The 70,612-nt window shown below is 40.5% G+C and overlaps 6 protein-coding genes and 5 long non-coding RNA genes across 11 annotated transcripts; all 11 read left to right on the top strand.

The window, feature by feature from the left end:
- Positions 1–12,479: 12,479 nt before the first annotated feature.
- On the top strand, positions 12,480–13,576 carry LOC128470623 (protein kinase C delta type-like). Its single transcript, XM_053452520.1, has 3 exons — positions 12,480–12,648; positions 13,075–13,203; positions 13,334–13,576. Exons 1-3 carry the CDS (start codon positions 12,520–12,522, stop codon positions 13,496–13,498), a joined length of 423 nt encoding a protein of 140 aa, XP_053308495.1. The 5' UTR covers positions 12,480–12,519; the 3' UTR covers positions 13,499–13,576.
- Positions 13,577–18,784: 5,208 nt separating this feature from the next.
- On the top strand, positions 18,785–20,973 carry LOC128469690 (protein kinase C delta type-like). The gene is made up of 5 exons (XM_053451496.1): positions 18,785–18,955; positions 19,241–19,411; positions 19,972–20,090; positions 20,498–20,636; positions 20,728–20,973. Exons 1-5 carry the CDS (start codon positions 18,785–18,787, stop codon positions 20,971–20,973), a joined length of 846 nt encoding a protein of 281 aa, XP_053307471.1.
- Positions 20,974–21,434: 461 nt separating this feature from the next.
- Positions 21,435–21,847, top strand: LOC128470672 (uncharacterized). Its single transcript, XR_008346044.1, has 2 exons — positions 21,435–21,474; positions 21,605–21,847. It is a non-coding gene; the product is annotated as an uncharacterized LOC128470672 (long non-coding RNA).
- Positions 21,848–28,711: 6,864 nt separating this feature from the next.
- LOC128469691 (protein kinase C delta type-like) lies at positions 28,712–30,902 on the top strand. The gene is made up of 5 exons (XM_053451497.1): positions 28,712–28,882; positions 29,168–29,338; positions 29,901–30,019; positions 30,427–30,565; positions 30,657–30,902. Exons 1-5 carry the CDS (start codon positions 28,712–28,714, stop codon positions 30,900–30,902), a joined length of 846 nt encoding a protein of 281 aa, XP_053307472.1.
- Positions 30,903–37,013: 6,111 nt separating this feature from the next.
- LOC128469692 (protein kinase C delta type-like) lies at positions 37,014–39,668 on the top strand. Its single transcript, XM_053451498.1, has 6 exons — positions 37,014–37,184; positions 37,470–37,640; positions 38,201–38,319; positions 38,728–38,866; positions 38,958–39,152; positions 39,648–39,668. The coding sequence occupies exons 1-6, from the start codon at positions 37,014–37,016 to the stop codon at positions 39,666–39,668; spliced, it is 816 nt and encodes a 271-aa protein (XP_053307473.1).
- LOC128470664 (uncharacterized) lies at positions 39,666–40,078 on the top strand. The gene is made up of 2 exons (XR_008346042.1): positions 39,666–39,705; positions 39,836–40,078. It is a non-coding gene; the product is annotated as an uncharacterized LOC128470664 (long non-coding RNA).
- Positions 40,079–45,312: 5,234 nt separating this feature from the next.
- On the top strand, positions 45,313–47,967 carry LOC128469693 (protein kinase C delta type-like). Its single transcript, XM_053451500.1, has 6 exons — positions 45,313–45,483; positions 45,769–45,939; positions 46,500–46,618; positions 47,027–47,165; positions 47,257–47,451; positions 47,947–47,967. Exons 1-6 carry the CDS (start codon positions 45,313–45,315, stop codon positions 47,965–47,967), a joined length of 816 nt encoding a protein of 271 aa, XP_053307475.1.
- Positions 47,965–48,377, top strand: LOC128470653 (uncharacterized). Its single transcript, XR_008346039.1, has 2 exons — positions 47,965–48,004; positions 48,135–48,377. It is a non-coding gene; the product is annotated as an uncharacterized LOC128470653 (long non-coding RNA).
- Positions 48,378–53,611: 5,234 nt separating this feature from the next.
- On the top strand, positions 53,612–56,266 carry LOC128469694 (protein kinase C delta type-like). The gene is made up of 6 exons (XM_053451501.1): positions 53,612–53,782; positions 54,068–54,238; positions 54,799–54,917; positions 55,326–55,464; positions 55,556–55,750; positions 56,246–56,266. Exons 1-6 carry the CDS (start codon positions 53,612–53,614, stop codon positions 56,264–56,266), a joined length of 816 nt encoding a protein of 271 aa, XP_053307476.1.
- LOC128470662 (uncharacterized) lies at positions 56,264–56,676 on the top strand. Its single transcript, XR_008346040.1, has 2 exons — positions 56,264–56,303; positions 56,434–56,676. It is a non-coding gene; the product is annotated as an uncharacterized LOC128470662 (long non-coding RNA).
- Positions 56,677–64,573: 7,897 nt separating this feature from the next.
- LOC128470663 (uncharacterized) lies at positions 64,574–64,986 on the top strand. The gene is made up of 2 exons (XR_008346041.1): positions 64,574–64,613; positions 64,744–64,986. It is a non-coding gene; the product is annotated as an uncharacterized LOC128470663 (long non-coding RNA).
- The last annotated feature ends 5,626 nt before the right edge of the window (positions 64,987–70,612 follow it).

The raw sequence follows: 70,612 nt of genomic DNA on the forward strand, positions 1-70,612 counted from the left end.
TTAACTATATATATATATATATATTAGTAGAATCTAGATAAGGCCAACTGGTGCATCTCACAATAGACTGCAGACAATGTAACACAGCTAAAAAGCGGCTAAATATAATAATTGTACTAAAGAAACAAAATCAATCTAAAAAATATGCATATCCATAAGAGTGCCTTTTTGCACTCATTTTAGAGCCTACTTCACCCTTACCCTTGTTATCATTCTGGATGAAGGTGATTGGAGTTGCAGTCCACAAATGCTCAGTGTTCTATTTTTGCTGTTTAAAAATAAATGTGACCTAGTCTCTTTATTTTTTCCATTTCATGGGGGATTTAGAGTCGGGACATTTGATATCACAACCATTGATATCTGTATGGTAGTAGAGATCAAGCTTTTTTCAGCACAATCAACTGACAACATGCTGTCTTTTTTTAGATTTTTAAGTACCATTGAATACAATGGTAGTAGGCAATGAACCCCACAATTGTTTAAAGGCAGCAATCAAATTGTTATTTTTTTAATTTATTACCAGAGAAGCTGCCCATCAGAAACAGACCAAGCAGCATGCTTGTCTTCTCCACAAATGGAGCCTTGTGACTCAACCCACACGTGACCCATTTATTCCATTGGAACAGGCTTGAAGAGTCTAGCTTGCCAGATCATGTAAGGAGAGAGCTCAAGTGGTGCTGCAAAGAATTGTACATAGAAAAACTTTGCGGTGTATGGGAACTCTATAGGAACTTCATTTTTGCATCTCAATAAACATGCTTCTCAACCTGTGGAACCAGATTCTTCTGGACATTTTCTACTGAATTGATAAGTCTCAAAATGGATTAAAATGTTTTATCCGGCTTTAATTTTCTTCTATCATGTTTGATATGGTACAACTGTTGGATAAACTGGTCACACCCATCTGAATTGCTGCTACTCCTGTATAGTTTAATGAGTTATATACATGTTGGGTGAGGTTATGATCTCCTTCAAAGTTTCAATATCACAGACCTATACCATAGTACATCAAGTAAAAAAATTATTTGAGAATTCCAGCCAAAAAGAGTATATATCTCCAAAACAAATAACTAATGAGTAATGGCTGCCTTTGAGGTTTTAGTGCTCCAGAATAGTTTATTAAAGTCTGTGGCAGTTTAAGGAACAATGGATGCATTTATCATACTCATCACATGTAACACAATCCAGCTCTTATTGGTTTCAGATAAATTGAGTACACCAAGTAATATTATGCCCCAAAAGATACAGTTTGGGAAATTTTCTAATTTTTTTTGAAAATCAAAAGAAAAGCTATAAAATTGTTTTTGTGACAAGACATATTAACTACAAAAGGTATGAGAAACATGAGACAACATGATATATCACAAACAACTATGAATGTTTCATAACATTTAATAATGTCTGGAACTGAACTCCCGTCTAAACCTGTTTATTTATTCATAGACAACTCATGAAAGTAAACCTATTACTTAGTAATGTTTTAGCCAACAAAAGTCTCACATTTCACTGAAGGTGCTGCCTGGGAAATAGCTGTATGTTAATGTTTAATTCTGAAATACAAGCAAATTGTGAAGTCAGCAAAAAAAAGAGAGTGGGGATTAAAAATAAAACCACATTGTATTTTTACTGATGACTACTGAATTTACTGTGTTAGAAACAATTAATGTGATAAACAGAATTTGTTTTCCCATAACAGTCTAAGAACCACCCTAAATATATGAGACCATCTTTACCCACGTACACATGAAGCAATTCCTCTGCAACAGAATTGCTATTTTTTTACTTGAAAACTGTTGCAGTTGTCAGTAAATGAGTTATCTTCTATCATGCAATGTATAAACACGTATGTGTAATGAGACCAGTAGAAATTAGAAAGTGCTAATCAAGTGGCACACAAATAAAATGCTTACAAGTTACCCAGGTAAAATATCCAAGTCTAAAATCATATTTTGCTTTCGTAAACTCTAAGACTTAACCCTTCCTTATTACGAGCATATTGTGCCAGTCTCCATAACCAATTAATGTGTCTATAGCAGATAAAGTCAGATTTATCCCACTGTCTGAGCACCAAAGCCTCATTTTTATAAGAAAAAAAACCTAGCAACATTTTGCAATGTATATAATGGATACAAAGTGGAAAATTGCTACTTTCCAATTATGTTCTTAAAACGTTGACTCCAGTGAAAACTGGCTACCTTGATATTTATACTAATATTAAATTCTTGCTAAAAAAGGAATAATGCTACTAGTTTTATTATGCACAAATTGAGTGAAATAGTTAAAATGACAATTTGAATATTTTGTAATATCTGTCAGTGGCTGAAACTTTGTTGTAAGCACAGTGTTGTAAGCACTTAGATGTATGTTTTGAAGATACCTTTGAGTTAATGAAAACCTGTATAACTGCCCTTTTGCTCTGAGAATGTAGGAGAACACAGGAAAATAGTTAAAAATCTATATATAGCCCCTATTATAAAGAAGGTAGAAACATGAATTAATATCACCCTATTGCTCAGTAGTTATCGGAGCTGGTACCTATTGTCTTTCCTTCTACACAATATAGACAGAGGTCTCCATGCCTGGGCTCCTGTAGAGGCATGGGGGACAGCCTCCTCCCTACAGACTATAGGATAGGCCCTGGTCTTGGAAAGGGGTTCTGTTTTAGGGGAGAGGGTACAAGGGGCCCATTGAGACACAGATTTGGGGTACCTGCATTTTGGGAGGAGGTTTTATGTGTGGTGTTTTACCCTCCATTGGTTAAGGACTTACAGGACAGAGACCTCTATGGCCAGTTTGTGCACCAAGAACCGATTTCCAGCCATTTCTAAGTGGTTTCGGGCAGAAGTCAGGGAACTACCAGTGTTTACCATCTTCCCTACAGACTACAATACCAACCCCATACTAGGTTGAGGTAGACAAAGTGAAAATACTGAGCAGTGTGCAAAGAAATGCCTGATTGAGAACTGGGGCTGAGAGCTGATCTGGACTTTTTAAGTATCCAAGAATGGGAGCAAAAAGCTTCTGTCGCTGCGCTCATGCAACCAAAGAAGGTTGTCCTGTGGTAGGGGATGGGACTGCGGTATCCACTGGCACAGTTCCAACAGAAGCACTGGTCCCATAGGATTGTGTGGATTTTTTAGATTTCACATCTTAGATTCCACAGCCGGATCCCGTCAGCCCTGATCCGATAATGAAGTTGTTCAATCTTGATCAACAGCCTGATTCAGAGACTGTGTATTGTAATAGATCTGATAGATGTAATAGATCTAACATCCGAGGATGTTAGAACGGGAGTGGATGCAGTTGGCTTCCCTCCCCAAGAAACAAAAGGAAGTGTTTCTGGTGTAGTCTTTAGGACTGCAATCTCCATTGCAATAACAAACATAATACTTGATCATTCAACATGGGAAGCCTGAAGCCACAATTTAGTACGACTAATCCTTGAAATAAATATTATATAGTAAATAACACAATACCTTAACTTTTCCAGTGAACGTTTTGTCCCCTGAAGTCACTACAACTTTAGGAGGGCATTTTATCTCTGGATAAGTATAAATTAAATAATTTCTATTGTAAGTGCCAGGAAACAGATGACCAAACACACACACCAACACAGGCTCTGTCACACCGAAACCCAGACACACACACCAGGACAGGCTCTGCCACACTGACACCCAAACACACACCAGGACAGGCTCTGCCACACCAACACCCACACACACACCCCAGGACAGGCTCTGCCACACCCACATCCAAACACACACACACACCAGGACAGGCTCTGCCACACCAACATCCAAACACACACACACCCCAGGACAGGCTCTGCTACACTGATAACCAAAAACACACAAACAGCAGGACATAATCTACATCACAGACATCTACATCAGTATGGATTTTTCACACTGCATTGTCATTTATACCTCCTTAGTGTTTTTGCCACTTGTGTATTGATGCCCCAGCCAGCACCCTTTTAGTATAGATTAATGTGGTGCCCCCCACACCCTTGTATGATCGCCTCCAGACACCACTATTTGTAGTAATGCCCCCAGCAAGCCCTTCCCTTTATTATTGATTTATGTGATGGCCCCATCACATATACGCATTAGACATGCATGTTTAACTACATAATGAGTACTTATCTCTTTGAAGTAAAGACTATGATTGAAACATGATTTCAAAATTACAGCTGCTCATATATATAAATATTAGATCCTGCTGTTGAAAAACATGTTACCAGTAAATGTTAATTCATATAAACTATGTAAACTATTTTTTTTTAATAAAAGCTATGATTGAGAAAAATATTTTGTTTTTATTTCCTTTTATTTTCTAACCCCCCCCCCCCAGTTATGCACATCTGCCCCCAGGCTTGCCACTCTGCCCCAGAAATGACTTATACCCCCTATATGCCACTGTGCCTGGAGCAGCGTGGTCCAGATCAGAAGGGCCCTAAACAATTCTGAACCAGCACAGGGAAACAGGAAGAAGGATCCGCAGTAGTTACGCCAGTGCCTCCTGTATAATTTCCCTGATAAAGCTCCTTTATCCGGCCTTGGTTTTAAGTGTTTCATGTGTGTGAAACACCATCGAAAAAAGTGAGATTGTATAATTTCTGCATCATCCATTAGTATTAAACTATTCAGAATATTATATTTCATTTATCTCAAAGTTAGAGAGGTTGTCATAGAATGTGTGGTTGTGGTTGGGTCCACAGCATGTCTGTCTGGGTGTGGTCGCATCACTGTCAACAGAAATTCTTCTTCACAAGCTGTAAATTTACACTGAGCTATAGCTTTTAATTATATTATATATATTAATATTTGTGAGAAACAAACTATGAACTGATAGAAAGAAATAGAAACAATTGCAGCGAGGCTATGTGATCGGGAGTGTTTCGTATTATTGATGACTTTAAAATGCATGAAAGGTGAAACCAACTTTTGGGGGGGGGGGGGAAATCACAAACCACACTTTTTGAATGGTCCAAACCACCAACTAGGACACCAACAAAGTCAGGATGGACGCCCAGCATCTTCAGGACTACTATAAAACAGATGAGGTGACGTCATTGAGATGCTAGCCTCCAGAGCCTCATCCCCAGTGGCTGAAGGAGGTACAGGCATGTGGGGCATCTGAGCATCATCCCTAGCGACAGTCAGAAATGTCAGGATGTGTAACATGAGTAACAATTCATCCCCACATGCAACCTGAGATGCAAAGATGCACACTACAGGAGTGCATTGCACCAGAGAAAATAAGATCCATGGTCTTTCCTGTGTTTGTTAATTTCCCCTCCCCAATCTTGCAGATTTGTTGTACACTGTCTTAGAAGCATGGCATTTTGTTTTTGACCAAACATCAGTGCCTAACTTGTTGCATTCTTTCTTTTTTACAAAAGTATCCTGGACAAACAATTTTTTGAAAAGCTGTCAAAGAACATGTCTGCTTCTATACCAGTAGAGGTTGCTGCAGCTTCACAAACTAGAGTTAACTTTAGTGTAATATTTAATTCAATTCAGTTTGCTTTACAGGTTTAATCACATAAAAATAGCACAAACACATTCAAGAAGCTTTTCCCCATTACTCTGGCCACAACCAGATTAATAAAATACTAAATGGTACAAGATTAAGTTTTTTATTATAGTGTTTTAAAAAGTTTTACCAATAGGATTGATGACAAATGCTTTTAGCTTGGTTATATAATCTAGTTGATCTTTAAGAGTAATTTGCACTCAACTGCCATTTGTACAGAAAATATTATGGTTTGTTTAAACAGAAAGTCTGCAGCAATTGCATTCTATTATTTAGCACTTTAGTTTTATCTAAAAGAAAGGCTTAAGACTAAATCTCATATTATATATATATATATATATATACATATATATATAGTGCAATACCCTCGATATGTCATAAGAATGAAAAAAAAGAAAATAATATATTTTTTTATGAATGTATTATGAAAGTTGTGAAGCTTAAATAAATGCGCTACCAATGTCTTCTGAGCAGACACAGAACAAACATAAAATTGCAGTCTCTACAGCTTTTCTTTGATGTTTACTAGCTCCGCACCCTTCATTGTAAGCCAAAACCATGCTTGCATTAGATCACGCTATGAGAACTGGATAGGGTGACAGTCCAGATATCCTTTTTACCGGGAAAAAGGCTTAGACTGAGGCTGCTGTCCATGGTTACTATTTTACCTGTAAAAGTTTCATTCTTCTTCTAAAAGAAAAGTAGCATTCAAGAGGAATATAGCCTTTTGCTTCAGAAGCAGAAGCTATGTTTTTAGTCAATAACATAACCAACAACAAAAGCCCATCAGCCAATTTCATTTATTAAATGAAACCCTGAATTGTTGTATCATTAATATCTAATGAGAGAAGATGGCACATGCAAATTACATTAAGCTCATATAAACAATTTTGTTTGTTAATACTTTATTATAGATAAATTATTTTTTCTTTATACCACATATAAAATGTTTAGAAAAGCTGCATATGAAATAAACTATATGTATGTCTATGTGGCTACTTCTTAGACCCTTTCTTTAAGTGCTGACACCCTATCCTGCTGTCACAACGATGGGATTACTGAACCCAGGAGCAATGCATTGGAAACATGTTAAAGTACAATAAAAATTAAGGAAGACATACAAAGAAAAGAAAAATGGATTGTGGTAGTGTGGAAAGAAGAGACCCAGAAGGTAGCCCCTTTATATTTCTTTGGAGCATTTATTTTTCTGTAACTTTATTCATACACCGTATTGGCTCGGATATAGGCCACCCCCGTATATAGGCCGCACCCTAAAAGTTTGGTGCTTTTTTAAATGTTGTGGTCGTGGCCTGTTTTATGCAAAATTATGCTAATATTTAAATACACAATTTAGACAAAACACATCTAACAATACAACAATAAATTTGATTCAGGAATACAGTTAAATTATGTAAAGCCGAATACCAACAGATGTTATGATATATAATGATATACTTTATTAATACCTCTAGCGGTAAAAACAATATATCGAAAAAGGTTACCATAACATAGTTACAGACAGTCAACAATTATATTCTAATAACATTGTAATAACATATGTACTTAACTTCAGAGAGTATCAGCATATCAAATGGCTCCTTTGGTGCTCAGTTTCCAAAATGGCTCTAGATACCAGGATCATATAGAAGACTTTAAAGGATTCTTTCAGTAGTAGTTTTCTAATTCTTAGTTACAATACTAGGCACTAAACTAGTCCTAGCTTCTTGGCACTTAACTAGCCCAAGATGGAAGAGCAGCTTTCTATTTCATACTTTTCTCTGGCAAACTTTCACAGCCCCCTTAGCTTCTGCCATGCTGCTTCCTTCTTGTCCTTCCAGTCCTCTACTCCTCCCCCGTCTTCCTGGAGTTCCTGATATCCCATTGTTCCTTGTATAGCCCACATGGCTTTTCATGTAGGTAGCCATTATCTATGGTCTTACATAAACAATAGATGTACACATCACTCACTCTCTAGTGCTACCTGCTGGTAGAGGTAATGCACTTCTTAAACAATAGAAGTATAAACAATAGAACTAATTGATATTGTAATATATGCCACAGTTAGGGGAGTGGTTTATCCAAAGGGAGATACAGATGTTGCGTCTGTGACGTGAATCACTAATAATGGACGACGCAATCCATGTCCACAACATTCCACCTCTTGATTCACATCATATAGCAAGGATACATAAATGTATCTCTCCAGAAAATAATCCCCCCACTATGGCACTCATTTCACAGATATCTTGTACATACAAACATATAAAAACATAACAGTTATAATAACTCTAAATGTTATTCCCAAAAGATTGTCCAACTGAATCTTTCCCTCGTGTGACACTCCTCTTGATCTTGATCCTGTCAAGACAGCAATTCCAATAAAATCCCTGGGAGTGGAACTCCATGCTCCCATCTGCGTGAAGTGTCTTATCCCCAATAGAAAGCCAGGATCTCTTAAAAAGGACACCAATCTGATAAAGAGAAAATAAGACACGGTGAAGCATCACACTTATCATTGCACTACAAATCATGCACAACAGTACATTTGCTGCCTTCCTGACTAAAGCCTAGTCCTCCATTAATATCATCTTCCTAGAACAGCATTATCCCTCGGTCATCCTTATACTACCAGGGCCAATTTGGATATCCAAACGGATTTCTAATCCAACTCAGTTCCTGGGGTTCTGAAAACAATACAACCCCCTTCCACAAAGCAAACATCAATGTTTCATTTCTTTACATCAACCCCTCATGTTTCATACTCTGACATCCTCTTCAACCCAAATTCCCATACTATAATATTTTGTAGTCAGTACTTTACTAAAGAATAATGGTTGCAAACCCTTTCCCACTCTCTATCACTACTGGGAACAGTACTCGAATGAGCTCTCCTAAAAACTCTTTGCACCACTCTACCATCCTAGTAGCTTTAGGTGGTAGGCAAGGGACCACTATATATGCTTAGTGGTAATTGGATAATACAAAAGTCCATATATGCAAACGTTCATCTCTTTTGGTTCTTCCTTGAATTCTTTTAACAGTGTCTTCTTGCTGGGTCCACTACAAGTCACAACTCTTCTGGAAATTCAATCCACCTCTAGGTCTTCAGTCTCCACAGCTGAACTGCCTAAATCTGCCCATCTTTTTTTCTTTAGGGCTACTTTGTGCGGCCACCCTCTTCATTAGGAATCAACTACTCATTCTCTTTCTCTGAGTGAGTTTACATTTTCTGTGACCCATTAACAGGTGTGTAGCTGCAGGAGTACGGAATTACAATGTACTCTGTGACTGGCAATCTTGCTCGATGTTTCTTCTTTGTATCTTCATAATCCGCCACTATTAATTGTTCTTGCATTATGCTCAAATATACTCAGTCCACTGTGTCTTGATGCACTACCTGTATGTATACAATTTCTTCTTCCAGGCAGAGCCACTTGTTTGTTCACCACTGGTGCAATGAGAATTAAAGAGAGGGCATTCGCTTATTCAAACCCAGCCTGCCATGTGTCTGCCTGTTTACATATACATTCATCTGCATTGACTTACTCTGAACCGCAGCACTCACTAATGGTGCTGCTGCATCCACATCCAGATCGTCAGCAGTCAACCCAGAGTCATCCGACTTTTAAAACAGGCAAGACAAACGTGTTAATAGAGCTGTCAGCTGGTCGAATATCTACCTCTTTTCTGTCCTCCAGGCTGTCGGTTCTGCACATGGCAAACCGGCATGGCTGAGGAAGAAACATTTACAGGTTTTACATGTTCCCTTAAGTGGTTTTTACTAGGGACGCACAAAAACAAACACCCCTCACTAATAGTTTCCGTACTGTCCCGTTTCAAATGATTAACCCCTGACTTCCGACTTGCAAATTTGGAAAGAGTTAAAACACCTGCAGGGACTTCAATTGTCAAAGGGCTGTCCTGCAACACCTCTTTAGTTTCTGCCCCCCTTATCCATACCCCATTCTGTTTCCTTGCCTTATCCCTCCCCCCAGCAACCTGTTGGCACCGATCTCTAGTTGATACTGTTGCCACATTTACCACTGGGAGCACACCATCTTGTAATAATGGGGAGGTCATGGCCCTGTTAATCGTCCTGCCATCTTTATCATTAGGTAGGGGTGGCTATTCTAAATGTGCATTAGTATGTATGTTTAAATGTGGAGAAGTCTTTGTCAGTGACCCACTAATACTACAAGGGTTGTAAGCAACTTTGGGTACCTGCCTAAGCCTTCTCACTACCGATTTCCACTTTTTAAACATCTCTGCAGTAGGAATACCATTTATCTCTTCTCTGGGTACACCATTCTGTAACAAGTCATGCCACATTTGCCTTCTAGTCATCCTACTCGGATTTCCATCCGACTTTTGCTCTGAAAATTGCACTCTAGCCTTTTCTGCTGTATAAACACTCTTAGTCTCCTTGGTTTCCATGTTTAACTCTTCTATCTCAGCCAATAGGGTGGTTACATGTTGTATTTTTCTATTGTTTCCCATTCCATAGAGCAGAGATAGCAGGGGAACCTTTAGATCTGGTGGTGCAGTCTTTAGAAGCTTTGACCGCATGCTAGCTGTAAAATCCTCCTTATCAGGGCCTTCCCAATTACCCTTATTCAATCCTGCAATGCAACCCATAACCCTTACATGATTTATGGCATCCTTAATTGTTACCCATGGGGTCGATGGCTCAATATCTGAGTGTGATGGATAAACTTGTAATAAAGCATGGCGAACCATGTCTACCAATGAAAAGTTCCCCCTAATCTCTCTCACCCTCCGTAATGCCTGCATGAGCTGCAGATTCAGTGTCAGCTGCCCCATTCTTATGGCTTCTCTTGCACTCAACAGCACACTGTCAGCTCCTCCATCCCACATGCGTAGTAACCACTCGCCCACATTTTCACCCACTTGCTGTTTATGTGTCTTAGCCAGCTCAATGAGCTCCATATGTGTGTAACTCTTTACCACTTCCTTCATCTCATCACATGCACCATTTCTCCAACCATGCTCCCTATCTTGGTCGCAGTGTATTCTCCTTTTCTGCTGTTGTATAATGATAGGACAGGCCTGTCGCCGGTCCAGTTCATTATCATCTTCAGAAAAGGATACATACGCATCATCGGATGACCGGAGAGTCTCTGCAGGATCCCATGTGGGATCTGCAACCATTGCTCGCACCTTACTTACAGGCTCTAGTTTTCTACATCTCTGCAACCTCCTGCGCTTGATCTTGCTTACCACTAAGTTAGTACATTTCTCTTCTAGAGCAGCCACATGGCATGCATTACTACGCATACATTCTTTGGTCATAACTAAAGAATCCTTGACGTCCTGCAACTCTTTCTTTAATCCTTCATTTCTCTGAACCTCGCGGCTAAGGGCCTGCACAACTATCCAGCCTGTGGTGGCAGCGGCTTTCCGCTCTTTCTTGGAGTAAACTCCTAGATCTAAACATAACGCCTGAGCACCAAGTTCAGTACCAGCATCAGGATAGACTGGAGCTGCATATTTTATCAGTTCCTCAGCAATGGCTTTCCAACTACCAAATTCTGCCCATACGGGAATTGTTCCATATTTTGATCTTTCTTGCCCTGCTACAGCTGCTTTCTGTTTGAACATCTTTACACACTATTACAAGTGAGTTATATGCACTAGACTCTGTCCTGTCATATAGGGGTTATGCACTAAAGTTTAAACACACAAACACATGGCTTTAGAGCACTAGAGCGTAAACATACAAATCTGTAACTTTATGCGATAAATGCACAGTAAATATGCGATAAATGCACAGTAAATACACGGTATTCTCATTAATAATCTTTACTGTATCCTGCCGACTACGCCAATTGTTGTGGTCGTGGCCTGTTTTATGCAAAATTATGCTAATATTTAAATACACAATTTAGACAAAACACATCTAACAATACAACAATAAATTTGATTCAGGAATACAGTTAAATTATGTAAAGACGAATACCAACAGATGTTATGATATATAATGATATACTTTATTAATACCTCTAGCGGTAAAAACAATATATCGAAAAAGGTTACCATAACATAGTTACAGACAGTCAACAATTATATTCTAATAACATTGTAATAACATATGTACTTAACTTCAGAGAGTATCAGCATATCAAATGGCTCCTTTGGTGCTCAGTTTCCAAAATGGCTCTAGATACCAGGATCATATAGAAGACTTTAAAGGATTCTTTCAGTAGTAGTTTTCTAATTCTTAGTTACAATACTAGGCACTAAACTAGTCCTAGCTTCTTGGCACTTAACTATACCAAGATGGAAGAGCAGCTTTCTATTTCATACTTTTCTCTGGCAAACTTTCACAGCCCCCTTAGCTTCTGCCATGCTGCTTCCTTCTTGTCCTTCCAGTCCTCTACTCCTCCCCCGTCTTCCTGGAGTTCCTGATATCCCATTGTTCCTTGTATAGCCCACATGGCTTTTCATGTAGGTAGCCATTATCTATGGTCTTACATAAACAATAGATGTACACATCACTCACTCTCTAGTGCTACCTGCTGGTAGAGGTAATGCACTTCTTAAACAATAGAAGTATAAACAATAGAACTAATTGATATTGTAATATATGCCACAGTTAGGGGAGTGGTTTATCCAAAGGGAGATACAGATGTTGCGTCTGTGACGTGAATCACTAATAATGGACGACGCAATCCATGTCCACAACAATTCTCCAGGACGGCGTCGGCCATATAAGAATAGCTGATTTTGGGCTGGCGCTAGAGAATATGTTTGGTGACATCAAAGCCATTGGAAATGCAGGAACAAATGGCTATATTGCACCAGAGGTGAGGATTTGCACATTTATAAAAATATCTGTTTTATTTCTCTATTTGGACACTTTAATAATTAGACCAACTTCTACCTTTCTCTTGACAGATGTACAGAGGTGAATGCTACAACCGGGGAGTCGACTGGTGGGCATTTGGCGTCATCCTTTATCAAATGGCCACGGGATTATATCCCTTTTATTTTGATGATAATGATGATAACACCTTGATCAACTCAGTGCTCTACCAAACACCAGAGTACCCTGAGAGGCTTAGCATTACCACCAAAGACATCTTACAATTGGTGAGTACCAGCAGATATTCTATGGGCTTTAGAATTCCTCTCGATATATAGCGCCAGCTTATTCCATTTTATGCCATGTAATATGAGACATTTTATGCAATACAATGAAGTAAGTGGCATTCAAATAACATATTTTAGGTATAAGTATTGAAAATAATGGACACAATATGGGTAAAGATGCCTATCTACCTGATAGAGGTGGCATCACATGTAATCAGGTAATGTTAAAAAAAAAAAAATCAGATGGGATAAACAAAAATTATCACACACTGTGAATTAGTCAGACAATTTGAAGAGTAATTCTAAGGGACTACTTGTGTGTCTCTGCATGAAGACATTATATGTGCTGGATTATTTTGTTTCTTTATGTGGTCTTGTTGGCATAATAACATTTTATCTCTTGATTCCCCTTCTGTCTCTTTAAAGCTACTGAACAAATTCCCCACTTTTCGGGTGCAAATGGTGGCAAACATCAGATCATACGCCTTCTTTAACAGTATCAACTGGGAAGAGCTTGAGGCTGGGAGAGTAGCCCCACCATTTACCCTGGAAAGAGTAAGTATATAGAATATTAATTAGGGTAGGATGTGGATGTGTGGGAACTATGTAGATCACACATCTAGATCTTAAATAAAACTTGTGGGGTTTTTCCTAAATTCTCTTTTTAAATTCTGCTTTCTTTTAGCCATCTCTGGAGCATTTGAACAGGATTGCGGAGCAGAGCCCATCGATGCCATCAACGGACCCCCAAGAGCCGCCTCTGTCTTCAAAAGAACAAGAGATGTTCCGTGACTTTACCTTTGTGAGCCCCATAGCGCTCACCGCTCTGCCCGCACCTGCTGCCCGCTGAGATTTCAACCAAGATGAACATCAACATGGTTGAACAATGGACAATTGATAACCACCAATAAATAAACATTCAATTTGTCATCAAGAGCAATATCTCTTCATGAGTCGGACAATAAGTTGTCATAGCAGCCCACCCCAATCATCAGACAGAACTAAGCACAGGGTTACTTAGACAAAAGAGGGGACTGGGCAGGCAGGCAAGAAGTCTTCCCAGGAATCCCTCAGTGCCCCCCTCTCAAACTCAAACCTACCTCCATGTGTCCTCAGCCTCAAGGGGTTACCGTGATATATCTCCCCCTTCGCAAGGAGACTAACACAGGAGGAGACCCCAGACGGGTTGACTTCAAAGTTAGTCAGTACATCCAGTACCGCACCACCAGCACCAAATTGTTCTCCTAAACAAATTAATTATACAAGGTCAGCGCTCAACCTGCCAACCTCTGCCTCTCCCGGTGAATATACACGCTGCTAGGGAGATGTACCGACTGCCCCTTCTCCTGGGAGTTTACTTAGCCGCTGGGGAGTAATGCTGCCCACGTTCCCTCCCTGGTGCTCCTGCTGCCGCTGGGGAGATGGGCCCTCTGCCCTTTCTCCTTGACGTTGAGGACAGACGCCAGCAGTACTTTGCCCTGATACCAGCGCATCGGCTGAGATTTCCCAATACACAGTCTCTGGGGCATACTGTTGAGTGAGGTCCACTTCTCTGTATTGCCAAAGTCCAGGTCCTCCTGGAGAATCTTCCGTAATAATCCTGGGCCGCCAAAGTCATAGCCCTGCTTTGCCTATAGGTGGTGCCGGCCCTGATTACTGTACTCGGTGGATGTAGCTGAACATATATTGGGCTGACAGCGACACATACCAGGAACTGTAAATTCGTATCTAAAAGTAGAATGCGTGTGGAAAAAAAACATAAACACACACAAAAAATTCTACGGCAATCTTTGACAAAGGCTGGTGGTAAATTGTCTGCATTTAAAGGGTTAAATTACCAGCATTTGAAATACCTTGGGGTATCTATTTTTCAAAAATATATGATTTAATGGGGTAAATTCAATTGGCTGGCTTCAAAGATCTCCCAAATAGGACATGGGGCAGTATCACTGTACCCAGGCGATGTTGCGGAACATATATTGATTTGGTGTGGGACATATGTGGCATATAACCGGAGCTCTAAAGTAAAATATGCGAGAAAAAGAAACGCCAAAAAATTACTACTATAAAGTTTGACAAAGCCTGGTGGTAGAATTAGTGCATGTTAAGTGTTAAAACACTAGCACTTGAAATACCCTGGGGTGTCTGGTTTTCAAACAAATATGGTTTTATGGGGTAAATTGAAGTGGCTGGCTACAAAGATGTCCCAAATCAAACATGGGGTAGAATTTTCAATATGTCAAAATTTCAAGTTGAAAAACTGAATTGCGCATGCTGAAAATGTGGCCTATTATCCCAGAAACGACCCCATAAATGGGTGATATCTCTGTACTAAGGAGCTGCTGCTGAACACATATTGAGTTGTGGTTTGAAAGTGAAAAATATTAGAGTCGTTAAGAAAGGTTGTTTCATTGGTTTTTGCAGACGAGTAAAAGATTTTTTAAATAAAACGAGTCCCTTTTTTAAAAAAAATCACCATATTTTATATTTTTTATAGCAAATTAGATGATAAAAATAATCGTACTAAACGAGAAAGTAGAACATTACAGCTAAATATCAACACCACAAAAATGTTAAGACAGCCTTTGGCCCAAAGTATACCACAAAGTACTACAAAAGTGATACAAGAGGTCATTAAGGGTATAACCTCCCATAGTGCCCCTCAAATCTGTTGCTTCAGTTCCAGGAATTGCTCTATAGGCAACGTAGTGGTGTAGCAGGAGAGGGTAATCCGCAACAGCCACTGGAATTCTGGTGCCACCTCCATGTTCCCGTAAAGGGGACTGAAGACTGCCGTTAAATCGATCAATGCCGGTATAAAGAAAGCATCCCCCCACTGCTACCAAATGTAATGGGGAGACCTATACCCCAATTGGGCACACCCACCAAATCATGCTTCCTTCTGCTGAGACAGTAACGGTTAACTACTTCAAGCAATGGACTGGTGAGACAAAGCAGCATCATAATACAATTAAGCCGTGCTGGGACTGTGGCTAGCCAGAGTGTAGCTACACAGTGCTAATATAGGTCCTGAGAAGGACAATCAGTTGTCATAGCAGCCCACCCCAATCAAAAGACAGAACTAATGTTGAGGTGGAAAACATGAACTGAGTTTATTTGGAACTGTACAGGCCAACAGAAGTCCAGGAATCCATCAGTGTCCCCTCCCAAACTCAAACCGACCCCCATTTCTCCTCAGCCTCAGGGGGTTACTGTGACTATTCAGAGCACCTCTATGGGTTGACATTGCATTCCATAGAGGACAACTCACTATTAATCTCTGGTCCACCTTTTGGGTTACGTTTGGTGAAACTAATAAACATCAGTTTCTTTTCCAGTAGTTTCATCTGTCAATATGTGGTTAATCAACTATAACTACACCCATCTGTTTATTAACGCGTTGGTGTTTTGGTAACAATGTTTGGATCCTGTGTCATATGACCCTGTGTGCTCAGAACGTTACAAAACGTTGCAAAGTAATGAAGCTCTTTGATACCTTCTCCAAACAGTCATGAAACACCTACCATACGAGAAGACATTCAATCGATCTTGAAGTCTCTGCCGACTAACATAGATACGCCAGTATTGGAGAACAAAAGGCCATACTTCTCGTTCCACGATGAGATACATCTGTAGGTATCCACACAGATATTCAGCAGCTCACAGACAGGCTTGTTGATCTGGAAGCAGACAGGAGAAACTATTTGCAGTTGATGACATTAACTCTATGCAAATATATGAATTAAAGGCATCTGGATAATCAGAGGGAAAGATTTAACAATCTGCATATTAGGAGCCTACTCGGAAATCGGCCCAAATGACTAATCCTGGATCCTATATTTGCAAAGATTTTCAGCCATTCAACAGACTGAGACAATCTTTCAAAGAGTCTATTGCACTCTCAACCCAAAGGGTCTCTCTAATCATCTCCTTGTGTTGTGATACGCGAACTGCATTGCTACACCTTAAAGGATTATTTCCTTTAGAACATATTGATCTTTTAGCATTCATCCAAGAGGGTCCACAAGAACTTGCAAGGTCTCTTTTGGCTTACTCTTGGCTTAATAATGTAGGTCCAATGAAAACTGCCTACACGCCTTCCTTATTATTCAAAGTAGAGATGAATGGATAAGAGATGACATAGTGGGACGGTGTTCTCCGCATACCAGCCTTCTACAGCTGTACTGGGCTTACCCCTGATGGCACAGATAATGCCCCTATCATTAAACAGTTAGCCAGTGTGCCTACAATCCTTTGCTCTGTCTACTCTGCTATAAGTGGCAATACTTTTTATAATAATACTTTTTTTAAAAATATATTTCTAATTCATTTCATGGTGACAATAATAACTAGTGGCATCGTCATTCACATAATGTTTGTTCTGTAAACCTATTAAGGCTTCCACGCTGTCGAAAGATGTGTTGAATTGTCTTAGTTGGAGCCAGAGCTGGTTGTGAAATAGATGTGACCAACCTAAACCACTGTGGAAAGAGTTCATTAGAGGAGATTGTCACCTGACTAGGGATGTCAGAAGATGTCAGGAGTCATTAAACATTTGACCGGTGTGCCAGGTGGCCAGTCCAGGTCTGGAAATATTGTTTAAGTATGAACCGAGTTATCATACATGGGCACTCTACTAGTGGGTTAGAATTACAGTTGTAAACGTCACGCAACCTATATGTTAGTCCTGAGTAATTGCTGTCATAGCATTAATCGCATGAAAAGTCCACAGCAAAGAGATACAGTTCGAAGGGCCAAAGAGAGATACTTTTTTATTGGAGCTATAGCTAAAGCAGTCCAAATTCATACACACTATATAAACATTTTCTGGGAATAAAATGTAATGAGAATTGTCAAAAACTCACTATTAATTGTATCCAAAAAGACACGTGATGCCCAAAATATTATTTAATAATATCTGCTATCTCACTGCATTCACTATAGAAACAAAAAGGCAAGAGTTCACTGGTGGGTTATGTTGGAAATGTTCTGTTTATAAAGATTCTTTTATATAAAGATATTAATATAACTCTTATATTTTCGATTCTAAGGGTCAGGGGACCAGTACTTTCTTTTAACTCTATTCTCATGAATATCATAGAATAAATAATACTAATTTTTATGTCATGCCCATATGGTATCAAATTATTTTAATGTGCTTATTGATATCAATGGAAATAAAAATATAATATAACCACTTCCTGGTCTTCTGAATATGTATCAGTATATGCAGTGACACTCAACAAACATACATTTTAACAAATAGTATTCTGAAGAATTTCTTGAGGTGATTTTATAATAAATGAAATTAAAAAAAAAATACATAGAAATTCATACATATTGAGGTATGGCCTTATTTTCCTGGTATCATTGGAACTAACGTCCAGTGCATACTCAGTTTGGTTAATGTGATACAATGTCATTATAGTGATGCGTCCTCCTCTCACATTTAGTGAAGACAATAATGATTAAACATGTTACATCAATAGCCATATTTCAGAAAGAAAACCTGTAAAATCAAATCTGTAACAGGTGTATGAAACCATTTAAAATACACACTACTTTGACCATTAGTGACAATTAAGTAACATAGTACATATTTGGTTGGCTAGGATGAGAGTCCATAGCTGTGTTTATGATGCCATAGAAGGCAGGGCAGCTGATGACATAATAAAGAACACTGGATGATTTTCGCTGGCTAGAGTCATCGGAACTCATTTTGCTTCAGTTTTCGTACAAGAAGCAAGCGAAAAAAAGTGTATTGTGATATTATAACTCATAATGTCTAAACTGCAAAAAAGAAAAGGGAGCCCAGGGAGTGGTGGCAAAAGGCTGCAGCAAAAACCTGAGAGGGGCCAGAGCTTCGAAGGGGAAGGCTGCAGCCCACCGACAGATGTCTCAGTTCCACCGGGGACATCTCTTCAGACAGTAGGAGAGGTTGTTAATAAAACACAACCAGGAACTCTCTTCCAGAAGCTCTTACTGTTTGCCTGGAATATTGCCGGTCACATAAGAGAGGGTTTTAACCAACTAGTTGGACTGGGAAGGGGCAGGAAAAGGCCCAATTCAGGAACTGGCGAGGAGCCATGTAAGAAGAGGAGGAGGGTATCTGGGTCTCCAGGGGGAGAAAAGCTGCATGAAGGTGAAGAACAGGAAAAGGCAGGTTCCAGAAAGCGAAAAAGATCATCTTCGCATGATGAAACCTGCCCTAGTACTAAGAAAGCACCTGTACCATCGCATGTCGCTCCCAGAAACACAGTACCAGGTCCAACATCTCTTGACCGGCTTTGTTTCCAATCTGTACTGGGTGAAGGAGGTTTTGGAAGGGTAAGTGGGAGTTTCGGGCAAAGGTTTTTAGAGCATTTACCAGTCATCTTTAATGCGTTTTGTGGAAATACAAGATTGTAAAATCTAAGCCTTATGATTTCCTAAAGCTAAAAGGCATCCAAAGATCCAATGTCTACCCCTGAATCACATCTCTTTCCGCATACCCTATAAAGTCTTCAGGTGTAAAAGTCTTATTATGGTAGGAGGCATGTTTGCTACGTGCTTCCGTTATTTATATCTATATTAACCTTTGTGAATCTTTCAGGTCCTGCTGGCTACTGATTACATCAGTAACCAGAAGGTTGCTGTAAAAGTGGTGAGCAAAAGAGCTATGCTGAATCTTGGCTGGGAGAACATCATGTCGGAGCGTCGGGTCTTGGAGATCACAGCAGGCAGCTTCTTTCTCACCCATGCCGTCTCCACTTTCCAGACAGAGGTAACTGGGACTTTGCCGTCCGTCAGAATATTATCCATATTTGTATTCACTTATAAGGGATATGAGAAATCCATTTTGTATAATATATAATAAAATGTTTAGTAAATTAAGCAGCTGACTTCAGAATTCGAAAGCCATTTCCTCCAAGAAGGAAATGTTGAAGCAGTAAATTGAAACGGTAAATGCATTAAAATACGGACATGGCACCCTGTGGGGAGCAGTTATTAGAACCTTCTTTGTCTACATAGTAAATTTGCATTTATTTTCTATTTGTTCTAAAATAGGACCACCTCTGTTATGTCATGGAGTATTTAAGTGGAGGGACCCTGTATGACTTTCTTGCAAATGCAGGCAGGCTTCAAATCGACACCACGAAGTAAGAATGATAAGTAAAAATTGAAGAGAGAGAGGGTAGATTTAAAGAGATTGGGGTATGTGGATAGACATTTATAGTAGATTTAAAGAGATTGGGGTATGAGGACAGACATTTATAGTATAGAAAAGGCAATTATTGTGATAGAAAAAGCACAAGGTTGGAATAATATCACACAGGGCTCTAGGAAGGGCAATGGTTTAAATTTTATCATTTGGGGTTAACTTTATGTTTATTCAACAGGTTCTTCGCGGCAGAGATTGTCTGCGGCCTGCAGTTCCTGCACAACAATGGTGTCATCCATCGGTAATGTACAGTGTGTTGTGTCCTGTCTCCTGCTAGTGTAGCTGTCTTTATCGCCATACATGTTATTTCTAATAATTCTTCCTTTCCATTCCATACCAGTTTTCCCTCATCCTTATGTTGACCTTCTTTATATTTCTTGGACAAAATATGTTTTTTGCTCTGATAACTGGTGTTTAATACCCAGGCACTGTCTCCATAGAAAGCCTTGGATTGTATTTTGGTATTTGATATGCTACTTTCATCATTAATGTAAAAACCCCACAGGCTCCTGCACTATTATGTACGGGGAAAAATAGAAAGCTGTTGTTTCTTCGGCCAACTTAGTCCATATTAGTCCCTCATCAGTGAAACTGCTTTTCTTTAACGAGCAAAACTATATAAATAACAGTAAGTGATTCTCTTCACAGAGACCTGAAACCAGAAAATATTCTCCTGGACGGCGTCGGCCATATAAGAATAGCTGATTTTGGGCTGGCGCTAGAGAATATGTTTGGTGATATCAAAGCCATTGGAAATGCAGGAACAAATGGCTATATTGCACCAGAGGTGAGGATTTGCACATTTATAAAAATATCTGTTTTATTTCTCTATTTGGACACTTTAATAATTAGACCAACTTCTACCTTTCTCTTGACAGATGTACAGAGGTGAATGCTACAACCGGGGAGTCGACTGGTGGGCATTTGGCGTCATCCTTTATCAAATGGCCACGGGATTATATCCCTTTTATTTTGATGATAATGATGATAACACCTTGATCAACTCAGTGCTCTACCAAACACCAGAGTACCCTGAGTGGCTTAGCATTACCACCAAAGACATTTTACAATTGGTGAGTACAAGCAGATATTCTATGGGCTTTAGAATTCCTCTCGATATATAGCACCAGCTTATTCCATTTTATGCCATGTAATATGAGACATTTTATGCAATACAATGAAATAAGTGGCATTCAAATAACATATTTTAGGTAAGTATTGAAAATAATGGACACAATATGGGTAAAGATGCCTATCAACCTGATAGAGGTGGCAACACATGTAATCAGGTAATGTTAAAAAAAAAAAATCAGATGGTATAAACAAAAATTATCACACACTGTGAATTAGTCAGACAATTTTAAGAGTAATTCTAAGGGACTACTTGTGTGTCTCTGCATGAAGACATTATATGTGCTGGATTATTTTGTTTCTTTATGTGGTCTTGTTGGCATTATAACATTTTATCTCTTGATTCCCCTTCTGTCTCTTTAAAGCTACTGAACAAATTCCCCACTTTTCGGGTGCAAATGGTGGCAAACATCAGATCATACGCCTTCTTTAACAGTATCAACTGGGGAGAGCTTGAGGCTGGGAGAGTAGCCCCACCATTTACCCTGGAAAGAGTAAGTATATAGAATATTCATTAGGGTAGGATCTGGATGTGTGGGAACTATGTAGATCACACATCTAGATTTTAAATAAAACTTGTGGGTTTTTTCCTAAATTCTCTTTTTAAATTCTGCTTTCTTTTAGCCATCTCTGGAGCATTTGAACAGGATTGCGGAGCAGAGCCCATCGATGCCATCAACGGACCCCCAAGAGCCGCCTCTGTCTTCAAAAGAACAAGAGATGTTCCGTGGCTTTACCTTTGTGAGCCCCATAGCGCTCACCGCTCTGCCCGCACCTGCTGCCCGCTGAGATTTCAACCAAGATGAACATCAACATGGTTGAACAATGGACAATTGATAACCACCAATAAATAAACATTCAATTTGTCATCAAGAGCAATATCTCTTCATGAGTCGGACAATAAGTTGTCATAGCAGCCAACCCCAATCATCAGACAGAACTAAGCACAGGGTTACTTAGACAAAAGAGGGGACTGGGCAGGCAGGCAAGAAGTCTTCCCAGGAATCCCTCAGTGCCCCCCTCTCAAACTCAAACCTACCCCCATGTGTCCTCAGCCTCAAGGGGTTACCGTGATATATCTCCCCCTTCGCAAGGAGACTAACACAGGAGGAGACCCCAGACGGGTTGACTTCAAAGTTAGTCAGTACATCCAGTACCGCACCACCAGCACCAAATTGTTCTCCTAAACAAATTAATTATACAAGGTCAGCGCTCAACCTGCCAACCTCTGCCTCTCCCGGTGAATATACACGCTGCTAGGGAGATGTACCGACTGCCCCTTCTCCTGGGAGTTTACTTAGCCGCTGGGGAGTAATGCTGCCCACGTTCCCTCCCTGGTGCTCCTGCTCCCGCTGGGGAGATGGGCCCTCTGCCCTTTCTCCTTGACGTTGAGGACAGACGCCAGCAGTACTTTGCCCTGATACCAGAGCTTCGGCTGAGATTTCCCAATACACAGTGTCTGGGGCATACTGTTGAGTGAGGTCCGCTTCTCTGTATTGCCAAAGTCCAGGTCCTCCTGGAGAATCTTCCGTAATAATCCTGGGCCGCCAAAGTCATAGCCCTGCTTTGCCTATAGGTGGTGCCGGCCCTGATTACTGTACTCGGTGGATGTAACTGAACATATATTGGGCTGACAGCGACACATACCAGGAACTGTAAATTCGTCTCTAAAAGTAGAATGCGTGTGGAAAAAAAACAAAAACACACACAAAAAATTCTACAGCAAACTTTGACAAAGGCTGGTGGTAAATTGTCTGCATTTAAAGGGTTAAATTACCAGCATTTGAAATACCTTGGGGTATCTATTTTTCAAAAATATATGATTTAATGGGGTAAATTCAATTGGCTGGCTTCAAAGATCTCCCAAATAGGACATGGGGCAGTATCACTGTACCCAGGCGATGTTGCGGAACATATATTGATTTGGTGTGGGACATTTGTGGCATATAACCGGAGCTCTAAAGTAAAATATGTGAGAAAAAGAAACGCCAAAAAATTACTACTATAAAGTTTGACAAAGCCTGGTGGTAGAATTAGTGCATGTTAAGTGTTAAAACACTAGCACTTGAAATACCCTGGGGTGTCTGGTTTTCAAACAAATATGGTTTTATGGGGTAAATTGAAGTGGCTGGCTACAAAGATGTCCCAAATCAAACATGGGGTAGAATTTTCAACATGTCAAAATTTCAAGTTGAAAAACTGAATTGCGCATGCTGAAAATGTGGCCTATTATCCCAGAAACTACCCCATAAATGGGTGATATCTCTGTACTAAGGAGCTGTTGCTGAACACATATTGAGTTGTGGTTTGAAAGTGAAAAATATTAGAGTCGTTTAGAAAGGTTGTTTCATTGGTTTTTGCAGACGAGTAAAAGATTTTTTAAATAAAATGGAGTCCCTTTTTTAAAAAAAATCACCATATTTTATATTTTTTATAGCAAATTAGATGATAAAAATAATCGTACTAAACGAGAAAGTAGAACATTACAGCTAAATATCAACACCACAAAAATGTTAAGACAGCCTTTGGCCCAAAGTATACCACAAAGTACTACAAAAGTGATACAAGAGGTCATTAAGGGTATAACCTCCCATAGTGCCCCTCAAATCTGTTGCTTCAGTTCCAGGAATTGCTCTATAGGCAACGTAGTGGTGTAGCAGGAGAGGGTAATCCGCAACAGCCGCTGGAATTCTAGTGCCACCTCCATGTTCCCGTAAAGGGGACTGAAGACTGCCGTTAAATCGATCAATGCCGGTATAAAGAAAGCATCCCCCCACTGCTACCAAATGTAATGGGGAGACCTATACCCCAATTGGGCACACCCACCAAATCGTGCTTCCTTCTGCTGAGACAGTAACGGTTAACTACTTCAGCAATGGACTGGTGAGACAAAGCAGCATCATAATACAATTAAGCCGTGCTGGGACTGTGGCTAGCCAGAGTGTAGCTACACAGTGCTAATATAGGTCCTGAGAAGGACAATCAGTTGTCATAGCAGCCCACCCCAATCAAAAGACAGAACTAATGTTGAGGTGGAAAACATGAACTGAGTTTATTTGGAACTGTACAGGCCAACAGAAGTCCTTAGCAACTCAGTTCCAGGAATCCATCAGTGTCCCCTCCAAAACTCAAACCGACCCCCATTTCTCCTCAGCCTCAGGGGGTTACTGTGACTATTCAGAGCACCTCTATGGGTTGACATTGCATTCCATAGAGGACAACTCACTATTAATCTCTGGTCCACCTTTTGGGTTACGTTTGGTGAAACTAATAAACATCAGTTTCTTTTCCAGTAGTTTCATCTGTCAATATGTGGTTAATCAACTATAACTACACCCATCTGTTTATTAACGCGTTGGTGTTTTGGTAACAATGTTTGGATCCTGTGTCATATGACCCTGTGTGCTCAGAACGTTACAAAACGTTGCAAAGTAATGAAGCTCTTTGATACCTTCTCCAAACAGTCATGAAACACCTACCATACGAGAAGACATTCAATCGATCTTGAAGTCTCTGCCGACTAACATAGATACGCCAGTATTGGAGAACAAAAGGCCATACTTCTCGTTCCACGATGAGATACATCTGTAGGTATCCACACAGATATTCAGCAGCTCACAGACAGGCTTGTTGATCTGGAAGCAGACAGGAGAAACTATTTGCAGTTGATGACATTAACTCTATGCAAATATATGAATTAAAGGCATCTGGATAATCAGAGGGAAAGATTTAACAATCTGCATATTAGGAGCCTACTCGGAAATCGGCCCAAATGACTAATCCTGGATCCTATATTTGCAAAGATTTTCAGCCATTCAACAGACTGAGACAATCTTTCAAAGAGTCTATTGCACTCTCAACCCAAAGGGTCTCTCTAATCATCTCCTTGTGTTGTGATACGCGAACTGCATTGCTACACCTTAAAGGATTATTTCCTTTAGAACATATTGATCTTTTAGCATACATCCAAGAGGGTCCACAAGAACTTGCAAGGTCTCTTTTGGCTTACTCTTGGCTTAATAATGTAGGTCCAATGAAAGCTGCCTACACGCCTTCCTTATTATTCAAAGTAGAGATGAATGGATAAGAGATGACATAGTGGGACGGTGTTCTCCGCATACCAGCCTTCTACAGCTGTACTGGGCTTACCCCTGATGGCACAGATAATGCCCCTATCATTAAACAGTTAGCCAATGTGCCTACAATCCTTTGCTCTGTCTACTCTGCTATAAGTGGCAATACTTTTTATAATAATACTTTTTTTAAAAATATATTTCTAATTCATTTCATGGTGACAATAATAACTAGTGGCATCGTCATTCACATAATGTTTGTTCTGTAAACCTATTAAGGCTTCCACGCTGTCGAAAGATGTGTTGAATTATCTTAGTTGGAGCCAGAGCTGGTTGTGAAATAGATGTGACCAACCTAAACCACTGTGGAAAGAGTTCATTAGAGGAGATTGTCACCTGACTAGGGATGTCAGAAGATGTCAGGAGTCATTAAACATTTGCCCGGTGTGCCAGGTGGCCAGTCCAGGTCTGGAAATATTGTTTGAACCGTATGAACCGTATGAAGTATGAACCGAGTTATCATCCATGGGCACTCTACTAGTGGGTTAGAATTACAGTTGTAAACGTCACGCAACCTATATGTTAGTCCTGAGTAGGGCTGAAACAACTAATCGATAAAATCGATAATAATCGATTATGAAAATCGTTGGCAACGAATTTCATCATCGATTAATCGGATCGATTTTTATCAATTATAAAAAGAGGTTTTTTTCAGAGCAAATGCTCTGAAAAACTCCTCTCCTTATATAATCCGACCTCAAACAGAGATCGGATTATAACACCGGAATCCAGATCCCCCGCGACGCTGCAGGGGACCTGGATTCCCCTCACTGTCGGCCGGTCTCTCACTTCCGTCTCTCTCCCCCCTCCCATACACCCCTCTGACTCCTCCCCCTCCCATACGTCACTCTGCCTCTCTCCCGGCTCCGTTATTGACAAGGACTTTCACTGCAGCTTCATAGAAGCCTCAGTGTAAGTGAAGTGCAGTAACGGAGTCTGTCTGTGCGATGCAGACCCCCACCGGCTGACAGAGATTCATCCTCTCTGATAGCCGGTGAGGGTCTGCATCGCACAGACAGACTCCGTTACTGCCCTTCACTTACACTGTGGCTTCTATGAAGCTGCAGTGAAAGTGCCTTCAGTAACGGAGCCGAGTAGAGAGGCAGAGCGGTGTATGGGAGGGGGGAGGAGTCAGAGGGGTGTATGGGAGCCACCCTCCAATACACCACTCTGGCTCCTCCCCCTCTCATACGCCACTCTGCCTCTCTACCCGGCTCCCTGGTGTCTTGTCAGAAACGGAGGTTCACAGGAGGCAGAGTGGAGTATGGGAGGGGGGAGGAGGCAAAGTGATGTATGGGAGGGGGAGGAGCCAAAGTGATGTATGGGAGGGGGAGGAGGCAGAGTGGTGTATGGGAGGAGGCAGAGTGGAGTATGGGAGGGGGAGGAGCCAAAGTGATGTATGGGAGGGGAGGAGGCAGAGTGGTATATGGGAGGGGGAGGAGGCAAAGTGATGTATGGGAGGGGAGGAGCCAAAGTGATGTATGGGCGGGGGAGGAGGCAGAGTGGTGTATGGGAGGGGGAGGAGCCAGAGTGGTGTATGGGAGGGGGAGGAGCCAGAGTGGTGTATAGGTGAGTTATAGTGGTGTATGGGGGGTATTATGAATTTTTAGGGCATATAGGGGGTATAAGGCATATGGATATTAAGCATATCAGGGAGGCATAAACATATCTGGGGGTATAAGGCATATCAGGGGGCACAGTGGCATATCAGGGGGCACAGTGGAATCTGGCATATAAGAGGTATAAGGCATATATGGGGGCAGAGTGGCAAGCTGGGGGTCAGATGTGCATAACTGGGGGCAGTTTGGTAAATAAAAAAATTTAAACAAGGCTTTTTTTCTCAGTTTTTATTAAATATGAAAATAGTTAACATATGAATTAATATTTACTAATAACTTTGTATTAAAACCTAGTTTGAGAAACACCGTGTTTGGGTTCTTGTAGCTTTTATTATTATGTCAGTAAAATAAGAAGGTGAATAGAGAGAGGCCATTGCAATAAAGAGATGAAAGTGTAAATTGTACGTTTTTTATTGCAATTTTTCTTCAATTTAAAATAATGTATTTTTTTATCCGATTAATCGATTAATCGAAAAAATAATCGACCAACTAATCGATTATTAAAATAATCGTTAGTTGCAGCCCTAGTCCTGAGTAATTGCTGTCATAGCATTAATCGCATGAAAAGTCCACAGCAAAGAGATACAGTTCGAAGGGCCAAAGAGAGATACTTTTTTATTGGAGCTATAGCTAAAGCAGTCCAAATTCATACACACTATATAAACATTTTCTGGGAATAAAATGTAATGAGAATTGTCAAAAACTCACTATTAATTGTATCCAAAAAGACACGTGATGCCCAAAATATTATTTAATAATATCTGCTATCTCACTGCATTCACTATAGAAACAAAAAGGCAAGAGTTCACTGGTGGGTTATGTTGGAAATGTTCTGTTTATAAAGATTCTTTTATATAAAGATATTAATATAACTCTTATATTTTCGATTCTAAGGGTCAGGGGACCAGTACTTTCTTTTAACTCTATTCTCATGAATATCATAGAATAAATAATACTAATTTTTATGTCATGCCCATATGGTATCAAATTATTTTAATGTGCTTATTGATATCAATGGAAATAAAAATATAATATAACCACTTCCTGGTCTTCTGAATATGTATCAGTATATGCAGTGACACTCAACAAACATACATTTTAACAAATAGTATTCTGAAGAATTTCTTGAGGTGATTTTATAATAAATGAAATTAAAAAAAAAATACATAGAAATTCATACATATTGAGGTATGGCCTTATTTTCCTGGTATCATTGGAACTAACGTCCAGTGCATACTCAGTTTGGTTAATGTGATACAATGTCATTATAGTGATGCGTCCTCCTCTCACATTTAGTGAAGACAATAATGATTAAACATGTTACATCAATAGCCATATTTCAGAAAGAAAACCTGTAAAATCAAATCTGTAACAGGTGTATGAAACCATTTAAAATACACACTACTTTGACCATTAGTGACAATTAAGTAACATAGTACATATTTGGTTGGCTAGGATGAGAGTCCATAGCTGTGTTTATGATGCCATAGAAGGCAGGGCAGCTGATGACATAATAAAGAACACTGGATGATTTTCGCTGGCTAGAGTCATCGGAACTCATTTTGCTTCAGTTTTCGTACAAGAAGCAAGCGAAAAAAAGTGTATTGTGATATTATAACTCATAATGTCTAAACTGCAAAAAAGAAAAGGGAGCCCAGGGAGTGGTGGCAAAAGGCTGCAGCAAAAACCTGAGAGGGGCCAGAGCTTCGAAGGGGAAGGCTGCAGCCCACCGACAGATGTCTCAGTTCCACCGGGGACATCTCTTCAGACAGTAGGAGAGGTTGTTAATAAAACACAACCAGGAACTCTCTTCCAGAAGCTCTTACTGTTTGTCTGGAATATTGCCGGTCACATAAGAGAGGGTTTTAACCAACTAGTTGGACTGGGAAGGGGCAGGAAAAGGCCCAATTCAGGAACTGGCGAGGAGCCATGTAAGAAGAGGAGGAGGGTATCTGGGTCTCCAGGGGGAGAAAAGCTGCATGAAGGTGAAGAACAGGAAAAGGCAGGTTCCAGAAAGCGAAAAAGATCATCTTCGCATGATGAAACCTGCCCTAGTACTAAGAAAGCACCTGTACCATCGCATGTCGCTCCCAGAAACACAGTACCAGGTCCAACATCTCTTGACCGGCTTTGTTTCCAATCTGTACTGGGTGAAGGAGGTTTTGGAAGGGTAAGTGGGAGTTTCGGGCAAAGGTTTTTAGAGCATTTACCAGTCATCTTTAATGCGTTTTGTGGAAATACAAGATTGTAAAATCTAAGCCTTATGATTTCCTAAAGCTAAAAGGCATCCAAAGATCCAATGTCTACCCCTGAATCACATCTCTTTCCGCATACCCTATAAAGTCTTCAGGTGTAAAAGTCTTATTATGGTAGGAGGCATGTTTGCTACGTGCTTCCGTTATTTATATCTATATTAACCTTTGTGAATCTTTCAGGTCCTGCTGGCTACTGATTACATCAGTAACCAGAAGGTTGCTGTAAAAGTGGTGAGCAAAAGAGCTATGCTGAATCTTGGCTGGGAGAACATCATGTCGGAGCGTCGGGTCTTGGAGATCACAGCAGGCAGCTTCTTTCTCACCCATGCCGTCTCCACTTTCCAGACAGAGGTAACTGGGACTTTGCCGTCCGTCAGAATATTATCTATATTTGTATTCACTTATAAGGGATATGAGAAATCCATTTTGTATAATATATAATAAAATGTTTAGTAAATTAAGCAGCTGACTTCAGAATTCGAAAGCCATTTCCTCCAAGAAGGAAATGTTGAAGCAGTAAATTGAAACGGTAAATGCATTAAAATACGGACATGGCACCCTGTGGGGAGCAGTTATTAGAACCTTCTTTGTCTACATAGTAAATTTGCATTTATTTTCTATTTGTTCTAAAATAGGACCACCTCTGTTATGTCATGGAGTATTTAAGTGGAGGGACCCTGTATGACTTTCTTGCAAATGCAGGCAGGCTTCAAATCGACACCACGAAGTAAGAATGATAAGTAAAAATTGAAGAGAGAGAGAGGGTAGATTTAAAGAGATTGGGGTATGAGGATAGACATTTATAGTAGATTTAAAGAGATTGGGGTATGAGGACAGACATTTATAGTATAGAAAAGGCAATTATTGTGATAGAAAAAGCACAAGGTTGGAATAATATCACACAGGGCTCTAGGAAGGGCAATGGTTTAAATTTTATCATTTGGGGTTAACTTTATGTTTATTCAACAGGTTCTTCGCGGCAGAGATTGTCTGCGGCCTGCAGTTCCTGCACAACAATGGTGTCATCCATCGGTAATGTACAGTGTGTTGTGTCCTGTCTCCTGCTAGTGTAGCTGTCTTTATCGCCATACATGTTATTTCTAATAATTCTTCCTTTCCATTCCATACCAGTTTTCCCTCATCCTTATGTTGACCTTCTTTATATTTCTTGGACAAAATATGTTTTTTGCTCTGATAACTGGTGTTTAATACCCAGGCACTGTCTCCATAGAAAGCCTTGGATTGTATTTTGGTATTTGATATGCTACTTTCATCATTAATGTAAAAACCCCACAGGCTCCTGCACTATTATGTACGGGGAAAAATAGAAAGCTGTTGTTTCTTCGGCCAACTTAGTCCATATTAGTCCCTCATCAGTGAAACTGCTTTTCTTTAACGAGCAAAACTATATAAATAACAGTAAGTGATTCTCTTCACAGAGACCTGAAACCAGAAAATATTCTCCTGGACGGCGTCGGCCATATAAGAATAGCTGATTTTGGGCTGGCGCTAGAGAATATGTTTGGTGATATCAAAGCCATTGGAAATGCAGGAACAAATGGCTATATTGCACCAGAGGTGAGGATTTGCACATTTATAAAAATATCTGTTTTATTTCTCTATTTGGACACTTTAATAATTAGACCAACTTCTACCTTTCTCTTGACAGATGTACAGAGGTGAATGCTACAACCGGGGAGTCGACTGGTGGGCATTTGGCGTCATCCTTTATCAAATGGCCACGGGATTATATCCCTTTTATTTTGATGATAATGATGATAACACCTTGATCAACTCAGTGCTCTACCAAACACCAGAGTACCCTGAGTGGCTTAGCATTACCACCAAAGACATTTTACAATTGGTGAGTACAAGCAGATATTCTATGGGCTTTAGAATTCCTCTCGATATATAGCACCAGCTTATTCCATTTTATGCCATGTAATATGGTTTATGCAATACAATGAAATAAGTGGCATTCAAATAACATATTTTAGGTAAGTATTGAAAATAATGGACACAATATGGGTAAAGATGCCTATCAACCTGATAGAGGTGGCAACACATGTAATCAGGTAATGTTAAAAAAAAAAATCAGATGGTATAAACAAAAATTATCACACACTGTGAATTAGTCAGACAATTTTAAGAGTAATTCTAAGGGACTACTTGTGTGTCTCTGCATGAAGACATTATATGTGCTGGATTATTTTGTTTCTTTATGTGGTCTTGTTGGCATTATAACATTTTATCTCTTGATTCCCCTTCTGTCTCTTTAAAGCTACTGAACAAATTCCCCACTTTTCGGGTGCAAATGGTGGCAAACATCAGATCATACGCCTTCTTTAACAGTATCAACTGGGGAGAGCTTGAGGCTGGGAGAGTAGACCCACCATTTACCCTGGAAAGAGTAAGTATATAGAATATTCATTAGGGTAGGATCTGGATGTGTGGGAACTATGTAGATAACACATCTAGATTTTAAATAAAACTTGTGGGTTTTTTCCTAAATTCTCTTTTTAAATTCTGCTTTCTTTTAGCCATCTCTGGAGCATTTGAACAGGATTGCGGAGCAGAGCCCATCGATGCCATCAACGGACCCCCAAGAGCCGCCTCTGTCTTCAAAAGAACAAGAGATGTTCCGTGGCTTTACCTTTGTGAGCCCCATAGCGCTCACCGCTCTGCCCGCACCTGCTGCCCGCTGAGATTTCAACCAAGATGAACATCAACATGGTTGAACAATGGACAATTGATAACCACCAATAAATAAACATTCAATTTGTCATCAAGAGCAATATCTCTTCATGAGTCGGACAATAAGTTGTCATAGCAGCCCACCCCAATCATCAGACAGAACTAAGCACAGGGTTACTTAGACAAAAGAGGGGACTGGGCAGGCAGGCAAGAAGTCTTCCCAGGAATCCCTCAGTGCCCCCCTCTCAAACTCAAACCTACCCCCATGTGTCCTCAGCCTCAAGGGGTTACCGTGATATATCTCCCCCTTCGCAAGGAGACTAACACAGGAGGAGACCCCAGACGGGTTGACTTCAAAGTTAGTCAGTACATCCAGTACCGCACCACCAGCACCAAATTGTTCTCCTAAACAAATTAATTATACAAGGTCAGCGCTCAACCTGCCAACCTCTGCCTCTCCCGGTGAATATACACGCTGCTAGGGAGATGTACCGACTGCCCCTTCTCCTGGGAGTTTACTTAGCCGCTGGGGAGTAATGCTGCCCACGTTCCCTCCCTGGTGCTCCTGCTCCCGCTGGGGAGATGGGCCCTCTGCCCTTTCTCCTTGACGTTGAGGACAGACGCCAGCAGTACTTTGCCCTGATACCAGCGCTTCGGCTGAGATTTCCCAATACACAGTGTCTGGGGCATACTGTTGAGTGAGGTCCGCTTCTCTGTATTGCCAAAGTCCAGGTCCTCCTGGAGAATCTTCCGTAATAATCCTGGGCCGCCAACGTCATAGCCCTGCTTTGCCTATAGGTGGTGCCGGCCCTGATTACTGTACTCGGTGGATGTAACTGAACATATATTGGGCTGACAGCGACACATACCAGGAACTGTAAATTCGTCTCTAAAAGTAGAATGCGTGTGGAAAAAAAACAAAAACACACACAAAAAATTCTACAGCAAACTTTGACAAAGGCTGGTGGTAAATTGTCTGCATTTAAAGGGTTGAATTACCAGCATTTGAAATACCTTGGGGTATCTATTTTTCAAAAATATATGATTTAATGGGGTAAATTCAATTGGCTGGCTTCAAAGATCTCCCAAATAGGACATGGGGCAGTATCACTGTACCCAGGCGATGTTGCGGAACATATATTGATTTGGCGTGGGACATTTGTGGCATATAACCGGAGCTCTAAAGTAAAATATGTGAGAAAAAGAAACACCAAAAAATTACTACTATAAAGTTTGACAAAGCCTGGTGGTAGAATTAGTGCATGTTAAGTGTTAAAACACTAGCACTTGAAATACCCTGGGGTGTCTGGTTTTCAAACAAATATGGTTTTATGGGGTAAATTGAAGTGGCTGGCTACAAAGATGTCCCAAATCAAACATGGGGTAGAATTTTCAACATGTCAAAATTTCAAGTTGAAAAACTGAATTGCGCATGCTGAAAATGTGGCCTATTATCCCAGAAACGACCCCATAAATGGGTGATATCTCTGTACTAAGGAGCTGTTGCTGAACACATATTGAGTTGTGGTTTGAAAGTGAAAAATATTAGAGTCGTTTAGAAAGGTTGTTTCATTGGTTTTTGCAGACGAGTAAAAGATTTTTTAAATAAAATGGAGTCCCTTTTTTTAAAAAAATCACCATATTTTATATTTTTTATAGCAAATTAGATGATAAAAATAATCGTACTAAACGAGAAAGTAGAACATTACAGCTAAATATCAACACCACAAAAATGTTAAGACAGCCTTTGGCCCAAAGTATACCACAAGGTACTACAAAAGTGATACAAGAGGTCATTAAGGGTATAACCTCCCATAGTGCCCCTCAAATCTGTTGCTTCAGTTCCAGGAATTGCTCTATAGGCAACGTAGTGGTGTAGCAGGAGAGGGTAATCCGCAACAGCCGCTGGAATTCTAGTGCCACCTCCATGTTCCCGTAAAGGGGACTGAAGACTGCCGTTAAATCGATCAATGCCGGTATAAAGAAAGCATCCCCCCACTGCTACCAAATGTAATGGGGAGACCTATACCCCAATTGGGCACACCCACCAAATCGTGCTTCCTTCTGCTGAGACAGTAACGGTTAACTACTTCAGCAATGGACTGGTGAGACAAAGCAGCATCATAATACAATTAAGCCGTGCTGGGACTGTGGCTAGCCAGAGTGTATCTACACAGTGCTAATATAGGTCCTGAGAAGGACAATCAGTTGTCATAGCAGCCCACCCCAATCAAAAGACAGAACTAATGTTGAGGTGGAAAACATGAACTGAGTTTATTTGGAACAGTACAGGCCAACAGAAGTCCTTAGCGACTCAGTTCCAGGAATCCATCAGTGTCCCCTCCCAAACTCAAACCAACCCCCATTTCTCCTCAGCCTCAGGGGGTTACTGTGACTATTCAGAGCACCTCTATGGGTTGACATTGCATTCCATAGAGGACAACTCACTATTAATCTCTGGTCCACCTTTTGGGTTACGTTTGGTGAAACTAATAAACATCAGTTTCTTTTCCAGTAGTTTCATCTGTCAATATGTGGTTAATCAACTATAACTACACCCATCTGTTTATTAACGCGTTGGTGTTTTGGTAACAATGTTTGGATCCTGTGTCATATGACCCTGTGTGCTCAGAACGTTACAAAACGTTGCAAAGTAATGAAGCTCTTTGATACCTTCTCCAAACAGTCATGAAACACCTACCATACGAGAAGACATTCAATCGATCTTGAAGTCTCTGCCGACTAACATAGATACGCCAGTATTGGAGAACAAAAGGCCATACTTCTCGTTCCACGATGAGATACATCTGTAGGTATCCACACAGATATTCAGCAGCTCACAGACAGGCTTGTTGATCTGGAAGCAGACAGGAGAAACTATTTGCAGTTGATGACATTAACTCTATGCAAATATATGAATTAAAGGCATCTGGATAATCAGAGGGAAAGATTTAACAATCTGCATATTAGGAGCCTACTCGGAAATCGGCCCAAATGACTAATCCTGGATCCTATATTTGCAAAGATTTTCAGCCATTCAACAGACTGAGACAATCTTTCAAAGAGTCTATTGCACTCTCAACCCAAAGGGTCTCTCTAATCATCTCCTTGTGTTGTGATACGCGAACTGCATTGCTACACCTTAAAGGATTATTTCCTTTAGAACATATTGATCTTTTAGCATACATCCAAGAGGGTCCACAAGAACTTGCAAGGTCTCTTTTGGCTTACTCTTGGCTTAATAATGTAGGTCCAATGAAAGCTGCCTACACGCCTTCCTTATTATTCAAAGTAGAGATGAATGGATAAGAGATGACATAGTGGGACGGTGTTCTCCGCATACCAGCCTTCTACAGCTGTACTGGGCTTACCCCTGATGGCACAGATAATGCCCCTATCATTAAACAGTTAGCCAATGTGCCTACAATCCTTTGCTCTGTCTACTCTGCTATAAGTGGCAATACTTTTTATAATAATACTTTTTTTAAAAATATATTTCTAATTCATTTCATGGTGACAATAATAACTAGTGGCATCGTCATTCACATAATGTTTGTTCTGTAAACCTATTAAGGCTTCCACGCTGTCGAAAGATGTGTTGAATTGTCTTAGTTGGAGCCAGAGCTGGTTGTGAAATAGATGTGACCAACCTAAACCACTGTGGAAAGAGTTCATTAGAGGAGATTGTCACCTGACTAGGGATGTCAGAAGATGTCAGGAGTCATTAAACATTTGCCCGGTGTGCCAGGTGGCCAGTCCAGGTCTGGAAATATTGTTTGAACCGTATGAACCGTATGAAGTATGAACCGAGTTATCATCCATGGGCACTCTACTAGTGGGTTAGAATTACAGTTGTAAACGTCACGCAACCTATATGTTAGTCCTGAGTAATTGCTGTCATAGCATTAATCGCATGAAAAGTCCACAGCAAAGAGATACAGTTCGAAGGGCCAAAGAGAGATACTTTTTTATTGGAGCTATAGCTAAAGCAGTCCAAATTCATACACACTATATAAACATTTTCTGGGAATAAAATGTAATGAGAATTGTCAAAAACTCACTATTAATTGTATCCAAAAAGACACGTGATGCCCAAAATATTATTTAATAATATCTGCTATCTCACTGCATTCACTATAGAAACAAAAAGGCAAGAGTTCACTGGTGGGTTATGTTGGAAATGTTCTGTTTATAAAGATTCTTTTATATAAAGATATTAATATAACTCTTATATTTTCGATTCTAAGGGTCAGGGGACCAGTACTTTGTTTTAACTCTATTCTCATGAATATCATAGAATAAATAATACTAATTTTTATGTCATGCCCATATGGTATCAAATTATTTTAATGTGCTTATTGATATCAATGGAAATAAAAATATAATATAACCACTTCCTGGTCTTCTGAATATGTATCAGTATATGCAGTGACACTCAACAAACATACTTTAAACAAATAGTATTCTGAAGAATTTCTTGAGTTGATTTTATAATAAATGAAATTAAAGAAAAAAATACATAGAAATTCATACATATTGAGGTATGGCCTTATTTTCCTGGTATCATTGGAACTAACGTCCAGTGCATACTCAGTTTGGTTAATGTGATACAATGTCATTATAGTGATGCGTCCTCCTCTCACATTTAGTGAAGACAATAATGATTAAACATGTTACATCATTAGCCATATTTCAGAAAGAAAACCTGTAAAATCAAATCTGTAACAGGTGTATGAAACCATTTAAAATACACACTACTTTGACCATTAGTGACAATTAAGTAACATAGTACATATTTGGTTGGCTAGGATGAGAGTCCATAGCTGTGTTTATGATGCCGTAGAAGGCAGGGCAGCTGATGACATAATAAAGAACACTGGATGATTTTCGCTGGCTAGAGTCATCGGAACTCATTTTGCTTCAGTTTTCGTACAAGAAGCAAGCGCAAAAAAGTGTATTGTGATATTATAACTCATAATGTCTAAACAGCAAAAAAGAAAAGGGAGCCCAGGGAGTGGTGGCAAAAGGCTGCAGCAAAAACCTGAGAGGGGCCAGAGCTTCGAAGGGGAAGGCTGCAGCCCACCGACAGATGTCTCAGTTCCACCGGGGACATCTCTTCAGACAGTAGGAGAGGTTGTTAATAAAACACAACCAGGAACTCTCTTCCAGAAGCTCTTACTGTTTGTCTGGAATATTGCCGGTCACATAAGAGAGGGTTTTAACCAACTAGTTGGACTGGGAAGGGGCAGGAAAAGGCCCCATTCAGGAACTGGCGAGGAGCCATGTAAGAAGAGGAGGAGGGTATCTGGGTCTCCAGGGGGAGAAAAGCTGCATGAAGGTGAAAAACAGGAAAAGGCAGGTTCCAGAAAGCGAAAAAGATCATCTTCGCATGATGAAACCTGCCCTAGTACTAAGAAAGCACCTGTACCATCGCATGTCGCTCCCAGAAACACAGTACCAGGTCCAACATCTCTTGACCGGCTTTGTTTCCAATCTGTACTGGGTGAAGGAGGTTTTGGAAGGGTAAGTGGGAGTTTCGGGCAAAGGTTTTTAGAGCATTTACCAGTCATCTTTAATGCGTTTTGTGGAAATACAAGATTGTAAAATCTAAGCCTTATGATTTCCTAAAGCTAAAAGGCATCCAAAGATCCAATGTCTACCCCTGAATCACATCTCTTTCCGCATACCCTATAAAGTCTTCAGGTGTAAAAGTCTTATTATGGTAGGAGGCATGTTTGCTACGTGCTTCCGTTATTTATATCTATATTAACCTTTGTGAATCTTTCAGGTCCTGCTGGCTACTGATTACATCAGTAACCAGAAGGTTGCTGTAAAAGTGGTGAGCAAAAGAGCTATGCTGAATCTTGGCTGGGAGAACATCATGTCGGAGCGTCGGGTTTTGGAGATCACAGCAGGCAGCTTCTTTCTCACCCATGCCGTCTCCACTTTCCAGACAGAGGTAACTGGGACTTTGCCGTCCGTCAGAATATTATCTATATTTGTATTCACTTATAAGGGATATGAGAAATCCATTTTGTATAATATATAATAAAATGTTTAGTAAATTAAGCAGCTGACTTCAGAATTCGAAAGCCATTTCCTCCAAGAAGGAAATGTTGAAGCAGTAAATTGAAACGGTAAATGCATTAAAATACGGACATGGCACCCTGTGGGGAGCAGTTATTAGAACCTTCTTTGTCTACATAGTAAATTTGCATTTATTTTCTATTTGTTCTAAAATAGGACCACCTCTGTTATGTCATGGAGTATTTAAGTGGAGGGACCCTGTATGACTATCTTGCAAATGCAGGCAGGCTTCAAACCGACACCACGAAGTAAGAATGATAAGTAAAAATTGAAGAGAGAGAGGGTAGATTTAAAGAGATTAGGGTATGAGGATAGACATTTATAGTAGATTTAAAGAGATTGGGGTATGAGGACAGACATTTATAGTATAGAAAAGGCAATTATTGTGATAGAAAAAGCACAAGGTTGGAATAATATCACACAGGGCTCTAGGAAGGGCAATGGTTTAAATTTTATCATTTGGGGTTAACTTTATGTTTATTCAACAGGTTCTTCGCGGCAGAGATTGTCTGCGGCCTGCAGTTCCTGCACAACAATGGTGTCATCCATCGGTAATGTACAGTGTGTTGTGTCCTGTCTCCTGCTAGTGTAGCTGTCTTTATCGCCATACATGTTATTTCTAATAATTCTTCCTTTCCATTCCATACCAGTTTTCCCTCATCCTTATGTTGACCTTCTTTATATTTCTTGGACAAAATATGTTTTTTGCTCTGATAACTGGTGTTTAATACCCAGGCACTGTCTCCATAGAAAGCCTTGGATTGTATTTTGGTATTTGATATGCTACTTTCATCATTAATGTAAAAACCCCACAGGCTCCTGCACTATTATGTACGGGGAAAAATAGAAAGCTGTTGTTTCTTCGGCCAACTTAGTCCCATATTAGTCCCTCATCAGTGAAACTGCTTTTCTTTAACGAGCAAAACTATATAAATAACAGTAAGTGATTCTCTTCACAGAGACCTGAAACCAGAAAATATTCTCCTGGACGGCGTCGGCCATATAAGAATAGCTGATTTTGGGCTGGCGCTAGAGAATATGTTTGGTGATATCAAAGCCATTGGAAATGCAGGAACAAATGGCTATATTGCACCAGAGGTGAGGATTTGCACATTTATAAAAATATCTGTTTTATTTCTCTATTTGGACACTTTAATAATTAGACCAACTTCTACCTTTCTCTTGACAGATGTACAGAGGTGAATGCTACAACCGGGGAGTCGACTGGTGGGCATTTGGCGTCATCCTTTATCAAATGGCCACGGGATTATATCCCTTTTATTTTGATGATAATGATGATAACACCTTGATCAACTCAGTGCTCTACCAAACACCAGAGTACCCTGAGTGGCTTAGCATTACCACCAAAGACATTTTACAATTGGTGAGTACAAGCAGATATTCTATGGGCTTTAGAATTCCTCTTGATATATAGCGCCAGCTTATTCCATTTTATGCCATGTAATATGAGACATTTTATGCAATACAATGAAATAAGTGGCATTCAAATAACATATTTTAGGTAAGTATTGAAAATAATGGACACAATATGGGTAAAGATGCCTATCAACCTGATAGAGGTGGCAACACATGTAATCAGGTAATGTTAAAAAAAAAAAAATCAGATGGTATAAACAAAAATTATCACACACTGTGAATTAGTCAGACAATTTTAAGAGTAATTCTAAGGGACTACTTGTGTGTCTCTGCATGAAGACATTATATGTGCTGGATTATTTTGTTTCTTTATGTGGTCTTGTTGGCATAATAACATTTTATCTCTTGATTCCCCTTCTGTCTCTTTAAAGCTACTGAACAAATTCCCCACTTTTCGGGTGCAAATGGTGGCAAACATCAGATCATACGCCTTCTTTAACAGTATCAACTGGGGAGAGCTTGAGGCTGGGAGAGTAGCCCCACCATTTACCCTGGAAAGAGTAAGTATATAGAATATTCATTAGGGTAGGATCTGGATGTGTGGGAACTATGTAGATCACACATCTAGATTTTAAATAAAACTTGTGGGTTTTTTCCTAAATTCTCTTTTTAAATTCTGCTTTCTTTTAGCCATCTCTGGAGCATTTGAACAGGATTGCGGAGCAGAGCCCATCGATGCCATCAACGGACCCCCAAGAGCCGCCTCTGTCTTCAAAAGAACAAGAGATGTTCCGTGGCTTTACCTTTGTGAGCCCCATAGCGCTCACCGCTCTGCCCGCACCTGCTGCCCGCTGAGATTTCAACCAAGATGAACATCAACATGGTTGAACAATGGACAATTGATAACCACCAATAAATAAACATTCAATTTGTCATCAAGAGCAATATCTCTTCATGAGTCGGACAATAAGTTGTCATAGCAGCCCACCCCAATCATCAGACAGAACTAAGCACAGGGTTACTTAGACAAAAGAGGGGACTGGGCAGGCAGGCAAGAAGTCTTCCCAGGAATCCCTCAGTGCCCCCCTCTCAAACTCAAACCTACCCCCATGTGTCCTCAGCCTCAAGGGGTTACCGTGATATATCTCCCCCTTCGCAAGGAGACTAACACAGGAGGAGACCCCAGACGGGTTGACTTCAAAGTTAGTCAGTACATCCAGTACCGCACCACCAGCACCAAATTGTTCTCCTAAACAAATTAATTATACAAGGTCAGCGCTCAACCTGCCAACCTCTGCCTCTCCCGGTGAATATACACGCTGCTAGGGAGATGTACCGACTGCCCCTTCTCCTGGGAGTTTACTTAGCCGCTGGGGAGTAATGCTGCCCACGTTCCCTCCCTGGTGCTCCTGCTCCCGCTGGGGAGATGGGCCCTCTGCCCTTTCTCCTTGACGTTGAGGACAGACGCCAGCAGTACTTTGCCCTGATACCAGCGCTTCGGCTGAGATTTCCCAATACACAGTGTCTGGGGCATACTGTTGAGTGAGGTCCGCTTCTCTGTATTGCCAAAGTCCAGGTCCTCCTGGAGAATCTTCCGTAATAATCCTGGGCCGCCAAAGTCATAGCCCTGCTTTGCCTATAGGTGGTGCCGGCCCTGATTACTGTACTCGGTGGATGTAACTGAACATATATTGGGCTGACAGCGACACATACCAGGAACTGTAAATTCGTCTCTAAAAGTAGAATGCGTGTGGAAAAAAAACAAAAACACACACAAAAAATTCTACAGCAAACTTTGACAAAGGCTGGTGGTAAATTGTCTGCATTTAAAGGGTTAAATTACCAGCATTTGAAATACCTTGGGGTATCTATTTTTCAAAAATATATGATTTAATGGGGTAAATTCAATTGGCTGGCTTCAAAGATCTCCCAAATAGGACATGGGGCAGTATCACTGTACCCAGGCGATGTTGCGGAACATATATTGATTTGGCGTGGGACATTTGTGGCATATAACCGGAGCTCTAAAGTAAAATATGTGAGAAAAAGAAACGCCAAAAAATTACTACTATAAAGTTTGACAAAGCCTGGTGGTAGAATTAGTGCATGTTAAGTGTTAAAACACTAGCACTTGAAATACCCTGGGGTGTCTGGTTTTCAAACAAATATGGTTTTATGGGGTAAATTGAAGTGGCTGGCTACAAAGATGTCCCAAATCAAACATGGGGTAGAATTTTCAACATGTCAAAATTTCAAGTTGAAAAACTGAATTGCGCATGCTGAAAATGTGGCCTATTATCCCAGAAACGACCCCATAAATGGGTGATATCTCTGTACTAAGGAGCTGTTGCTGAACACATATTGAGTTGTGGTTTGAAAGTGAAAAATATTAGAGTCGTTTAGAAAGGTTGTTTCATTGGTTTTTGCAGACGAGTAAAAGATTTTTTAAATAAAATGGAGTCCCTTTTTTTAAAAAAATCACCATATTTTATATTTTTTATAGCAAATTAGATGATAAAAATAATCGTACTAAACGAGAAAGTAGAACATTACAGCTAAATATCAACACCACAAAAATGTTAAGACAGCCTTTGGCCCAAAGTATACCACAAAGTACTACAAAAGTGATACAAGAGGTCATTAAGGGTATAACCTCCCATAGTGCCCCTCAAATATGTTGCTTCAGTTCCAGGAATTGCTCTATAGGCAACGTAGTGGTGTAGCAGGAGAGGGTAATCCGCAACAGCCGCTGGAATTCTAGTGCCACCTCCATGTTCCCGTAAAGGGGACTGAAGACTGCCGTTAAATCGATCAATGCCGGTATAAAGAAAGCATCCCCCCACTGCTACCAAATGTAATGGGGAGACCTATACCCCAATTGGGCACACCCACCAAATCGTGCTTCCTTCTGCTGAGACAGTAACGGTTAACTACTTCAGCAATGGACTGGTGAGACAAAGCAGCATCATAATACAATTAAGCCGTGCTGGGACTGTGGCTAGCCAGAGTGTAGCTACACAGTGCTAATATAGGTCCTGAGAAGGACAATCAGTTGTCATAGCAGCCCACCCCAATCAAAAGACAGAACTAATGTTGAGGTGGAAAACATGAACTGAGTTTATTTGGAACTGTACAGGCCAACAGAAGTCCTTAGCAACTCAGTTCCAGGAATCCATCAGTGTCCCCTCCAAAACTCAAACCGACCCCCATTTCTCCTCAGCCTCAGGGGGTTACTGTGACTATTCAGAGCACCTCTATGGGTTGACATTGCATTCCATAGAGGACAACTCACTATTAATCTCTGGTCCACCTTTTGGGTTACGTTTGGTGAAACTAATAAACATCAGTTTCTATTCCAGTAGTTTCATCTGTCAATATGTGGTTAATCAACTATAACTACACCCATCTGTTTATTAACGCGTTGGTGTTTTGGTAACAATGTTTGGATCCTGTGTCATATGACCCTGTGTGCTCAGAACGTTACAAAACGTTGCAAAGTAATGAAGCTCTTTGATACCTTCTCCAAACAGTCATGAAACACCTACCATACGAGAAGACATTCAATCGATCTTGAAGTCTCTGCCGACTAACATAGATACGCCAGTATTGGAGAACAAAAGGCCATACTTCTCGTTCCACGATGAGATACATCTGTAGGTATCCACACAGATATTCAGCAGCTCACAGACAGGCTTGTTGATCTGGAAGCAGACAGGAGAAACTATTTGCAGTTGATGACATTAACTCTATGCAAATATATGAATTAAAGGCATCTGGATAATCAGAGGGAAAGATTTAACAATCTGCATATTAGGAGCCTACTCGGAAATCGGCCCAAATGACTAATCCTGGATCCTATATTTGCAAAGATTTTCAGCCATTCAACAGACTGAGACAATCTTTCAAAGAGTCTATTGCACTCTCAACCCAAAGGGTCTCTCTAATCATCTCCTTGTGTTGTGATACGCGAACTGCATTGCTACACCTTAAAGGATTATTTCCTTTAGAACATATTGATCTTTTAGCATACATCCAAGAGGGTCCACAAGAACTTGCAAGGTCTCTTTTGGCTTACTCTTGGCTTAATAATGTAGGTCCAATGAAAGCTGCCTACACGCCTTCCTTATTATTCAAAGTAGAGATGAATGGATAAGAGATGACATAGTGGGACGGTGTTCTCCGCATACCAGCCTTCTACAGCTGTACTGGGCTTACCCCTGATGGCACAGATAATGCCCCTATCATTAAACAGTTAGCCAATGTGCCTACAATCCTTTGCTCTGTCTACTCTGCTATAAGTGGCAATACTTTTTATAATAATACTTTTTTTAAAAATATATTTCTAATTCATTTCATGGTGACAATAATAACTAGTGGCATCGTCATTCACATAATGTTTGTTCTGTAAACCTATTAAGGCTTCCACGCTGTCGAAAGATGTGTTGAATTGTCTTAGTTGGAGCCAGAGCTGGTTGTGAAATAGATGTGACCAACCTAAACCACTGTGGAAAGAGTTCATTAGAGGAGATTGTCACCTGACTAGGGATGTCAGAAGATGTCAGGAGTCATTAAACATTTGCCAGGTGGCCAGTCCAGGTCTGGAAATATTGTTTGAACCGTATGAACCGTATGAAGTATGAACCGAGTTATCATCCATGGGCACTCTACTAGTGGGTTAGAATTACAGTTGTAAACGTCACGCAACCTATATGTTAGTCCTGAGTAATTGCTGTCATAGCATTAATCGCATGAAAAGTCCACAGCAAAGAGATACAGTTCGAAGGGCCAAAGAGAGATACTTTTTTATTGGAGCTATAGCTAAAGCAGTCCAAATTCATACACACTATATAAACATTTTCTGGGAATAAAATGTAATGAGAATTGTCAAAAACTCACTATTAATTGTATCCAAAAAGACACGTGATGCCCAAAATATTATTTAATAATATCTGCTATCTCACTGCATTCACTATAGAAACAAAAAGGCAAGAGTTCACTGGTGGGTTATGTTGGAAATGTTCTGTTTATAAAGATTCTTTTATATAAAGATATTAATATAACTCTTATATTTTCGATTCTAAGGGTCAGGGGACCAGTACTTTGTTTTAACTCTATTCTCATGAATATCATAGAATAAATAATACTAATTTTTATGTCATGCCCATATGGTATCAAATTATTTTAATGTGCTTATTGATATCAATGGAAATAAAAATATAATATAACCACTTCCTGGTCTTCTGAATATGTATCAGTATATGCAGTGACACTCAACAAACATACTTTAAACAAATAGTATTCTGAAGAATTTCTTGAGTTGATTTTATAATAAATGAAATTAAAGAAAAAAATACATAGAAATTCATACATATTGAGGTATGGCCTTATTTTCCTGGTATCATTGGAACTAACGTCCAGTGCATACTCAGTTTGGTTAATGTGATACAATGTCATTATAGTGATGCATCCTCCTCTTACATTTAGTGAAGACAATAATGATTAAACATGTTACATCATTAGCCATATTTCAGAAAGAAAACCTGTAAAATCAAATCTGTAACAGGTGTATGAAACCATTTAAAATACACACTACTTTGACCATTAGTGACAATTAAGTAACATAGTACATATTTGGTTGGCTAGGATGAGAGTCCATAGCTGTGTTTATGATGCCGTAGAAGGCAGGGCAGCTGATGACATAATAAAGAACACTGGATGATTTTCGCTGGCTAGAGTCATCGGAACTCATTTTGCTTCAGTTTTCGTACAAGAAGCAAGCGCAAAAAAGTGTATTGTGATATTATAACTCATAATGTCTAAACAGCAAAAAAGAAAAGGGAGCCCAGGGAGTGGTGGCAAAAGGCTGCAGCAAAAACCTGAGAGGGGCCAGAGCTTCGAAGGGGAAGGCTGCAGCCCACCGACAGATGTCTCAGTTCCACCGGGGACATCTCTTCAGACAGTAGGAGAGGTTGTTAATAAAACACAACCAGGAACTCTCTTCCAGAAGCTCTTACTGTTTGTCTGGAATATTGCCGGTCACATAAGAGAGGGTTTTAACCAACTAGTTGGACTGGGAAGGGGCAGGAAAAGGCCCCATTCAGGAACTGGCGAGGAGCCATGTAAGAAGAGGAGGAGGGTATCTGGGTCTCCAGGGGGAGAAAAGCTGCATGAAGGTGAAAAACAGGAAAAGGCAGGTTCCAGAAAGCGAAAAAGATCATCTTCGCATGATGAAACCTGCCCTAGTACTAAGAAAGCACCTGTACCATCGCATGTCGCTCCCAGAAACACAGTACCAGGTCCAACATCTCTTGACCGGCTTTGTTTCCAATCTGTACTGGGTGAAGGAGGTTTTGGAAGGGTAAGTGGGAGTTTCGGGCAAAGGTTTTTAGAGCATTTACCAGTCATCTTTAATGCGTTTTGTGGAAATACAAGATTGTAAAATCTAAGCCTTATGATTTCCTAAAGCTAAAAGGCATCCAAAGATCCAATGTCTACCCCTGAATCACATCTCTTTCCGCATACCCTATAAAGTCTTCAGGTGTAAAAGTCTTATTATGGTAGGAGGCATGTTTGCTACGTGCTTCCGTTATTTATATCTATATTAACCTTTGTGAATCTTTCAGGTCCTGCTGGCTACTGATTACATCAGTAACCAGAAGGTTGCTGTAAAAGTGGTGAGCAAAAGAGCTATGCTGAATCTTGGCTGGGAGAACATCATGTCGGAGCGTCGGGTTTTGGAGATCACAGCAGGCAGCTTCTTTCTCACCCATGCCGTCTCCACTTTCCAGACAGAGGTAACTGGGACTTTGCCGTCCGTCAGAATATTATCTATATTTGTATTCACTTATAAGGGATATGAGAAATCCATTTTGTATAATATATAATAAAATGTTTAGTAAATTAAGCAGCTCACTTCAGAATTCGAAAGCCATTTCCTCCAAGAAGGAAATGTTGAAGCAGTAAATTGAAACGGTAAATGCATTAAAATACGGACATGGCACCCTGTGGGGAGCAGTTATTAGAACCTTCTTTGTCTACATAGTAAATTTGCATTTATTTTCTATTTGTTCTAAAATAGGACCACCTCTGTTATGTCATGGAGTATTTAAGTGGAGGGACCCTGTATGACTATCTTGCAAATGCAGGCAGGCTTCAAACCGACACCACGAAGTAAGAATGATAAGTAAAAATTGAAGAGAGAGAGGGTAGATTTAAAGAGATTAGGGTATGAGGATAGACATTTATAGTAGATTTAAAGAGATTGGGGTATGAGGACAGACATTTATAGTATAGAAAAGGCAATTATTGTGATAGAAAAAGCACAAGGTTGGAATAATATCACACAGGGCTCTAGGAAGGGCAATGGTTTAAATTTTATCATTTGGGGTTAACTTTATGTTTATTCAACAGGTTCTTCGCGGCAGAGATTGTCTGCGGCCTGCAGTTCCTGCACAACAATGGTGTCATCCATCGGTAATGTACAGTGTGTTGTGTCCTGTCTCCTGCTAGTGTAGCTGTCTTTATCGCCATACATGTTATTTCTAATAATTCTTCCTTTCCATTCCATACCAGTTTTCCCTCATCCTTATGTTGACCTTCTTTATATTTCTTGGACAAAATATGTTTTTTGCTCTGATAACTGGTGTTTAATACCCAGGCACTGTCTCCATAGAATGCCTTGGATTGTATTTTGGTATTTGATATGCTACTTTCATCATTAATGTAAAAACCCCACAGGCTCCTGCACTATTATGTACGGGGAAAAATAGAAAGCTGTTGTTTCTTCGGCCAACTTAGTCCCATATTAGTCCCTCATCAGTGAAACTGCTTTTCTTTAACGAGCAAAACTATATAAATAACAGTAAGTGATTCTCTTCACAGAGACCTGAAACCAGAAAATATTCTCCTGGACGGCGTCGGCCATATAAGAATAGCTGATTTTGGGCTGGCGCTAGAGAATATGTTTGGTGATATCAAAGCCATTGGAAATGCAGGAACAAATGGCTATATTGCACCAGAGGTGAGGATTTGCACATTTATAAAAATATCTGTTTTATTTCTCTATTTGGACACTTTAATAATTAGACCAACTTCTACCTTTCTCTTGACAGATGTACAGAGGTGAATGCTACAACCGGGGAGTCGACTGGTGGGCATTTGGCGTCATCCTTTATCAAATGGCCACGGGATTATATCCCTTTTATTTTGATGATAATGATGATAACACCTTGATCAACTCAGTGCTCTACCAAACACCAGAGTACCCTGAGTGGCTTAGCATTACCACCAAAGACATTTTACAATTGGTGAGTACAAGCAGATATTCTATGGGCTTTAGAATTCCTCTTGATATATAGCGCCAGCTTATTCCATTTTATGCCATGTAATATGAGACATTTTATGCAATACAATGAAATAAGTGGCATTCAAATAACATATTTTAGGTAAGTATTGAAAATAATGGACACAATATGGGTAAAGATGCCTATCAACCTGATAGAGGTGGCAACACATGTAATCAGGTAATGTTAAAAAAAAAAAAATCAGATGGTATAAACAAAAATTATCACACACTGTGAATTAGTCAGACAATTTTAAGAGTAATTCTAAGGGACTACTTGTGTGTCTCTGCATGAAGACATTATATGTGCTGGATTATTTTGTTTCTTTATGTGGTCTTGTTGGCATAATAACATTTTATCTCTTGATTCCCCTTCTGTCTCTTTAAAGCTACTGAACAAATTCCCCACTTTTCGGGTGCAAATGGTGGCAAACATCAGATCATACGCCTTCTTTAACAGTATCAACTGGGGAGAGCTTGAGGCTGGGAGAGTAGCCCCACCATTTACCCTGGAAAGAGTAAGTATATAGAATATTCATTAGGGTAGGATCTGGATGTGTGGGAACTATGTAGATCACACATCTAGATTTTAAATAAAACTTGTGGGTTTTTTCCTAAATTCTCTTTTTAAATTCTGCTTTCTTTTAGCCATCTCTGGAGCATTTGAACAGGATTGCGGAGCAGAGCCCATCGATGCCATCAACGGACCCCCAAGAGCCGCCTCTGTCTTCAAAAGAACAAGAGATGTTCCGTGGCTTTACCTTTGTGAGCCCCATAGCGCTCACCGCTCTGCCCGCACCTGCTGCCCGCTGAGATTTCAACCAAGATGAACATCAACATGGTTGAACAATGGACAATTGATAACCACCAATAAATAAACATTCAATTTGTCATCAAGAGCAATATCTCTTCATGAGTCGGACAATAAGTTGTCATAGCAGCCCACCCCAATCATCAGACAGAACTAAGCACAGGGTTACTTAGACAAAAGAGGGGACTGGGCAGGCAGGCAAGAAGTCTTCCCAGGAATCCCTCAGTGCCCCCCTCTCAAACTCAAACCTACCCCCATGTGTCCTCAGCCTCAAGGGGTTACCGTGATATATCTCCCCCTTCGCAAGGAGACTAACACAGGAGGAGACCCCAGACGGGTTGACTTCAAAGTTAGTCAGTACATCCAGTACCGCACCACCAGCACCAAATTGTTCTCCTAAACAAATTAATTATACAAGGTCAGCGCTCAACCTGCCAACCTCTGCCTCTCCCGGTGAATATACACGCTGCTAGGGAGATGTACCGACTGCCCCTTCTCCTGGGAGTTTACTTAGCCGCTGGGGAGTAATGCTGCCCACGTTCCCTCCCTGGTGCTCCTGCTCCCGCTGGGGAGATGGGCCCTCTGCCCTTTCTCCTTGACGTTGAGGACAGACGCCAGCAGTACTTTGCCCTGATACCAGCGCTTCGGCTGAGATTTCCCAATACACAGTGTCTGGGGCATACTGTTGAGTGAGGTCCGCTTCTCTGTATTGCCAAAGTCCAGGTCCTCCTGGAGAATCTTCCGTAATAATCCTGGGCCGCCAAAGTCATAGCCCTGCTTTGCCTATAGGTGGTGCCGGCCCTGATTACTGTACTCGGTGGATGTAACTGAACATATATTGGGCTGACAGCGACACATACCAGGAACTGTAAATTCGTCTCTAAAAGTAGAATGCGTGTGGAAAAAAAACAAAAACACACACAAAAAATTCTACAGCAAACTTTGACAAAGGCTGGTGGTAAATTGTCTGCATTTAAAGGGTTAAATTACCAGCATTTGAAATACCTTGGGGTATCTATTTTTCAAAAATATATGATTTAATGGGGTAAATTCAATTGGCTGGCTTCAAAGATCTCCCAAATAGGACATGGGGCAGTATCACTGTACCCAGGCGATGTTGCGGAACATATATTGATTTGGCGTGGGACATTTGTGGCATATAACCGGAGCTCTAAAGTAAAATATGTGAGAAAAAGAAACGCCAAAAAATTACTACTATAAAGTTTGACAAAGCCTGGTGGTAGAATTAGTGCATGTTAAGTGTTAAAACACTAGCACTTGAAATACCCTGGGGTGTCTGGTTTTCAAACAAATATGGTTTTATGGGGTAAATTGAAGTGGCTGGCTACAAAGATGTCCCAAATCAAACATGGGGTAGAATTTTCAACATGTCAAAATTTCAAGTTGAAAAACTGAATTGCGCATGCTGAAAATGTGGCCTATTATCCCAGAAACGACCCCATAAATGGGTGATATCTCTGTACTAAGGAGCTGTTGCTGAACACATATTGAGTTGTGGTTTGAAAGTGAAAAATATTAGAGTCGTTTAGAAAGGTTGTTTCATTGGTTTTGTAAAAGATTTTTTAAATAAAATGGAGTCCCTTTTTTTAAAAAAATCACCATATTTTATATTTTTTATAGCAAATTAGATGATAAAAATAATCGTACTAAACGAGAAAGTAGAACATTACAGCTAAATATCAACACCACAAAAATGTTAAGACAGCCTTTGGCCCAAAGTATACCACAAAGTACTACAAAAGTGATACAAGAGGTCATTAAGGGTATAACCTCCCATAGTGCCCCTCAAATCTGTTGCTTCAGTTCCAGGAATTGCTCTATAGGCAACGTAGTGGTGTAGCAGGAGAGGGTAATCCGCAACAGCCGCTGGAATTCTAGTGCCACCTCCATGTTCCCGTAAAGGGGACTGAAGACTGCCGTTAAATCGATCAATGCCGGTATAAAGAAAGCATCCCCCCACTGCTACCAAATGTAATGGGGAGACCTATACCCCAATTGGGCACACCCACCAAATCGTGCTTCCTTCTGCTGAGACAGTAACGGTTAACTACTTCAGCAATGGACTGGTGAGACAAAGCAGCATCATAATACAATTAAGCCGTGCTGGGACTGTGGCTAGCCAGAGTGTAGCTACACAGTGCTAATATAGGTCCTGAGAAGGACAATCAGTTGTCATAGCAGCCCACCCCAATCAAAAGACAGAACTAATGTTGAGGTGGAAAACATGAACTGAGTTTATTTGGAACTGTACAGGCCAACAGAAGTCCTTAGCAACTCAGTTCCAGGAATCCATCAGTGTCCCCTCCAAAACTCAAACCGACCCCCATTTCTCCTCAGCCTCAGGGGGTTACTGTGACTATTCAGAGCACCTCTATGGGTTGACATTGCATTCCATAGAGGACAACTCACTATTAATCTCTGGTCCACCTTTTGGGTTACGTTTGGTGAAACTAATAAACATCAGTTTCTTTTCCAGTAGTTTCATCTGTCAATATGTGGTTAATCAACTATAACTACACCCATCTGTTTATTAACGCGTTGGTGTTTTGGTAACAATGTTTGGATCCTGTGTCATATGACCCTGTGTGCTCAGAACGTTACAAAACGTTGCAAAGTAATGAAGCTCTTTGATACCTTCTCCAAACAGTCATGAAACACCTACCATACGAGAAGACATTCAATCGATCTTGAAGTCTCTGCCGACTAACATAGATACGCCAGTATTGGAGAACAAAAGGCCATACTTCTCGTTCCACGATGAGATACATCTGTAGGTATCCACACAGATATTCAGCAGCTCACAGACAGGCTTGTTGATCTGGAAGCAGACAGGAGAAACTATTTGCAGTTGATGACATTAACTCTATGCAAATATATGAATTAAAGGCATCTGGATAATCAGAGGGAAAGATTTAACAATCTGCATATTAGGAGCCTACTCGGAAATCGGCCCAAATGACTAATCCTGGATCCTATATTTGCAAAGATTTTCAGCCATTCAACAGACTGAGACAATCTTTCAAAGAGTCTATTGCACTCTCAACCCAAAGGGTCTCTCTAATCATCTCCTTGTGTTGTGATACGCGAACTGCATTGCTACACCTTAAAGGATTATTTCCTTTAGAACATATTGATCTTTTAGCATACATCCAAGAGGGTCCACAAGAACTTGCAAGGTCTCTTTTGGCTTACTCTTGGCTTAATAATGTAGGTCCAATGAAAGCTGCCTACACGCCTTCCTTATTATTCAAAGTAGAGATGAATGGATAAGAGATGACATAGTGGGACGGTGTTCTCCGCATACCAGCCTTCTACAGCTGTACTGGGCTTACCCCTGATGGCACAGATAATGCCCCTATCATTAAACAGTTAGCCAATGTGCCTACAATCCTTTGCTCTGTCTACTCTGCTATAAGTGGCAATACTTTTTATAATAATACTTTTTTTAAAAATATATTTCTAATTCATTTCATGGTGACAATAATAACTAGTGGCATCGTCATTCACATAATGTTTGTTCTGTAAACCTATTAAGGCTTCCACGCTGTCGAAAGATGTGTTGAATTGTCTTAGTTGGAGCCAGAGCTGGTTGTGAAATAGATGTGACCAACCTAAACCACTGTGGAAAGAGTTCATTAGAGGAGATTGTCACCTGACTAGGGATGTCAGAAGATGTCAGGAGTCATTAAACATTTGCCCGGTGTGCCAGGTGGCCAGTCCAGGTCTGGAAATATTGTTTGAACCGTATGAACCGTATGAAGTATGAACCGAGTTATCATCCATGGGCACTCTACTAGTGGGTTAGAATTACAGTTGTAAACGTCACGCAACCTATATGTTAGTCCTGAGTAATTGCTGTCATAGCATTAATCGCATGAAAAGTCCACAGCAAAGAGATACAGTTCGAAGGGCCAAAGAGAGATACTTTTTTATTGGAGCTATAGCTAAAGCAGTCCAAATTCATACACACTATATAAACATTTTCTGGGAATAAAATGTAATGAGAATTGTCAAAAACTCACTATTAATTGTATCCAAAAAGACACGTGATGCCCAAAATATTATTTAATAATATCTGCTATCTCACTGCATTCACTATAGAAACAAAAAGGCAAGAGTTCACTGGTGGGTTATGTTGGAAATGTTCTGTTTATAAAGATTCTTTTATATAAAGATATTAATATAACTCTTATATTTTCGATTCTAAGGGTCAGGGGACCAGTACTTTGTTTTAACTCTATTCTCATGAATATCATAGAATAAATAATACTAATTTTTATGTCATGCCCATATGGTATCAAATTATTTTAATGTGCTTATTGATATCAATGGAAATAAAAATATAATATAACCACTTCCTGGTCTTCTGAATATGTATCAGTATATGCAGTGACACTCAACAAACATACTTTAAACAAATAGTATTCTGAAGAATTTCTTGAGTTGATTTTATAATAAATGAAATTAAAGAAAAAAATACATAGAAATTCATACATATTGAGGTATGGCCTTATTTTCCTGGTATCATTGGAACTAACGTCCAGTGCATACTCAGTTTGGTTAATGTGATACAATGTCATTATAGTGATGCGTCCTCCTCTTACATTTAGTGAAGACAATAATGATTAAACATGTTACATCATTAGCCATATTTCAGAAAGAAAACCTGTAAAATCAAATCTGTAACAGGTGTATGAAACCATTTAAAATACACACTACTTTGACCATTAGTGACAATTAAGTAACATAGTACATATTTGGTTGGCTAGGATGAGAGTCCATAGCTGTGTTTATGATGCCGTAGAAGGCAGGGCAGCTGATGACATAATAAAGAACACTGGATGATTTTCGCTGGCTAGAGTCATCGGAACTCATTTTGCTTCAGTTTTCGTACAAGAAGCAAGCGCAAAAAAGTGTATTGTGATATTATAACTCATAATGTCTAAACAGCAAAAAAGAAAAGGGAGCCCAGGGAGTGGTGGCAAAAGGCTGCAGCAAAAACCTGAGAGGGGCCAGAGCTTCGAAGGGGAAGGCTGCAGCCCACCGACAGATGTCTCAGTTCCACCGGGGACATCTCTTCAGACAGTAGGAGAGGTTGTTAATAAAACACAACCAGGAACTCTCTTCCAGAAGCTCTTACTGTTTGTCTGGAATATTGCCGGTCACATAAGAGAGGGTTTTAACCAACTAGTTGGACTGGGAAGGGGCAGGAAAAGGCCCCATTCAGGAACTGGCGAGGAGCCATGTAAGAAGAGGAGGAGGGTATCTGGGTCTCCAGGGGGAGAAAAGCTGCATGAAGGTGAAAAACAGGAAAAGGCAGGTTCCAGAAAGCGAAAAAGATCATCTTCGCATGATGAAACCTGCCCTAGTACTAAGAAAGCACCTGTACCATCGCATGTCGCTCCCAGAAACACAGTACCAGGTCCAACATCTCTTGACCGGCTTTGTTTCCAATCTGTACTGGGTGAAGGAGGTTTTGGAAGGGTAAGTGGGAGTTTCGGGCAAAGGTTTTTAGAGCATTTACCAGTCATCTTTAATGCGTTTTGTGGAAATACAAGATTGTAAAATCTAAGCCTTATGATTTCCTAAAGCTAAAAGGCATCCAAAGATCCAATGTCTACCCCTGAATCACATCTCTTTCCGCATACCCTATAAAGTCTTCAGGTGTAAAAGTCTTATTATGGTAGGAGGCATGTTTGCTACGTGCTTCCGTTATTTATATCTATATTAACCTTTGTGAATCTTTCAGGTCCTGCTGGCTACTGATTACATCAGTAACCAGAAGGTTGCTGTAAAAGTGGTGAGCAAAAGAGCTATGCTGAATCTTGGCTGGGAGAACATCATGTCGGAGCGTCGGGTTTTGGAGATCACAGCAGGCAGCTTCTTTCTCACCCATGCCGTCTCCACTTTCCAGACAGAGGTAACTGGGACTTTGCCGTCCGTCAGAATATTATCTATATTTGTATTCACTTATAAGGGATATGAGAAATCCATTTTGTATAATATATAATAAAATGTTTAGTAAATTAAGCAGCTCACTTCAGAATTCGAAAGCCATTTCCTCCAAGAAGGAAATGTTGAAGCAGTAAATTGAAACGGTAAATGCATTAAAATACGGACATGGCACCCTGTGGGGAGCAGTTATTAGAACCTTCTTTGTCTACATAGTAAATTTGCATTTATTTTCTATTTGTTCTAAAATAGGACCACCTCTGTTATGTCATGGAGTATTTAAGTGGAGGGACCCTGTATGACTATCTTGCAAATGCAGGCAGGCTTCAAACCGACACCACGAAGTAAGAATGATAAGTAAAAATTGAAGAGAGAGAGGGTAGATTTAAAGAGATTAGGGTATGAGGATAGACATTTATAGTAGATTTAAAGAGATTGGGGTATGAGGACAGACATTTATAGTATAGAAAAGGCAATTATTGTGATAGAAAAAGCACAAGGTTGGAATAATATCACACAGGGCTCTAGGAAGGGCAATGGTTTAAATTTTATCATTTGGGGTTAACTTTATGTTTATTCAACAGGTTCTTCGCGGCAGAGATTGTCTGCGGCCTGCAGTTCCTGCACAACAATGGTGTCATCCATCGGTAATGTACAGTGTGTTGTGTCCTGTCTCCTGCTAGTGTAGCTGTCTTTATCGCCATACATGTTATTTCTAATAATTCTTCCTTTCCATTCCATACCAGTTTTCCCTCATCCTTATGTTGACCTTCTTTATATTTCTTGGACAAAATATGTTTTTTGCTCTGATAACTGGTGTTTAATACCCAGGCACTGTCTCCATAGAATGCCTTGGATTGTATTTTGGTATTTGATATGCTACTTTCATCATTAATGTAAAAACCCCACAGGCTCCTGCACTATTATGTACGGGGAAAAATAGAAAGCTGTTGTTTCTTCGGCCAACTTAGTCCCATATTAGTCCCTCATCAGTGAAACTGCTTTTCTTTAACGAGCAAAACTATATAAATAACAGTAAGTGATTCTCTTCACAGAGACCTGAAACCAGAAAATATTCTCCTGGACGGCGTCGGCCATATAAGAATAGCTGATTTTGGGCTGGCGCTAGAGAATATGTTTGGTGATATCAAAGCCATTGGAAATGCAGGAACAAATGGCTATATTGCACCAGAGGTGAGGATTTGCACATTTATAAAAATATCTGTTTTATTTCTCTATTTGGACACTTTAATAATTAGACCAACTTCTACCTTTCTCTTGACAGATGTACAGAGGTGAATGCTACAACCGGGGAGTCGACTGGTGGGCATTTGGCGTCATCCTTTATCAAATGGCCACGGGATTATATCCCTTTTATTTTGATGATAATGATGATAACACCTTGATCAACTCAGTGCTCTACCAAACACCAGAGTACCCTGAGTGGCTTAGCATTACCACCAAAGACATTTTACAATTGGTGAGTACAAGCAGATATTCTATGGGCTTTAGAATTCCTCTTGATATATAGCGCCAGCTTATTCCATTTTATGCCATGTAATATGAGACATTTTATGCAATACAATGAAATAAGTGGCATTCAAATAACATATTTTAGGTAAGTATTGAAAATAATGGACACAATATGGGTAAAGATGCCTATCAACCTGATAGAGGTGGCAACACATGTAATCAGGTAATGTTAAAAAAAAAAAAATCAGATGGTATAAACAAAAATTATCACACACTGTGAATTAGTCAGACAATTTTAAGAGTAATTCTAAGGGACTACTTGTGTGTCTCTGCATGAAGACATTATATGTGCTGGATTATTTTGTTTCTTTATGTGGTCTTGTTGGCATAATAACATTTTATCTCTTGATTCCCCTTCTGTCTCTTTAAAGCTACTGAACAAATTCCCCACTTTTCGGGTGCAAATGGTGGCAAACATCAGATCATACGCCTTCTTTAACAGTATCAACTGGGGAGAGCTTGAGGCTGGGAGAGTAGCCCCACCATTTACCCTGGAAAGAGTAAGTATATAGAATATTCATTAGGGTAGGATCTGGATGTGTGGGAACTATGTAGATCACACATCTAGATTTTAAATAAAACTTGTGGGTTTTTTCCTAAATTCTCTTTTTAAATTCTGCTTTCTTTTAGCCATCTCTGGAGCATTTGAACAGGATTGCGGAGCAGAGCCCATCGATGCCATCAACGGACCCCCAAGAGCCGCCTCTGTCTTCAAAAGAACAAGAGATGTTCCGTGGCTTTACCTTTGTGAGCCCCATAGCGCTCACCGCTCTGCCCGCACCTGCTGCCCGCTGAGATTTCAACCAAGATGAACATCAACATGGTTGAACAATGGACAATTGATAACCACCAATAAATAAACATTCAATTTGTCATCAAGAGCAATATCTCTTCATGAGTCGGACAATAAGTTGTCATAGCAGCCCACCCCAATCATCAGACAGAACTAAGCACAGGGTTACTTAGACAAAAGAGGGGACTGGGCAGGCAGGCAAGAAGTCTTCCCAGGAATCCCTCAGTGCCCCCCTCTCAAACTCAAACCTACCCCCATGTGTCCTCAGCCTCAAGGGGTTACCGTGATATATCTCCCCCTTCGCAAGGAGACTAACACAGGAGGAGACCCCAGACGGGTTGACTTCAAAGTTAGTCAGTACATCCAGTACCGCACCACCAGCACCAAATTGTTCTCCTAAACAAATTAATTATACAAGGTCAGCGCTCAACCTGCCAACCTCTGCCTCTCCCGGTGAATATACACGCTGCTAGGGAGATGTACCGACTGCCCCTTCTCCTGGGAGTTTACTTAGCCGCTGGGGAGTAATGCTGCCCACGTTCCCTCCCTGGTGCTCCTGCTCCCGCTGGGGAGATGGGCCCTCTGCCCTTTCTCCTTGACGTTGAGGACAGACGCCAGCAGTACTTTGCCCTGATACCAGCGCTTCGGCTGAGATTTCCCAATACACAGTGTCTGGGGCATACTGTTGAGTGAGGTCCGCTTCTCTGTATTGCCAAAGTCCAGGTCCTCCTGGAGAATCTTCCGTAATAATCCTGGGCCGCCAAAGTCATAGCCCTGCTTTGCCTATAGGTGGTGCCGGCCCTGATTACTGTACTCGGTGGATGTAACTGAACATATATTGGGCTGACAGCGACACATACCAGGAACTGTAAATTCGTCTCTAAAAGTAGAATGCGTGTGGAAAAAAAACAAAAACACACACAAAAAATTCTACAGCAAACTTTGACAAAGGCTGGTGGTAAATTGTCTGCATTTAAAGGGTTAAATTACCAGCATTTGAAATACCTTGGGGTATCTATTTTTCAAAAATATATGATTTAATGGGGTAAATTCAATTGGCTGGCTTCAAAGATCTCCCAAATAGGACATGGGGCAGTATCACTGTACCCAGGCGATGTTGCGGAACATATATTGATTTGGCGTGGGACATTTGTGGCATATAACCGGAGCTCTAAAGTAAAATATGTGAGAAAAAGAAACGCCAAAAAATTACTACTATAAAGTTTGACAAAGCCTGGTGGTAGAATTAGTGCATGTTAAGTGTTAAAACACTAGCACTTGAAATACCCTGGGGTGTCTGGTTTTCAAACAAATATGGTTTTATGGGGTAAATTGAAGTGGCTGGCTACAAAGATGTCCCAAATCAAACATGGGGTAGAATTTTCAACATGTCAAAATTTCAAGTTGAAAAACTGAATTGCGCATGCTGAAAATGTGGCCTATTATCCCAGAAACGACCCCATAAATGGGTGATATCTCTGTACTAAGGAGCTGTTGCTGAACACATATTGAGTTGTGGTTTGAAAGTGAAAAATATTCAGAATATTCAGAGTCGTTTAGAAAGGTTGTTTCATTGGTTTTTACAGACGAGTAAAAGATTTTTTAAATAAAATGGAGTCCCTTTTTTTAAAAAAATCACCATATTTTATATTTTTTATAGCAAATTAGATGATAAAAATAATCGTACTAAACGAGAAAGTAGAACATTACAGCTAAATATCAACACCACAAAAATGTTAAGACAGCCTTTGGCCCAAAGTATACCACAAAGTACTACAAAAGTGATACAAGAGGTCATTAAGGGTATAACCTCCCATAGTGCCCCTCAAATCTGTTGCTTCAGTTCCAGGAATTGCTCTATAGGCAACGTAGTGGTGTAGCAGGAGAGGGTAATCCGCAACAGCCGCTGGAATTCTAGTGCCACCTCCATGTTCCCGTAAAGGGGACTGAAGACTGCCGTTAAATCGATCAATGCCGGTATAAAGAAAGCATCCCCCCACTGCTACCAAATGTAATGGGGAGACCTATACCCCAATTGGGCACACCCACCAAATCGTGCTTCCTTCTGCTGAGACAGTAACGGTTAACTACTTCAGCAATGGACTGGTGAGACAAAGCAGCATCATAATACAATTAAGCCGTGCTGGGACTGTGGCTAGCCAGAGTGTAGCTACACAGTGCTAATATAGGTCCTGAGAAGGACAATCAGTTGTCATAGCAGCCCACCCCAATCAAAAGACAGAACTAATGTTGAGGTGGAAAACATGAACTGAGTTTATTTGGAACTGTACAGGCCAACAGAAGTCCTTAGCAACTCAGTTCCAGGAATCCATCAGTGTCCCCTCCCAAACTCAAACCGACCCCCATTTCTCCTCAGCCTCAGGGGGTTACTGTGACTATTCAGAGCACCTCTATGGGTTGACATTGCATTCCATAGAGGACAACTCACTATTAATCTCTGGTCCACCTTTTGGGTTACGTTTGGTGAAACTAATAAACATCAGTTTCTTTTCCAGTAGTTTCATCTGTCAATATGTGGTTAATCAACTATAACTACACCCATCTGTTTATTAACGCGTTGGTGTTTTGGTAACAATGTTTGGATCCTGTGTCATATGACCCTGTGTGCTCAGAACGTTACAAAACGTTGCAAAGTAATGAAGCTCTTTGATACCTTCTCCAAACAGTCATGAAACACCTACCATACGAGAAGACATTCAATCGATCTTGAAGTCTCTGCCGACTAACATAGATACGCCAGTATTGGAGAACAAAAGGCCATACTTCTCGTTCCACGATGAGATACATCTGTAGGTATCCACACAGATATGCAGCAGCTCACAGACAGGCTTGTTGATCTGGAAGCAGACAGGAGAAACTATTTGCAGTTGATGACATTAACTCTATGCAAATATATGAATTAAAGGCATCTGGATAATCAGAGGGAAAGATTTAACAATCTGCATATTAGGAGCCTACTCGGAAATCGGCCCAAATGACTAATCCTGGATCCTATATTTGCAAAGATTTTCAGCCATTCAACAGACTGAGACAATCTTTCAAAGAGTCTATTGCACTCTCAACCCAAAGGGTCTCTCTAATCATCTCCTTGTGTTGTGATACGCGAACTGCATTGCTACACCTTAAAGGATTATTTCCTTTAGAACATATTGATCTTTTAGCATACATCCAAGAGGGTCCACAAGAACTTGCAAGGTCTCTTTTGGCTTACTCTTGGCTTAATAATGTAGGTCCAATGAAAGCTGCCTACACGCCTTCCTTATTATTCAAAGTAGAGATGAATGGATAAGAGATGACATAGTGGGACGGTGTTCTCCGCATACCAGCCTTCTACAGCTGTACTGGGCTTACCCCTGATGGCACAGATAATGCCCCTATCATTAAACAGTTAGCCAATGTGCCTACAATCCTTTGCTCTGTCTACTCTGCTATAAGTGGCAATACTTTTTATAATAATACTTTTTTTAAAAATATATTTCTAATTCATTTCATGGTGACAATAATAACTAGTGGCATCGTCATTCACATAATGTTTGTTCTGTAAACCTATTAAGGCTTCCACGCTGTCGAAAGATGTGTTGAATTGTCTTAGTTGGAGCCAGAGCTGGTTGTGAAATAGATGTGACCAACCTAAACCACTGTGGAAAGAGTTCATTAGAGGAGATTGTCACCTGACTAGGGATATCAGAAGATGTCAGGAGTCATTAAACATTTGCCAGGTGGCCAGTCCAGGTCTGGAAATATTGTTTGAACCGTATGAACCGTATGAAGTATGAACCGAGTTATCATCCATGGGCACTCTACTAGTGGGTTAGAATTACAGTTGTAAACGTCACGCAACCTATATGTTAGTCCTGAGTAATTGCTGTCATAGCATTAATCGCATGAAAAGTCCACAGCAAAGAGATACAGTTCGAAGGGCCAAAGAGAGATACTTTTTTATTGGAGCTATAGCTAAAGCAGTCCAAATTCATACACACTATATAAACATTTTCTGGGAATAAAATGTAATGAGAATTGTCAAAAACTCACTATTAATTGTATCCAAAAAGACACGTGATGCCCAAAATATTATTTAATAATATCTGCTATCTCACTGCATTCACTATAGAAACAAAAAGGCAAGAGTTCACTGGTGGGTTATGTTGGAAATGTTCTGTTTATAAAGATTCTTTTATATAAAGATATTAATATAACTCTTATATTTTCGATTCTAAGGGTCAGGGGACCAGTACTTTCTTTTAACTCTATTCTCATGAATATCATAGAATAAATAATACTAATTTTTATGTCATGCCCATATGGTATCAAATTATTTTAATGTGCTTATTGATATCAATGGAAATAAAAATATAATATAACCACTTCCTGGTCTTCTGAATATGTATCAGTATATGCAGTGACACTCAACAAACATACATTTTAACAAATAGTATTCTGAAGAATTTCTTGAGGTGATTTTATAATAAATGAAATTAAAAAAAAAATACATAGAAATTCATACATATTGAGGTATGGCCTTATTTTCCTGGTATCATTGGAACTAACGTCCAGTGCATACTCAGTTTGGTTAATGTGATACAATGTCATTATAGTGATGCGTCCTCCTCTCACATTTAGTGAAGACAATAATGATTAAACATGTTACATCAATAGCCATATTTCAGAAAGAAAACCTGTAAAATCAAATCTGTAACAGGTGTAAGAAACCATTTAAAATACACACTACTTTGACCATTAGTGACAATTAAGTAACATAGTACATATTTGGTTGGCTAGGATGAGAGTCCATAGCTGTGTTTATGATGCCATAGAAGGCAGGGCAGCTGATGACATAATAAAGAACACTGGATGATTTTCGCTGGCTAGAGTCATCGGAACTCATTTTGCTTCAGTTTTCGTACAAGAAGCAAGCGAAAAAAAGTGTATTGTGATATTATAACTCATAATGTCTAAACAGCAAAAAAGAAAAGGGAGCCCAGGGAGTGGTGGCAAAAGGCTGCAGCAAAAACCTGAGAGGGGCCAGAGCTTCGAAGGGGAAGGCTGCAGCCCACCGACAGATGTCTCAGTTCCACCGGGGACATCTCTTCAGACAGTAGGAGAGGTTGTTAATAAAACACAACCAGGAACTCTCTTCCAGAAGCTCTTACTGTTTGTCTGGAATATTGCCGGTCACATAAGAGAGGGTTTTAACCAACTAGTTGGACTGGGAAGGGGCAGGAAAAGGCCCAATTCAGGAACTGGCGAGGAGCCATGTAAGAAGAGGAGGAGGGTATCTGGGTCTCCAGGGGGAGAAAAGCTGCATGAAGGTGAAGAACAGGAAAAGGCAGGTTCCAGAAAGCGAAAAAGATCATCTTCGCATGATGAAACCTGCCCTAGTACTAAGAAAGCACCTGTACCATCGCATGTCGCTCCCAGAAACACAGTACCAGGTCCAACATCTCTTGACCGGCTTTGTTTCCAATCTGTACTGGGTGAAGGAGGTTTTGGAAGGGTAAGTGGGAGTTTCGGGCAAAGGTTTTTAGAGCATTTACCAGTCATCTTTAATGTGTTTTGTGGAAATACAAGATTGTAAAATCTAAGCCTTATGATTTCCTAAAGCTAAAAGGCATCCAAAGATCCAATGTCTACCCCTGAATCACATCTCTTTCCGCATACCCTATAAAGTCTTCAGGTGTAAAAGTCTTATTATGGTAGGAGGCATGTTTGCTACGTGCTTCCGTTATTTATATCTATATTAACCTTTGTGAATCTTTCAGGTCCTGCTGGCTACTGATTACATCAGTAACCAGAAGGTTGCTGTAAAAGTGGTGAGCAAAAGAGCTATGCTGAATCTTGGCTGGGAGAACATCATGTCGGAGCGTCGGGTTTTGGAGATCACAGCAGGCAGCTTCTTTCTCACCCATGCCGTCTCCACTTTCCAGACAGAGGTAACTGGGACTTTGCCGTCCGTCAGAATATTATCTATATTTGTATTCACTTATAAGGGATATGAGAAATCCATTTTGTATAATATATAATAAAATGTTTAGTAAATTAAGCAGCTGACTTCAGAATTCGAAAGCCATTTCCTCCAAGAAGGAAATGTTGAAGCAGTAAATTGAAACGGTAAATGCATTAAAATACGGACATGGCACCCTGTGGGGAGCAGTTATTAGAACCTTCTTTGTCTACATAGTAAATTTGCATTTATTTTCTATTTGTTCTAAAATAGGACCACCTCTGTTATGTCATGGAGTATTTAAGTGGAGGGACCCTGTATGACTATCTTGCAAATGCAGGCAGGCTTCAAACCGACACCACGAAGTAAGAATGATAAGTAAAAATTGAAGAGAGAGAGGGTAGATTTAAAGAGATTAGGGTATGAGGATAGACATTTATAGTAGATTTAAAGAGATTGGGGTATGAGGACAGACATTTATAGTATAGAAAAGGCAATTATTGTGATAGAAAAAGCACAAGGTTGGAATAATATCACACAGGGCTCTAGGAAGGGCAATGGTTTAAATTTTATCATTTGGGGTTAACTTTATGTTTATTCAACAGGTTCTTCGCGGCAGAGATTGTCTGCGGCCTGCAGTTCCTGCACAACAATGGTGTCATCCATCGGTAATGTACAGTGTGTTGTGTCCTGTCTCCTGCTAGTGTAGCTGTCTTTATCGCCATACATGTTATTTCTAATAATTCTTCCTTTCCATTCCATACCAGTTTTCCCTCATCCTTATGTTGACCTTCTTTATATTTCTTGGACAAAATATGTTTTTTGCTCTGATAACTGGTGTTTAATACCCAGGCACTGTCTCCATAGAAAGCCTTGGATTGTATTTTGGTATTTGATATGCTACTTTCATCATTAATGTAAAAACCCCACAGGCTCCTGCACTATTATGTACGGGGAAAAATAGAAAGCTGTTGTTTCTTCGGCCAACTTAGTCCCATATTAGTCCCTCATCAGTGAAACTGCTTTTCTTTAACGAGCAAAACTATATAAATAACAGTAAGTGATTCTCTTCACAGAGACCTGAAACCAGAAAATATTCTCCTGGACGGCGTCGGCCATATAAGAATAGCTGATTTTGGGCTGGCGCTAGAGAATATGTTTGGTGATATCAAAGCCATTGGAAATGCAGGAACAAATGGCTATATTGCACCAGAGGTGAGGATTTGCACATTTATAAAAATATCTGTTTTATTTCTCTATTTGGACACTTTAATAATTAGACCAACTTCTACCTTTCTCTTGACAGATGTACAGAGGTGAATGCTACAACCGGGGAGTCGACTGGTGGGCATTTGGCGTCATCCTTTATCAAATGGCCACGGGATTATATCCCTTTTATTTTGATGATAATGATGATAACACCTTGATCAACTCAGTGCTCTACCAAACACCAGAGTACCCTGAGTGGCTTAGCATTACCACCAAAGACATTTTACAATTGGTGAGTACAAGCAGATATTCTATGGGCTTTAGAATTCCTCTTGATATATAGCGCCAGCTTATTCCATTTTATGCCATGTAATATGAGACATTTTATGCAATACAATGAAATAAGTGGCATTCAAATAACATATTTTAGGTAAGTATTGAAAATAATGGACACAATATGGGTAAAGATGCCTATCAACCTGATAGAGGTGGCAACACATGTAATCAGGTAATGTTAAAAAAAAAAAAAATCAGATGGTATAAACAAAAATTATCACACACTGTGAATTAGTCAGACAATTTTAAGAGTAATTCTAAGGGACTACTTGTGTGTCTCTGCATGAAGACATTATATGTGCTGGATTATTTTGTTTCTTTATGTGGTCTTGTTGGCATAATAACATTTTATCTCTTGATTCCCCTTCTGTCTCTTTAAAGCTACTGAACAAATTCCCCACTTTTCGGGTGCAAATGGTGGCAAACATCAGATCATACGCCTTCTTTAACAGTATCAACTGGGGAGAGCTTGAGGCTGGGAGAGTAGCCCCACCATTTACCCTGGAAAGAGTAAGTATATAGAATATTCATTAGGGTAGGATCTGGATGTGTGGGAACTATGTAGATCACACATCTAGATTTTAAATAAAACTTGTGGGTTTTTTCCTAAATTCTCTTTTTAAATTCTGCTTTCTTTTAGCCATCTCTGGAGCATTTGAACAGGATTGCGGAGCAGAGCCCATCGATGCCATCAACGGACCCCCAAGAGCCGCCTCTGTCTTCAAAAGAACAAGAGATGTTCCGTGGCTTTACCTTTGTGAGCCCCATAGCGCTCACCGCTCTGCCCGCACCTGCTGCCCGCTGAGATTTCAACCAAGATGAACATCAACATGGTTGAACAATGGACAATTGATAACCACCAATAAATAAACATTCAATTTGTCATCAAGAGCAATATCTCTTCATGAGTCGGACAATAAGTTGTCATAGCAGCCCACCCCAATCATCAGACAGAACTAAGCACAGGGTTACTTAGACAAAAGAGGGGACTGGGCAGGCAGGCAAGAAGTCTTCCCAGGAATCCCTCAGTGCCCCCCTCTCAAACTCAAACCTACCCCCATGTGTCCTCAGCCTCAAGGGGTTACCGTGATATATCTCCCCCTTCGCAAGGAGACTAACACAGGAGGAGACCCCAGACGGGTTGACTTCAAAGTTAGTCAGTACATCCAGTACCGCACCACCAGCACCAAATTGTTCTCCTAAACAAATGAATTATACAAGGTCAGCGCTCAACCTGCCAACCTCTGCCTCTCCCGGTGAATATACACGCTGCTAGGGAGATGTACCGACTGCCCCTTCTCCTGGGAGTTTACTTAGCCGCTGGGGAGTAATGCTGCCCACGTTCCCTCCCTGGTGCTCCTGCTCCCGCGGGGGAGATGGGCCCTCTGCCCTTTCTCCTTGACGTTGAGGACAGACGCCAGCAGTACTTTGCCCTGATACCAGCGCTTCGGCTGAGATTTCCCAATACACAGTGTCTGGGGCATACTGTTGAGTGAGGTCCGCTTCTCTGTATTGCCAAAGTCCAGGTCCTCCTGGAGAATCTTCCGTAATAATCCTGGGCCGCCAAAGTCATAGCCCTGCTTTGCCTATAGGTGGTGCCGGCCCTGATTACTGTACTCGGTGGATGTAACTGAACATATATTGGGCTGACAGCGACACATACCAGGAACTGTAAATTCGTCTCTAAAAGTAGAATGCGTGTGGAAAAAAAACAAAAACACACACAAAAAATTCTACAGCAAACTTTGACAAAGGCTGGTGGTAAATTGTCTGCATTTAAAGGGTTAAATTACCAGCATTTGAAATACCTTGGGGTATCTATTTTTCAAAAATATATGATTTAATGGGGTAAATTCAATTGGCTGGCTTCAAAGATCTCCCAAATAGGACATGGGGCAGTATCACTGTACCCAGGCGATGTTGCGGAACATATATTGATTTGGTGTGGGACATTTGTGGCATATAACCGGAGCTCTAAAGTAAAATATGTGAGAAAAAGAAACGCCAAAAAATTACTACTATAAAGTTTGACAAAGCCTGGTGGTAGAATTAGTGCATGTTAAGTGTTAAAACACTAGCACTTGAAATACCCTGGGGTGTCTGGTTTTCAAACAAATATGGTTTTATGGGGTAAATTGAAGTGGCTGGCTACAAAGATGTCCCAAATCAAACATGGGGTAGAATTTTCAACATGTCAAAATTTCAAGTTGAAAAACTGAATTGCGCATGCTGAAAATGTGGCCTATTATCCCAGAAACGACCCCATAAATGGGTGATATCTCTGTACTAAGGAGCTGTTGCTGAACACATATTGAGTTGTGGTTTGAAAGTGAAAAATATTAGAGTCGTTTAGAAAGGTTGTTTCATTGGTTTTTGCAGACGAGTAAAAGATTTTTTTAAATAAAATGGAGTCCCTTTTTTTAAAAAAATCACCATATTTTATATTTTTTATAGCAAATTAGATGATAAAAATAATCGTACTAAACGAGAAAGTAGAACATTACAGCTAAATATCAACACCACAAAAATGTTAAGACAGCCTTTGGCCCAAAGTATACCACAAAGTACTACAAAAGTGATACAAGAGGTCATTAAGGGTATAACCTCCCATAGTGCCCCTCAAATCTGTTGCTTCAGTTCCAGGAATTGCTCTATAGGCAACGTAGTGGTGTAGCAGGAGAGGGTAATCCGCAACAGCCGCTGGAATTCTAGTGCCACCCACGGGCGTAGGAACCGGGGGGGACGGGGGGGACAGATCCCCCCCAGGAAATCATAAGGGGGGGACCGATAATATAGATATCCCCCCCAGGGCTGTACCTGAGGTGAGTGCACTCGGGTGCAGCTGTGAGGGTGCTCACAGCTGCCCGATCAGCAGCTGTAGCCTGCAGGACTGGTTAGGGAAATCCGTGATCTCCCCAACCAGTCCTGCAGGCTGCAGCTGCATAAAGGTCACACTCACCAGCGTGCTGTCTGTAACTGAGCGCCGGGGCGACGGGATATGACGTTTATATCCAGCCCCGGCGCTCAGCATAAACAGCTGTGCGCAGCCGCACTGCACAGACTGCGAGCGGCAAAAAGGAAAGTTGGAAGAGAAAGCGGAAAGGAGGAAGAGAAAGCAGAAAGGAGGAAGAGAAAGCAGGAAGAGAAAGCAGAAAGGAGGAAGAGAAAGGTAAGAGATGTGGAAAACGAAGGTAGGTAGGTGGGTGGATATGATGTGGAAAACGAAGGTGGGTAGGTAGGTAGGTGGGTATGATGTGGAAAACGAAGGTGGGTGGGTATGATGTGGAAAACGAAGGTAGGTGGGTGGGTGGGTGGTTGGTTATGATCTGGAAAACGAAGGTGGGTGGGTGGTTATGATGTGGAAAACGAAGGTGGGGGGAGTCTGATGTGGAGAACAAAGGTGGGGGGGTCTGATGTGGAGAACAAAGGTGGGGGGGTCTGATGTGGAGAACAAAGGTTGTGGAGGGGGGTCTGATGTGGAGAACAAAGGTTGTGGAGGGGGGTCTGATGTGGAGAACAAAGGTTGTGGAGGGGGGTCTGATGTGGAGAACAAAGGTTTGGGGGGGTCTGATGTGGAGAACGAAGGTGGGGGGTCTGATGGTAGATTTGTGTGTGCATATACATATGGTGAGGCATGTGTATGGGTACTTGGGCAGGCATATGTGTTTGTGTATAGGGCAGCAGTGTATATGTGTACGTCTGTATGGGCAGTGGATATGTGTACATCTGTATGGGCAGTGCATATGTGTACATCTGTATGGGCAGTGTATATGTGTACGTCTGTATGGGCAGTGTATATGTGTACGTCTGTATGGGCAGTGTATATGTGTACGTCTGTATGGGCAGTGTATATGTGTACGTCTGTATGGGCAGTGTATATGTGAACGTCTGTATGGGCAGTGTATATGTGTACGTCTGTATGGGCAGTGTATATGTGTATGTCTGTATGGGCAGTGTATATGTGTGTGTATGGGCAGTGTATATGTATATGTGTACGTGTGTATAGGCAGTGTATATGTGTACGTGTGTATAGGCAGTGTATATGTGTATGTCTGTATGGGCAGTGTATATGTGTACGTCTGTATGGGCAGTGTATATGTGAACGTCTGTATGGGCAGTGTATATGTGTACGTCTGTATGGGCAGTGTATATGTTTACGTCTGTATGGGCAGTGCATATGTGTACTTCTGTATGGGCAGTGTATATGTGTACGTCTGTATGGGCATTGTATACGTGTACGTCTGTATGGGCAGTGTATATGTGTGTGTATATAAGGAGTATATTTGTCTTATAGTGTATACGTCTGTGTAAGTATGCGCAAGGGCAGTGTATATTTATGGGGAGGCGTGTGTGTGTGTGAGCAGTTTATGTATGTTTGGGCAGGCGTGTATAAGGGTAGTGCATATGTGTGAGTACTGGCAAGTGTGTATCTGCAGGCAATTGCAGCGTATATGTGTGTTTTTGTGGGCAGGCATGCGTAAGAGCAGTGCATATGTGTGTATGAGCAGGCATGTCGTACTTAAAGGGAAGATAATGATTCCCTGTAACACGTTTAACCCATTGTGTGTGTGTGTGTGCATGCGTGTGTATGTTATTCAAGTGTTTAAGCGTGTGGATATGTTCCTGTGTGCATGACGTGTTAGGAGTCTTAGATGGTTCCTTCAGTACATCATAGTAGTCTCTGTGGCTGTGTCCAGTGGGGAATCTGTGGTTGTAAGATTTTTCTTTTTTTGTGAGTTTCTGTGGGAATTTTCTCCCATTCATCTAGTAGAACCTTTTATGAGCTGAAGGTGATAAACCAAGACATTTTGGACAACACTATGCTTCTAACTTTGTGGGAACAGTTTTGGGGACGGTCCTTTTCTATTCCATCATGACTGTGCCCCAGTGTACAAAACAAGGTCCATAAAGGCATGGTTGCAAAAATTCCCCACAGAAACTCTCCAAAATCTTGTGGAAATCGTTCCCAGAAGAGTGTAAGCCGTTATAGCGCCAAAGGGGGACCAACTAAATATTAATGTCTATGTATTTATAATGCAATGTCATAAAAGTCCCTGTTGGTGAAATGGTCAGGTATACCCTACCAGTAAAAATGCCATCCCCCCCAGATTTTTAGGGGTTCCTACGCCCATGGTGCCACCTCCATGTTCCCGTAAAGGGGACTGAAGACTGCCGTTAAATCGATCAATGCCGGTATAAAGAAAGCATCCCCCCACTGCTACCAAATGTAATGGGGAGACCTATACCCCAATTGGGCACACCCACCAAATCGTGCTTCCTTCTGCTGAGACAGTAACGGTTAACTACTTCAGCAATGGACTGGTGAGACAAAGCAGCATCATAATACAATTAAGCCGTGCTGGGACTGTGGCTAGCCAGAGTGTAGCTACACAGTGCTAATATAGGTCCTGAGAAGGACAATCAGTTGTCATAGCAGCCCACCCCAATCAAAAGACAGAACTAATGTTGAGGTGGAAAACATGAACTGAGTTTATTTGGAACTGTACAGGCCAACAGAAGTCCTTAGCAACTCAGTTCCAGGAATCCATCAGTGTCCCCTCCAAAACTCAAACCGACCCCCATTTCTCCTCAGCCTCAGGGGGTTACTGTGACTATTCAGAGCACCTCTATGGGTTGACATTGCATTCCATAGAGGACAACTCACTATTAATCTCTGGTCCACCTTTTGGGTTACGTTTGGTGAAACTAATAAACATCAGTTTCTTTTCCAGTAGTTTCATCTGTCAATATGTGGTTAATCAACTATAACTACACCCATCTGTTTATTAACGCGTTGGTGTTTTGGTAACAATGTTTGGATCCTGTGTCATATGACCCTGTGTGCTCAGAACGTTACAAAACGTTGCAAAGTAATGAAGCTCTTTGATACCTTCTCCAAACAGTCATGAAACACCTACCATACGAGAAGACATTCAATCGATCTTGAAGTCTCTGCCGACTAACATAGATACGCCAGTATTGGAGAACAAAAGGCCATACTTCTCGTTCCACGATGAGATACATCTGTAGGTATCCACACAGATATTCAGCAGCTCACAGACAGGCTTGTTGATCTGGAAGCAGACAGGAGAAACTATTTGCAGTTGATGACATTAACTCTATGCAAATATATGAATTAAAGGCATCTGGATAATCAGAGGGAAAGATTTAACAATCTGCATATTAGGAGCCTACTCGGAAATCGGCCCAAATGACTAATCCTGGATCCTATATTTGCAAAGATTTTCAGCCATTCAACAGACTGAGACAATCTTTCAAAGAGTCTATTGCACTCTCAACCCAAAGGGTCTCTCTAATCATCTCCTTGTGTTGTGATACGCGAACTGCATTGCTACACCTTAAAGGATTATTTCCTTTAGAACATATTGATCTTTTAGCATACATCCAAGAGGGTCCACAAGAACTTGCAAGGTCTCTTTTGGCTTACTCTTGGCTTAATAATGTAGGTCCAATGAAAGCTGCCTACACGCCTTCCTTATTATTCAAAG

The sequence above is a fragment of the Spea bombifrons genome, chromosome 12 (genome assembly GCF_027358695.1).
Source record: "Spea bombifrons isolate aSpeBom1 chromosome 12, aSpeBom1.2.pri, whole genome shotgun sequence".
Taxonomy (NCBI): Eukaryota; Metazoa; Chordata; class Amphibia; order Anura; family Pelobatidae; genus Spea; species Spea bombifrons.

Bases quoted from the DNA above. Each gene is read 5' to 3' on its own strand.
- LOC128470623 (XM_053452520.1), top strand. From the start codon at position 12,520: ATGGCCACGGGATTATATCCCTTTTATTTTGATGATAATGATGATAAC. The intron at 12,649-13,074 runs GTGAGTACCAGC...GTCTCTTTAAAG, and splicing joins CCAAAGACATCTTACAATTG to CTACTGAACAAATTCCCCAC. The intron at 13,204-13,333 runs GTAAGTATATAG...GCTTTCTTTTAG, and splicing joins CACCATTTACCCTGGAAAGA to CCATCTCTGGAGCATTTGAA.
- LOC128469690 (XM_053451496.1), top strand. From the start codon at position 18,785: ATGAAGGTGAAGAACAGGAAAAGGCAGGTTCCAGAAAGCGAAAAAGAT. The intron at 18,956-19,240 runs GTGAAGGAGGTT...TGAATCTTTCAG, and splicing joins TTGTTTCCAATCTGTACTGG to GTCCTGCTGGCTACTGATTA. The intron at 20,091-20,497 runs GTAATGTACAGT...TTCTCTTCACAG, and splicing joins AACAATGGTGTCATCCATCG to AGACCTGAAACCAGAAAATA.
- LOC128469691 (XM_053451497.1), top strand. From the start codon at position 28,712: ATGAAGGTGAAGAACAGGAAAAGGCAGGTTCCAGAAAGCGAAAAAGAT. The intron at 28,883-29,167 runs GTGAAGGAGGTT...TGAATCTTTCAG, and splicing joins TTGTTTCCAATCTGTACTGG to GTCCTGCTGGCTACTGATTA. The intron at 30,566-30,656 runs GTGAGGATTTGC...TTCTCTTGACAG, and splicing joins ATGGCTATATTGCACCAGAG to ATGTACAGAGGTGAATGCTA.
- LOC128469692 (XM_053451498.1), top strand. From the start codon at position 37,014: ATGAAGGTGAAAAACAGGAAAAGGCAGGTTCCAGAAAGCGAAAAAGAT. The intron at 37,185-37,469 runs GTGAAGGAGGTT...TGAATCTTTCAG, and splicing joins TTGTTTCCAATCTGTACTGG to GTCCTGCTGGCTACTGATTA. The intron at 37,641-38,200 runs GTAACTGGGACT...ACAGGGCTCTAG, and splicing joins TCTCCACTTTCCAGACAGAG to GAAGGGCAATGGTTTAAATT.
- LOC128469693 (XM_053451500.1), top strand. From the start codon at position 45,313: ATGAAGGTGAAAAACAGGAAAAGGCAGGTTCCAGAAAGCGAAAAAGAT. The intron at 45,940-46,499 runs GTAACTGGGACT...ACAGGGCTCTAG, and splicing joins TCTCCACTTTCCAGACAGAG to GAAGGGCAATGGTTTAAATT. The intron at 46,619-47,026 runs GTAATGTACAGT...TTCTCTTCACAG, and splicing joins AACAATGGTGTCATCCATCG to AGACCTGAAACCAGAAAATA.
- LOC128469694 (XM_053451501.1), top strand. From the start codon at position 53,612: ATGAAGGTGAAAAACAGGAAAAGGCAGGTTCCAGAAAGCGAAAAAGAT. The intron at 54,239-54,798 runs GTAACTGGGACT...ACAGGGCTCTAG, and splicing joins TCTCCACTTTCCAGACAGAG to GAAGGGCAATGGTTTAAATT. The intron at 54,918-55,325 runs GTAATGTACAGT...TTCTCTTCACAG, and splicing joins AACAATGGTGTCATCCATCG to AGACCTGAAACCAGAAAATA.